The sequence below is a fragment of the Ranitomeya variabilis genome, chromosome 7 (assembly GCF_051348905.1).
Source record: "Ranitomeya variabilis isolate aRanVar5 chromosome 7, aRanVar5.hap1, whole genome shotgun sequence".
In the NCBI taxonomy this organism is placed as follows: Eukaryota; Metazoa; Chordata; class Amphibia; order Anura; family Dendrobatidae; genus Ranitomeya; species Ranitomeya variabilis.
Window position 1 is genome coordinate 60,369,658 of NC_135238.1, and position 72,089 is coordinate 60,441,746.

General features: G+C 41.3%; 1 protein-coding gene across 1 annotated transcript; it reads right to left on the reverse strand.

Annotated features, from left to right (window-relative positions):
• Positions 1-32,755: 32,755 nt before the first annotated feature.
• LOC143785079 (uncharacterized) lies at positions 32,756-53,614 on the reverse strand. The gene is made up of 3 exons (XM_077273751.1): positions 53,516-53,614; positions 52,891-53,438; positions 32,756-32,931 (listed from the first exon to the last, which is right to left on the reverse strand). The coding sequence occupies exons 1-3, from the start codon at positions 53,572-53,574 to the stop codon at positions 32,756-32,758; spliced, it is 783 nt and encodes a 260-aa protein (XP_077129866.1). The 5' UTR covers positions 53,575-53,614.
• Between the last annotated feature and the right edge of the window lie 18,475 nt (positions 53,615-72,089).

The window sequence follows — 72,089 nt, forward strand, 5'->3', positions numbered from 1 at the left end:
GTTATCACTAGTGTTGAGGATTCTATTTCGGTTTGAATAACCATACCATCATTTATAAAAAAGGCGTACCATTTGAATTGTGACATTTTCTGCTGTCATATATTGAGGATACATTCAAAAGATTAGAAATATACCAAGTATACAATGAATAGCTTTTCCAAATATATGCAATTATGTTGGATGTCAACCATAAGAATGAAGCGATTGTCCGCACAACTGTAAATGAAAACTAGGTGGCCATTGTCCATCGTGGTGGACAAATAAGTAAGTTTGACTTCTATATCTTACTTGGGCATTTTTCTACTAAGTTTGAAGAGAACTAACCCCCTTTACTACTTGTCAATATAATGATTTAACCCCAGCTATGAGAATCATGTTATTAATTCAATATGGTATGACTCATTCCAATCAGATCTATCTGATCCATTGCTTGTGAATAGCTTTGTATAATTAGTGATCATGTATACCAATTATTTCTGTAGCATCAATTTATATATGTGATTGTATTCATCGTTTTATTCTAAACAACTGGAGAAATTACTTGATGTCTGTGAATTAATTTGTATGTAGTCTCTGGATCTTTCCATACCTAAGTTTAAAGGGAACGTGACACGTTGGATAGCGTTATTTACCTGCAAGTATAATGTTAATCTGTAGATAAATAGCATTAATAATGTGCTTGACCACCGTTGTGAAATCGGGCTCTTCGGAGAAGATAAACTTTATAAATCGCTGGAGCCTCCGGCTTTTAGTCGTTGAGGCTTGTCGGCACGGCTACAGTCATTGTTCACTATACTGTAAGAACACCCCGGTAGTACATCAAAAATATTTGTATGATTTATACCATCATTTATTTGATAAAGATGTATTAGATAGGTGGTGAAAGTGTTTCAAGAATAGAGACAAATATACAAAAAAACAGGTTTCCAAAAATATGCAAATGGTGGAGTCACATGTTGCAACAATAATCCACCAACCCTAAGCAAGCCAACGGCTGCATAACTTTGAATCAACTCGTGTGTCAATTGTCCATCGTGGTGCACAAATGTGAGACTACAAAATTTCCAATTAGACTCTTATTGATGACCTTTAAAGTTAAAATATAACTTTTGTTGTGTTTGAGTGCCAAATCCTCTACCTATATTTTTTTTACTTATTAAATGTAAAGCTCTACAAGGAGATTTTGTTGGTATAAAGCAGGTGTTGGTAGGATTACAGGCCTACTATTTTTACACAGTTCAGTTCATATTACTTCTCAAAAACCACAAGCCCTACGTGTTTCTGAGAACTTATCTTTTATTTTTTTCTTTTGGCAGTTACCAGTCATATAACACTTGCTGTAGGGTTCATACTTTGGAAAAGTTTAATATTACTGTGATTCAAGTCACCATTCCACAAAGTTTTCTCTGAAACAAATTTAACACATCGGTCAACACTCCGATATGCCTTAGAGAAAAAGATGACAACCTAAATGTGGAAACATTTTTACTATTATTTTTTTGGTCATTTGGTGCTGAAAAGTTAAGCGAAACTTTTACAGGCAAAGGCTAGCCTCACACAAGCCAATAACAGTCCTGTTATATCCATAAAGCCGCAGGTCTCCAGATCTGAACTCACTGCCCAGTAGGCTCTTTAAATGTATTGTTAGCAGAATATTCAAGCTAGGACTACTCCACGTTATGCATTTTCCGTTAGAAGTCAACATTTGCAATATTATCGAATGCTTTATGAAATAATTATGAGATATTAGTTTCATGATTATCTATGCAAATGTACATGTAATGTTTTTACTTAATATGGTAAAGAATTAATAACTTGCTGTTTTCTACACACCAGAACTGCTGGTCTTGATTGGAAAATTGAAATACCATGTCAAATGCTATGAATATCTCTTATTAAAAACTAATAAATTAAATAACTATAGACTTTACTCTCATATTTAAACAATCACACTGTTATATGACTATTTAGTTAAAAACTGTGGACCAGATTCATCAAAGCTTTCTTGCCAGAATTTTGGCATATGAGTTTTCAAAAAGTCATAAAATTTTGCTGTTTTCAAACCAGTTTCTACCAACTCTGCTGAAAAAGGGCGGAACTGGGGCAGGACAGGGGTACAGTGTGTGTGGGGGGACATGATTCCACAAGTCGTCTAATTCATGGCGAGCTCTGGTGTTCCATTCTCCAGAAATCTCACTCCAGTCCCAGATTGGAGTAAGCTTTCTGACGTAGGGCACGGAGACACACGCCACTTGTAAGACACTCCAGCATGCACCGCTTCATGAATCAGGGGAGTCTGACTCAGCACGCCCCCTCATCTAGACAATGCCGGTAGCGCTGTGACACTCACGGTAACTCGTTATAGGCTAAACTAAAATTAATGGTGGTGTGATGGTTTAATGCTAGTAGTTTGATGCAAATAAACAGTGACTAGTACAGAACTAGAATGATCAACGGTGTGGTGTTCAAATGCTAGTAGTTTGATGTACAAAATACAATATTGGGTGTAGCAGAAGCAGGCACTTCCAGTAACTTGTCACGTCACAAGACGAAACAGGAATTAACAGTGGCGTGGGGGTTAATTGCAAGTAGTTTGACGAAAAAAAGCAGCAATATTGAGTGCGGCGCTAGCAGAGACTGCATGGGTACAAAAAATGAAGGCTTTGGCTAACTACATTGTCACAGACTGATCTTCTAACAGTTCATTGCAAAAAATACAGCATTATTGGGTGCGGCAAAAGCAAGCACTGGACAGGTCCACTCTCTTGTCCACATTCCCAACAAATTTGCTTTAGCATCTTCTGCTTTGGTTTTTATAGTTGCTATAAGCAATCAGGGACCTGTGACATATAGTCCTCAATAATTGAGTATGACAAACAAATATTGTAAAAAAAAATAAATCAAATGCTTGCCTACCCAGAATCTTGGCAAGTCTGCTGACATTCAGTGGGTGAACCATGATAGTGAATCATGCCAGGGTACTCACAGGATATCAGCGTCCCTGCTCTATAACGTCATCAAGTCATTTTGCCCCGCTCGTCCAATGCATTAACTTTCTATTTGGTAGACCATAAACCTAAAGTGATCTGTGGACTACAAAACTGAGAGTGTTAATGCAGCGAGACCATGTACAGTTAAGGGTTGTGTTAACTCCGAGTGAAGCCCCCGTCTCACTAAGCGAGATCGCTAGCGAGATCGCTGCTGAGTCACAAGTTTTGTGACGCAACAGCGACCTCAGTAGCGATCTCGCTATGTGTGACACGTAGCAGCGACCAGGCCCCTGCTGTGAGATCGCAGGTCGTGTCGAAATGGCCTGGACCTTTTTTTGATCGTTGAGGTCCCGCTGGGTAGCACACATCGCTGTGTTTGACACCTTACCAACGACCTCGTTGACGACTCAGACACTGAATCGTCATAATAGCTCCCATGTGACATCGTTGTACAGGTCGCTACAGGTCGCTGGTGAGATGTCAAACAGTGAGATCGCAGCAGTGATCGTTGGGAAGATCTCACTGTTTGACATCTCACCAGCGACCACATAGCGACGCAGCAACGATCCCTGACAGGTCGTATCGTTGTCGGGATCGCTTTAGCGTCGCTAAGTGAGATGGGGCCTTGAGTCTGCTCTGCCCCCAGAAGCTACACTATTGTCTGCACACCTTCCAGTCATACACAGCCTGATGTTGGTAAATGGAAAACTTCAAAGAATGCACAGTTCTGTAGGTAAAGATCCATGACGAAACCCAGTTGTCATTTCATTGATACATTTTACAGAAAATATTGCACTTTTCAGACTATAAGATGCACCGGACCATGAGATGCACCTAGGTTTTAGAGGTGGTAAATAGAAAAAAAAATTGAAGCAAAAAAATGTGGTCATGATGAACTGTTATGAGGGGGGATCTGCTGCTGACATTGCTACAGGGTTAATGTCCACCAATTCTGTACAAATATCCCACATCCTGGTATACATAAGCCTGCAGCTGCGGTTAACACTGTGCCCGTTATTGAAGAGAAATGAGTATTCACCTCTCCCCACGCCCACAGTCACTCCCATTTCTCAGCACCAACTTCAGTGCATAGAGGTGGGAGGGATTATGGGCATGGGGAGCAGGGAATATTCATTTCTCTTTAACAGTAGGCACAGGTGTTAGCTGCAGCAGCCAGCTCCTGCCTCCTGTGACCTGCTCGTCCGCCACTGCTTGTCCCCACCCACCCATTCACAGCCACAGCAGGTACATCCAGACTATAAGACACACCCCCCATTTTCCTTCAAATTTTTGGAGGAAAAAGTGTGTCTTATAGTTTGAAAAATACAGTAATTGTTCATGAAATTAGAAAGCTGAATGAAAGCTTTCAAGTAAAAGATTTCTATGATGACATCCCTATAATTTGTGACACAGTAGAAATGACACAATAAGTCTGACTGGAATTTATAATTAATTTATTTACTCCAAAAACAACTAAATCACACGGCCCAGAGAAGGATCCTGGGGAAGAATATTTCACTACATGGTGAGGTCTTCCGGTAAGTTTCCATTTTAAAAGGCCAGGAAAGGAGTTGTCTTTTCAGTCGGGTAACTGGTATTTTATCATTGTAGGTAACTCACAGTATCACTTGTAAGTGGTACCTCAACCACATCCGTGCTGGGGACTTGCTTCATATATGGCATGAAGAGGAGCCAATACTCAGCATACTTGCTGATAGATGGAGATGCTTGTGTTTGGCTGGTGTCTGATGATGGCGATTATGATGATAATGACAACTGCGGTAATTCTGCCTAACAAGGTCCTGTCATTACGACAGGTGGGATTTCTCACAGTTGTCTAGGGCACATTGATAAGATGTGTTCCTCACATGGGTGGATGGTGATGAAATTGGTAATTTTGCAGATGAAATATCACATGAAGAGCTGCTTCCACATCGCTGTCCATGCAGGCCACATCACTGAGGACTTCCAAGAATTTGTTCCTCTTTCTGTTGTATTCTTCTCGGTGTCACTTTACTTTATCTCTATATTCCTGGTTATTAATGAGGCTTTTCAGCTTCATCAAAATATATTCTGAAGAAATGTCAATGGCTGACCTAAGGATAAACTTTTCCAGCCAGGACATTTTTTGATCCAAAATATAATCCAATAAACGCAGTCAGTTGTAAGACCCAACCGACCAAATCACTCGCTGTGCAGAAAGTGACTGAAGAACCTTGGTGGCAAAGAACCTTCAGAACTCGCAGCAGTGACATCACAACGTGACATCACAGGGATGGCAACCAAATACAGAAATAGCATATTATTTAGTAAATATGGAAACTTACTTGTACTCTAACCACATATTATAACTTTCTATAATTTGTCACCCACCTAATTCTATCTAAAAACATCATTGATAGTCACATTTTCTAGCCACTATAGCAATGTTCTTCAACTCTAGTCCTCAATAGCCGCCAACAGGTCTTGTTTTCAGGATTTCTTTTGCACAACTGATGGAATTATTGCTTGTGTTGGTGAACACATATCACCTGTGCAATACTAAGGAAATACTGAAAACATGACCTGTTGGTGGCTCTTGAGGACCAGAGTTGGAGAAGACTGCACTATAGGATTGTAATTAAAGATGGCCTGTTACCAAGTCATGTTGCCATTTTTTGCCTTCATTTTCTTCCGTTAATCAACCGACTAATCAGTTTTTCATTTGTTTGTTTATTTTTAAATCCACCATACAGTTACAAAGCTACAAACCTTAAAATGCAAATTTTTATGATCTTTTCCAAGGGGGTGTGACTCACAGGGTAATAATGCAGAGTAGTCTAAATATACGTGTGAGAACACCCCCTTGGTAAAGACCGTAAAAATCAGCACCAAATAAAAAAGCCCAAATCTCTGGAACTGCATGGCAGAATTAAAAAAGAACAAACAAAAACAAGTTCTTAGACCCATCAGAAAAAAATAAAAAAGTCACCAGATAACCCCTTTTACATAAATAATTTTATTATTCAGTGACAATAATTTTCCAGGAAGGTCCTTTAACCAGGGTTATGGATTGCAATCTCTCGTGGAGTTCCCTCCAAGTTTCTGAGTCAAAGTGACCATTCTTAAAGGGGTTGTCTGGTCCAATCGATAAAAGTCTGCAGTCATTCTGTGTGGCTGCAGACTTATGAATTCCCCCAGCGCATACAATGTACACTAAGGGGATTAGTGGGTTTCTGACCCGGGACCGAAGGGTATGTATGCGTTATACATACTCCCTGCCAGAGGTCGTCTAGTGGATGCGGCCTTGCTTCATACATTTGTATTGAGCGAGGTAACACCCCCTGGCCAGGAGTATGTATAATGCATACAGTACATACCCTCCGGTCCCGGGTCAGAAACCAGCGAATCCCCACAGTGCACAGAGCGTGTGTGTTGGGAGGATTCATAAGTCTGCAGTCACAGAGAGTAACTGTAGACGTATCACTTTAATCTTTCCTACCATGCCACAATGAGTCTCAGAGAGGCTACCTTCAATCACAGCCTGACCGGCCTATTCGGCAATTATAGGGTTGCACCATTCACCAGTGTGGGACTCCCACCCCCTATTCCTCCCAGTCCCCCTCACCCACCCATCAGACATTTATATCTTATAGTCTGAATATACATAAGCTCATGAAATAGGAAAGCCTCTTTAAGCAAAGCATTGATAATATTTCCATCATCAGTAGAACAACTTGTATAGGTGTCATTGACATCTTGATGCCTAAAAATGCAAGTTTTCCAATAAGTGTTGGGACAAAGTTACTACCATAAGGTTACGTCATCATCTATACTGTTATTTTTAGTTCATTCTCAGTCTTCCAGCAGAGCCACCAAAGACTAAACAGTGAACACCCAAGTGTTATATTTTTACAGAGAGCTTGTCTGTGATTCTGGTAGGAACATTTAACAGGTACAGACTGAAAAAGTGGAAAAATTCACAGCCCATAACAATAAGACTATTCTTCATTCTCATATGCTTTCCTCATCGGAGAGTTCTTTATAAATAATGAGACAACATACATCTTGAATTATAAATACCCCATATTAGATTATATAGATAGAGATCCTTAAAGAGGAAATATGGCTCATGCATATAAATATTATTACTACTGCTCCTATTGCAGTCTTGTCTTCTAAATGCAATCTCGGAATTGTGAACAGAACAAAGGACAAGAATTAAAAATGATATACTAATCTTCTTAAGAAGTCTGAAGGACGTCGTAAACATTAGATGAAATGTGTCCAAAACAACAATCTGATGTGTGCAAGGGCCGCCCAGTTGTCCATTGACAGATGTAGTAGGGGAAAAGATGAATCGGGAAGTTGGAATTTCAACAGATGATCGTTTTGTCTTAAGAGGAGGCAATCCAAAGTCTTCATCTTCTCTCCCCATGGAAACCATGTACACACAGCTAAGCCAAGCACTGATGTGTACATGGTGGGACATTGCTGTCTGCCAAACATTTAGTCAACAATTACATCTCATATGTATGGTCAGATTTAGTTTGTATATATACAATAATGTATGCACTCTTTTTGAATGCAGTTAAGATGAAGTATACATGTTATGGGTTCACCTGGGGTTCTCTAAACCATAGGTTAGGGTGAACAACATGGACAAGAGGCAATGATGTAACAGAGATGAATTTGCCAGGTGGAACATGAACCAGGGAAGACCGGTACAACAGGGTATACAGCACTGAAGATGGGTGAGAGGGGCTGGAAGCAGTAGTTGTAGCTGAGACAAATGTGCCGATTGCAGAGAAACAGCAGAGATGTTAAGGCAACTATGATGCAGGAGTGCAGTTACTCACAGGAATAGCAAAAACATATAGGCAAACTGGTATCTTCTTAGCACAAGTCCGGTTATGTACAGAAATAGCAGAGATGTATAGGCACAAAGGCATGTATCAAGCAGAAGTGCAACTGGTAACTTGCTTGCAGAAATTAGTTAATAATCAGGTACGGTTCCTTGATTGCAGAGATGACGATGTGAATAACCACCACGATTAATTGAGAGAAGTTGGTAATCTGAAATACTGATACAGTAGAGTTGTAGGTGTGGACATCCATAGAAACTGGACTGAGCTAAGTAGTAAATGCTCTTAGCTGGGTAGAAGTCAGCAGTAGATAGGGTGATAATTAGAGACCTGATTGGGGTTGAAGTGTGGAAGGTGAAGCTAAACTCCAGCTTAAAAAAGATAAAAGATGATTTATCCACAACAAGTCATCTGATATGAGACACATAGGTAGGACTTTTTTCAGCAGTCTGTAACCTCTATACCTATATTAATAGTTTAGATAGGTCAAATGTGGTGACTGTTTACCTTTAAAAGATCGCTGATCAGAAAAGGTTTACTGATCGGTGGTTGTTTAGCGCTGCCTGTGGGTCCACTGAAACTGACCATTATACAGTGTAGATATATTATAAATATTTACATCCAGTAACTTACCCATGACATCTTATGATTTGAGCCATTTTCCTTGTTTCTTCTCTATCTTGTCAAACCTTCATGTTGACGTCTTAAAGCCATGAGATGGTCACTGCAGAGATTGCCGCACTTATCACCATGCTCCTGAAAATAAAAAGATTGCATATTATATATACACTAGATTGTAGCCCAATTCTAACGCATCGGGTATTCTAGAATATGTATGTAGTTTATTTATGAAGATTTTAGAATAATACATTGAATACACAGGATTCGGCTAACCGCGACCAATTAGCGAAGCGTGGTTCAAATCCTGGCGCCAATTCGCGGCCAGACTGAGCCTGTCGCTGATTGTTCTCGGCCGGCCACGTAGTATATAGCACAGCCACGTAGTATATAACAGTCCACGTAGTAAATAGCACAGCCACGTAGTACATAGCACAGCCACGTAGTATATTGCACAGCCACGTAGTATATAGCACAGCCACGTAGTATATAACACAGCCCACGTAGTGTATAACACAGCCCATTTAGTGTATAACACAGCCCACGTAGTATATAACAGCCCACGTAGTGTATAGCACAGCCCACGTAGTATATAGCACAGCCCACTTAGTATATAACAGCCCATGTAGTGTATAGCACAGCCACATAGTATATAGCACAGCCCACGTAGTATATAGCACAGCCACGTAGTATATTGCACAGCCATGTAGTATATTGCACAGCCACGTAGTATATTGCACAGCCCACGTAGTATATTGCACAGCCCACGTAGTATATTGCCCAGCCCACGTAGTATAGTGCACAGCCCACGTAGTATATTGCACAGCCCACATAGTATATAGCAATGTGGGCATCATATCCCTGTTAAAAAAAAGAATTAAATTAAAAAATAGTTATATACTCACCTTCCGTTGGCCCACGGATCCAGGCGAAGCGTTTACTGATGATCCGCGCACGCTCCGGTCCCAAGAGTGCATTGCGGTCTTGCGAGATGATGACGTAGCGGTCTCGTGAGACCGCTACGTCATCATCTCGCGAGATTGCAATGCATGGAGCAGTCACCTGAGCGTCGTGAGGAGCGGGAAAGGCCTGTTCTGGATCCGAGGGGGAGATGGATTGTGAGTATATAACTATTTTTTATTTTTTGTTATTATTTTTAACATTAGATCTTTTTACTATTGATGCTGCATAGGCAGCATCAATAGTAAAAAGTTGGTCACACAGGGTTAATAGCAGCGTTAACGGAGTGCGTTACACTGGGGCATAACGCATCCGTTAACGCTGCCATTAACCCTGTGTGAGCGCTGACTGGAGGGGAGTATGGAGCAGGCACTGACTGTGGGGAGTAAGAAGCAGCCATTTTGCCGCCCGACTGTGCCCGTCGCTGATTGGTCGTGGCTGTTTTGCCGCGACCAATCAGCGACTTGAGATTTCCTTTACAGACAGACAGAAAGACAGAAGTGACCCTCAGACAATTATATAGTAGATTTGTTTCCTGAATAAAAAAGTCACAGTGCGCCCTGAAGACAGACATGCACACCATCTTAATATATACTTACTTTGTAATGTCTTCACATCCTGTTCCATCCAGATGTGCCTGGATCCCAGAATTCCAAGCGGCAGAAGTTCACCGACCTCCATATTGGGACACCCAAGTGATGGGTGTCTCAATATGGAAACTGCTGGTAGTACCAGCCTCTTGCGCGGTACCACCAGCGGAACACCGTCACACCACACATACACACACACACACTGTATATGCTATACGCACCACACACACACAAACACGCACTGCATACACCGTACACACCACACACTCACACTGTATGCGCCATACGCAGCCTGTTGTGCTGTACCACCAGAGGAACACCGTCGCAAACACGAAGAGAGCACACTAGTGGAGAGAGAAAGCAGACAAGGAGGAGAGCACATGGGGTACACAGGTCAAAGAAGAGATGACATGAGAGGAGAAGACAGCAGATGGGGGAGAGAGAAAGTGCACAGGGGTGAGAGAGACAGAGCACAGGGGAGAGACAGCACAAATGGGACAGCACATGAGGGGAGAACACAGCACAGGAAGGAGAGAGACAGCAGACAAGGGGGATAGCACATGGGGTAGACAGGTTAAAGAAAAGAGCACAGATGGGGGAGTCAGCACATGGGGAAAGAGAGAGTGGATAGGTGGGTGAGCACATGGGGAGAGAGATTCTCAATGCGGCACAGCCTGCCCCCATCGTGACATTACCACCCTCCCGATGTGATAGCAACGGGCCTCCATCTAGTTAATATATAATTATCTATTGTGCAGCCCTCCATTCATAATACAAATTGATAAACCACCACGGTGCTGCCCTTTAATTATAAACCTAATTCTCCTCCCAATTAAAATATTAATTATCTACTATACTCTTTTCCCCAATTTATTCCCAATTTATTACTAGTGACTATCCTGTGTTATCAACACCCCACCAATGTGCTACTCCTGCTCCCCAAATTCATTATACTTTACATAGCAATATAGTTGCAAGGCCAAAAAAAGACATTTGTCCATCCAGTTCAGCCTATATTCCATCAGAATAAATCCCCAAATCTACGTCCTTCTAAAGATCCTAATCACTGTAAGATACAATATTGTTCTGCTCCAGGAAGACATCCAGGCCTCTCTTGAACCCCTCGACTGAGTTCGCCATCACCACCTCCTCAAGCAAGGAATTCCTGATTCTTACTGCCCTAACAGTAAAGAATCCTCCTCTATGCTGGTGGAAAAACCTTCTCTCCTCCAGACACAGAGAATGCCCCCTTGTGACCGTCACCTGCCTTGGTATAAACAGATCCTCAGAGAGATATTTGTATTGTCCCCTTATATACTTATACATGGTTATTAGATCACCCTTCAGTCGTCTTTCTTCTAGACTAAATAATCCTAATTTTGCTAATCTTCCTGGGTATTGTAGTTCCCCCATCCCCTTTATTAATTTTGTTGCCCTCCTTTGTACTCGCTCCAGTTCCATTATATCCTTCCTGAACACCGGTGCCCCAAACTGTACACAGTACTCCATGTGCGGTCTAACCAGGGATTTGTACAGAGGCAGTATAATGCTCTCATCATGTGTATCCAGACCTCTTTTAATGCACCCCATGATCCTGTTTGCCTTGGCAGCTGCTGCCTGGCACTGGCTGCTCCAGGTAAGTTTATCATTAACTAGGATCCCCAAGTCCTTCTCCATGTCAGATTTACCCACTGGTTTCCCATTCAGTGTGTAATGGTGATATTGATTCCTTCTTCTCTTGTGTATAACCTTACATTTATAATTGTTAAACCTCATCTGCCACCTCTCGGACCAAGTTTCCAACTTATCCAGATCCATCTGTAGCAGAATACTTTTATGTTCTCTTTCCAACCTCTCCTTACCCCAATTCATTATAACATCATGTGGTCTCCCACCCACCACCACCTCATTTTGATTATGCTTTCATGTCCATTCTCACAACCTCGATTCTTAATCATTATAATGTCATGTCCTCTCTGATCCCTCACTCCCAATTCATTGTCATGCCCTCTCTCCCACCCTTCCGCCCCAATTCACTGTCATGTCCTTTCTCCCACCCCACTCTATTCATTTTGTCATGTCCTCTCTCACACCCACATTCCCAATTTATTGTCACGCCCTCTCCTACCTCTCCCAAATTCATTATGATGTCATATCCTCTCCCATCCCCCACTCTCAACTTATTATAATGTCCTGCCCTCTCTCCCAACCTCCACTCCCAATTCATAGTATCATGCCCCCTCTCCCAACTCCACTACTATTAATTAAATTTAATTAAAAAAAAAGAGTCTCTTACTTCTCCAGACCATTCCCTTGGGCTTCGCTAACTTCCGCTTGTGGCCGGCATGTATGTGCTAAATGACACAACCAGCATGATGAGGTCATCACGGCGGGTGAGTCTTGGAACAAGGGCCAGCTTTTTGGAGCTCCACTGTGATTTTCTATTGCCAGCAGCGGAGCTACAGGAATACTCCAAGGACAGCGATGTACATTCCGATAGTAGCACAAAAATATTATAATGTTTTGGGCTATCTGACCATAGGTATTGAGCCCCGGGGCAGTAGCCCGAATTGCCCTCTTTATAATCTGCCCCTGCATCCTGCTGTGTTGTGCCATATATTCCATAATGTATTTTGCTTCCACCCGACTAATATGCTTCCCATGAGTAAATGAGGCCAATTGTGACCTGCGTTTGGTAGTAGTACTGCCTTGATGGTTGGTGCCAATGGTGGTGGTGATGCTGCTACTTGTGGCTTGCTAATAACAGCAACAGGTCACAATATTGGTGCTTATATATGTCAATTTTGACTATGAAAACTGGAGTTCAAAAATACAGAAGTTTGGTTGGTACATGTCCAAAAAGCGAGCTACAGCAACAGTCCTATTTTTGTCGTATTTATAGTTGTGAAATTTGACTACTAAAATTATTTGCAAAAGGTATGGAAAAAAATGGTAGTTTGTGACACACATGCTCTGAAAGGTAGAGGGTACGAGTTTTAAATGTCTGGAGTTTTGCTAATTTGGTTTTGTATTTTCTATCACAATTGTTTTGCCCTTTATAAAAAACAGAACAAGAAATTCAAAACTCAGTACAGTCCATTTGACATACATACTTTCTGTGATAGACACAGAGTATAGATTTTTTCCCTTAGAAATATTGTTGGCTACTGCTTGATAATGCATGAAGAATAAAAAAAAGTGTACTATAGCAGCATCCGGCTAACTTATCACCGTTTGATCATTAGCTGCCAGCTTCCCTATTCTCTTTTCAGACTACACTAGTCTTCACTACTGCAGTTATGTAACACATTACTATTTTTCCACTGTTCTATGGCTTTCTCTCCCTATCCGTATTGCTAAGTAGTGAGCTATGATGACCTCTCACTATCTAGATTCACCCCAAAATGGCTACTGCATTCCCTGCCTCATCTTTTGTAAAGGCTATGGTAGTTCCTCCTGATTGGTTGTGCTTTACCATGTGATGTGAAAGCTGCAATATATTATACATGGCCGCCCCTGAGATCACTGACATCACATGAGCCTTTTTAGCTGATGCAATCTCTTGCAGTGTTTTAAAATGGGGAAAGTTCCAAAAATTGTTGCCAGATCTTAACTCCTTTCTGACCTCGGACGGGATAGTACGTCTGAGGTCAGATCCCCCGCTTTGATGCAGGGCTTCGGCGGTGAGCTCGCATTAAAGCCGGGACATGTCAGCTGTTTTGAACAGCTGACATGTGCCCGCAATAGCGGCGGGTGAAATTACGATTCACCCGCCGCTATTAGCTAGTTAAATGCTGCTGGCAAACGCTGACAGCGGCATTTAACTGGCGCTTCCGGCCGGAAATGAGCACATCGCCGACCCCCGTCACATGATCGGAGGTCAGCGATGCATCAGAATGGTAACCATAGAGGTCCTTGAGACCTCTATGGTTACTAATCCCGGCTAGCTGTGAGCGCCACCCTGTGGTCGGCGTTCATAGCAAGCCTGTTATTAAGCTACATAGCAGCGATCTGATGATCGTTGCTATGTAGCAGAGCCGATCGTGCTGTGCCAGCTTCTAGCCTCCCATTGAGACTATTGAAGCATGGCAAAAGTAAAATAAAAAAGTAAAAAAAAAATGTGAACAAAATAAAAAAATATAAAAGTTTAAATCACCCCCCTTTCGCCCCATTCAAAATAAATCAATAAAAAAAAAACCTACACATATTTGGTATCGCCCGTTCAGAATCGCCCGATCTATCAATAAAAAAAAGCATTAACCTGATCGCTAAACGGCATAGCGAGAAACAAATTCGAAACTCCAGAATTACGTTTTTTTGGTCGCCGCGACATTGCATTAAAATGCAATAACGGGCGATCAAAAGAATGTATCTACACCAAAATGGTATCATTAAAAACACCAGCTTGGCACACAAAAACTAAGCCCTCAACCGACCCCAGATCATGAAAAATGGAGACGCTACAGGTATCGGAAAATGGCGCAATTTTTTTTTTTTTAGCAAAGTTTGGAATTTTTTTTCACCATTTAGATAAAAGAGAACCTAGACATGTTTAGTGTCTATGAACTCGTACTGACCTGGAGAATCATAATTGCAGGTCAGTTTTAGCATTTAGAGAACCTAGTAAAAAAGCCAAACAAAAAACAAGTGTGTGATTGCACTTCTTTTGCAATTTCTCCGCACTTGGAATTTTTTTCCCGTTTTCTAGTACAAGACATGCTTAAGCCAATGATGTCGTTCAAAAGTACAACTTGTTTTGCAAAAAATAAGCCCTCACATGGCCATATTGACGGAAAAATAAAAAAGTTATGGCTCGGGGAAGGAGGGGAGCGAAAAACGAACACGGAAAAACGGAAAATTCCAAGGTCATGAAGGGATTAAGCTAGAAGTTTGCAGTCCCTCTTTGTGACTGCAGACTTGTGAATCCTAACATTGTGCACACTGTACGCTGTGAAGATTCTCTAATGTTGCCGTCAAGAGTGGGCGCTTCAATTGACAACAAATATTCGCTATGCATACTCTCGGCCACATTCTGACTAGATGGGCATGGCCTCACTCAAATCAAGTGTATTGAGACAAGCTAGAAGCAATCTAGTTGGAATGTGTCTGGGAATATGCAAATCACACACTTGCAGTCACATGAGCATCCGCCCCCGGCGCTGGCACCAGGGAATCCTCACATTGTGCAGTGCGCACAATGTTAGGACTCACAAGTCTACAGTCACATAGACTGGAAATCTCCTATAAAGACGATTTGAGAGCTCCTAACATGTTTGTTTTAGGAAAAATATTGTATTTCCAGCCCAAAACAATTTTTTAGAACTGTACAGTTTTGCTATTATTCATACTAGAAAAGTATGACTAAATTGACAAGTGGGTAACACAATTTCCTTTGTCAGTAGAGTTTGTCCCTATGCAATGATCACTGTCAGCACTGATCGGACCGTCATTACAGTTTTTTTTAACTAGCTGTATATTTTCAGGAAGAAATCAGAGGAACAGATCAACAAAGAGTTGTAAGAAAAGATTAATAAAACAACATAGATTGTTATTTTACAAGAAATGGTTTACACATCAGTGTGTTTTACCAGACGTAAACAGCATACAATTGCAGCTAAGATATCTTCTGTGCGCTGTCCTGTACATCACATATCCATAAACAATGTGAGTTTGGTCCGTGAATTGGACTAAACATAGACATGTCTCCCTTTTTCTTTTGTAGACTGATGGTCCCCAAAAAAATCAGGCATGCAAAAAACGTTCATCGACTATAATGGGACATGTCTGAGAAAAACAAAATGCGGATAGCATATGTATGCATGTGCAAATGGAGCCTAAAATAGAGGAGTCAGAAGAACTGGAAAGTTTTATTTTGAAACAACTCTATTCATATTCATTGTCCTGCAAGAGTAAGTTAACATTTTATTAAGGGCTCGTTCAGTTGAGTATATAATACCAACAAGTGGCGTCCAAGTGAAAACATTGATCAATATCAATCAAAAGGGTGGATTGCACATTGTTGGAATATAGCTTAAAAAAATTTTTTTTGACAAAAATTGGATGATTTTTTATACAATCGGCCTAAGAAGGACATTTAATAAAGGGCCGGTTGGTTAAGACACGCTCTATTGATATACCCTATTAGAGAATGCTGTGTGAATATAACAGTAGGGAGTTCACCATTACCCTCTAGAGGACAGAGAACATGATATGGCATAGGTTTCAGAAAGTACATATGTGTATTGGCCTCTGCAACTACTTTTAACACAGCTGACTGGATGTGCTACAACTCACCCAGCTTGTAAACTGTAACCTAAGCCATGTCTATACCTTTCTATGGAAAAATCAACCTAATATTGACAAGAGGCAAATATTTCTGACTATATTAATATTCTGATTTCTAAGTGGTCATGAAACAATACTAAAACTAGCATCAGTGCACATAAAATCACAGACCTGTAAAACAAAATTTGCTTAATTAGCATTACAGTTCTATAGAGATGTGCAAATATTTTGTCATTCAAATTTCTTGAATGTTCCTCGAAAATTCGATTTGCAGGAACTAAACTTGAGAGAATCAATCTCAATAACAGAGAGGTTGCAATTGCTGATCATAAGAACTTACACTCTACAGAAGAGAGAGAGCGAGGACCCCACTGACCATAATAAGAGCTTGTACTTTTTAGGAGAGATAGAAAACCCTGCTGACCATAAAAGCTCATACTTTAAAAGAATGTGAGACTCAGAAAAATAACTTTACTTTTGTCCAAATTGCATGCAAATTGTGTGGTCCAGTCCGATGGGCGAATCCAGATCGCACTCAGCTTTGCTCCATTCCTTCAAAGGCTGCCTCTTCTATCTGGATGGATGCCCCTGTGAGTCATATAATGATCAAATGTCGGCTTTACTTTTATCTCACCAGCTACCTTCCTGTTCAGTAGGATAGAGAAGTGCATCTGCACAGTGTTATGCTAGAGTAGCAAGTCACTCGGGATAATAAGTAAAGCTAAAAAACGGCAACTGACCCTGCCAGATCCTGTGCAGACTATAGATTCTGACAACTCAGTCCCTGGTGGTTCCTCTGTGAGCTTAGATAGACCTAATAACCACAAGATTAAAGATGGCAACTCGGACCTATGCTGACTGAAAGGCTGTTGAGAACTTCACATTCCTCCTAAAGAAACAGAGGGCAGACTGTGAATTACCTATGCAGCGCCCCAGAGTCCTGGTCGTTGCAGTAATGTTGCTCTGCCACTAAGGGGAGTGATGTTACGTCTGATTGCACAAAAGGAGTTCACCTGACCAGGTATCACAGTCACACACTACATTTCACACTTCAGCCACCAGGGGGAGCAAAGGGTTCTATGTATTAGGCCACTCCTCACAATCTGGTAAAACTGGGGGTTGGATAGGAAGTTAGTGAGAAGCTGACTGGGTTGGATCCAGGCAACATCCTGTGGCAGAGGGTGTTGCGGGGGAAGATTCAGGTGGGTCTCTGTCAGGGGTGGGATCCTGACAGAGGCCTAGCGAACAGGACAGAACGTTACGGAACCGCGCCTGCACCCGTTGCGGTGGCATCTTAAGAAAGGAAACGAAGCGAGATATATTGTGGAGAAGTGAGAAACGAGATCGCACCAAAAAGGAGATAAAGCCAGTAGGAGTCGTGCCCCAAGATCGGCAACATCCTACTGAGGCGCGTAGCCGGTGGCCGGAACGCCGAGGAAGTATTGAGCTCCAAGCAGTACTTCAAACAGCGGCAGGACAGTTGATTATAGGTTGGCTGTCTCACCTAAAACACCTAAGCAGACATAGGGGGCAATTGTGGGAGAGGGGCGACGCTAGGGTCCCGGAAGAACTCCAGGCCTACCCGTCATACGGGTGCGTCCTAGCCAAATCATATGGGGGATGGAGAAGAACATCAGAACAGATACGAGTTGTGAGAAAGAACATCAGAAACAGACACAACAGTTGTGAGGACTATCCCGTGGTGCTCAGCAGGGAGGTACTACAACACACAGGCGCTAGAAGGTAGGCACTGATTTCCACCTGCAAAGGGAACTCTGGATGTGCCTTCGGACTGGCCGGTCTCAGCCAGCCCTGTTAGCAGTACTCTGGATTGCGGATCCCGAAGCCTTCAGTAAAGGGGTAAAGAGACTGCAACCTTGTGTCCTCGTTATTCATCGCGACCTGCACCACGCACCATCATCACACCTTTCATTGGACGCCCCTTAGCAGGGTCATGGACCGGGTCTAGCCACCGTGACAACCCCAGGACTGAGACTGAGAGGCTCGGTACTGAGTACCCCATGGCCCTGTGTCTGGGGGCGCTCCAACTACAAAAGGGAAAGTGTGCTAAAAATGGAAAGATCCCAGAGTGAGTAAAATAAATCATGAAATACAAAATAATGTATAAAGTACGTACTGTTATATAATATGCAGCTGTAAGGGGTCATAAAAGCGGTCTTGCGCTCCAAACACGTCCCGGTTAAATGTATGTATATTGCCGCTTTGTAATATCGTTAAAACTGTGTATTTATGCTATATTCAATGCTGCTATTTGTACATTGTTGTTAGGGAAAGTGCAGTACCTCAGTTATGACACTAGATGTGGGTACATTAGGCTGTATAGTTAGTTTAGGAGGAGCCAACCGTGTATAGCATAGAGGGTTTTCCTGTTTTGAGGGAGAAGGGCAAGGGAGCCCTGGACTCTGTAACGTTTAAGGAAAATAGCCCAGCCGTCCAAGGGCCTATAGTGGCCAGCAGCAGTGACAGGAGATAACAGCGGTGACAGCATTGGTGAGAGCAGAGGCTACTGCAGGAGTCACAGCAGGACAGTAACACAGGTCACTCCAAAGATGTGACAGCTTACTACTTGGGCAGATGCCCTCATGTCTGGGGTGAAACAGACAAGGGAACCCCTTAAGGTAGTCAAGCCGGACAGGGAGGACGCTGCGATACCGTGCGGGATGGGATGTCCCGGGAACACACTGAAGGATGCAGGGAAAAGCACATTGAAAGTATACATGCTGTGTGGAACCTAAGGTTGATGATGTAACTTAAATGGATGTGCTGTGTATGAGAACAATTAAAGTTCTATGTTTAAAGTTGGAACCGGACTGTCTTTTTATGAACTAAGTCAAACGAAGAAGTTTTCCTGCAACTCATTGAGTACTCTGAGAACCAGGAAAGTGAGTCAGTGGGACTGTATATATGTGAGGAGGGCGGTCGGGGTGTGCTTAAGCAGACACCTATGTGGGCCATGACTACGGCCCTAGCTGACTGTTATGATCCTTAGTGGTTGAGGATCACGAATTACTCCAGCTAAGTAACAAACATAGGACAAGCTCTAGGGAGGTGGCAAACTGGACTGACCGCAAATCTGAACCTATCCAAACACACTAGAAGTAGCCGGTGAACGTGCCTAAAAATCCTAGACGTCTCGAGCCAGCCTGAGGAACTAACTACCCCTAGAGAGAAAGAAAGACCTCTCTTGCCTGCAGAGAAATAATCCCCAAAGATATAGAAGCCCCCAACAAATAATAACGGTGAGGTAAAAGGAAGGCACATACACAGGGGTGAAAACAGATTCAGCAAATGAGGCCCACTAATACTAGATAGCAGAAAATAGTAAAGGGGTCTGTGCGGTCAGTAAAAACCCTTACAAAATATCCACACTGAGATTTCAAGAACCCCCGCACCAACTAACGGTGTGGGGGGAGAAACTCAGTCCCCTAGAGCAACCAGCAAGCGAGGAGATCACATCTTAGCAAGCTGGACAAGAAACATGATGATGAATGCTGATAATCAAAAAATGAACGGACAAAAACTTAGCTTGTCTTGGAGAGGCTGGGAGCAAGGTAATCACAAGGAATCAGAAGAGCACTGAATACATTGATAGCAGGCAAGGAACTGAGTATGCAGGTGAGCTAAATAGGAAACCAACCAGGATAACGAACCATCTGATGCAGCCAACCTGCAGAAAGACAACACTACACAGTACCGCTTGTGACCACTAGAGGGAGCCTAAAAATAGAGTTCACAACAGTACCCCCCCCCTTGAGGAGGGGTCACCGAACCCTCATCAAAACCCCCAGGGCGATCAGGATGAGCCGCGTGGAAGGCATGAACCAAATCAGCCGCATGAACATCAGAGGCGACAACCCAGGAATTATCCTCCTGACCATAGCCCTTCCACTTCACCAAATACTGAAGCCTCCGTCTAGAGATACGAGAATCCAAAATCTTCTCCACCACGTACTCCAATTCTCCCTCGACCAGCACCGGAGCAGGAGGCTCAACAGAAGGAACCACAGGTACCACATACCTCCGCAACAAAGACCTATGGAACACATTATGAATGGCAAACGATGCTGGGAGATCCAAACGAAAAGACACCTGGTTAAGGATTTCCAAGATCTTATAAGGACCGATGAAGCGAGGCTTGAATTTAGGAGAGGAGACCTTCATAGGAACATACCGAGAAGACAGCCACACCAAATCCCCAACACGAAGTCGGGGACCCACACCGCGGCGGCGGTTGGCAAAGCGCTGAGCCTTCTCCTGTGACAACCTCAAATTGTCCACCACATGGTTCCAAATCTGCTGCAACCTATCCACCACAGAATCCACCCCAGGACAGTCAGAAGACTCAACCTGACCCGAGGAAAAACGAGGATGCAAACCAGAATTGCAGAAAAAAGGCGAAACTAAAGTAGCAGAACTAGCCCGATTATTAAGGGCAAACTCGGCCAATGGCAAAAAAGTCACCCAATCATCCTGATCAGCAGAAACAAAACATCTCAAATAAGTTTCCAACGTCTGATTAGTTCGCTCGGTTTGGCCATTAGTCTGAGGATGGAAGGCCAACGAAAAAGAAATCAATGCCCATCTTAGCACAAAAAGTCCGCCAAAACCTGGACACAAACTGGGATCCTCTATCAGACACAATATTTTCAGGAATGCCGTGCAAGCAAACCACATTCTGAAAAAATAGAGGAACCAAATCGGAGGAGGAAGGCAACTTAGGCAAGGGCACCAAATGGACCATCTTGGAAAAACGATCACACACCACCCAGATGACAGACATTTTCTGAGATACTGGAAGATCCGAAATAAAATCCATGGAAGTGTGCGTCCAAGGCCTTTTCGGGACAGGCAAAGGCAAAAGCAAACCGCTGGCACGAGAACAGCAAGGCTTAGCCCGAGCACAAATCCCACAAGACTGCACAAAGGAACGCACATCCCGCGACAAGGAAGGCCACCAGAAGGACCTAGCCACCAAATCTCTGGTACCAAAAATCCCAGGATGACCCGCCAACACCGAAGAATGAACCTCGGAAATAACTCTGCTGGTCCATCTATCCGGGACAAACAGTCTCTCTGGTGGACAACGGTCAGGTCTATCCGCCTGAAATTTCTGCAGCACTCGTCGCAAATCTGGGGAAATGGCAGACAAAATCACTCCCTCTCTGAGAATACCAGCCGGCTCAGAAACTCCCGGAGAGTCAGGCACAAAACTCCTAGAAAGTGCATCAGCCTTCACGTTCTTCGAACCAGGCAGGTATGAGACCACGAAGTTGAAACGGGAGAAAAACAGCGACCAACGAGCCTGTCTAGGATTCAGGCGCTTGGCAGATTCAAGGTAAATCAGGTTTTTGTGATCAGTCAAGACCACCACACGATGTTTAGCTCCTTCGAGCCAATGTCGCCACTCCTCAAATGCCCACTTCATAGCCAACAACTCCCGATTACCAACATCATAATTCCGCTCGGCAGGCGAAAACTTTCTTGAAAAGAAAGCACATGGCTTCATCACAGAGCCATCAGAGCTTCTCTGCGACAAAACAGCCCCTGCTCCAATCTCAGAAGCATCAACCTCGACCTGGAAGGGGAGAGAGACATCTGGTTGACATAAGACTGGAGCTGAGGAAAACCGGTGCTTCAGTTCCCGAAAGGCCTCCACGGCCGCAGGAGACCAATTAGTCACATCAGAACCCTTCTTGGTCAAATCCGTCAAAGGTTTAACCACGCTAGAAAAATTAGCGATGAAACGACGGTAAAAATTAGCAAAACCCAAGAACTTCTGAAGACTCTTAACAGATGTAGGCTGAGTCCAGTCATGAATAGCCTGGACCTTGACTGGGTCCATCTCCACAGTAGAAGGAGAAAAAATAAAACCCAAAATGGAGACTTTCTGTACTCCGAAGAGGCATTTTGAGCCCTTCACAAATAAAGCATTAGCACGCAGGACCTGAAACACCATCCTGACCTGCTTCACATGGGACTCCCAATCATCAGAAAAGACCAAAATGTCATCCAGATAAACAATCATAAATTTATCCAGATATTCTCGGAAGCTGTCATGCATGAAGGACTGAAACACAGAAGGAGCATTAGAGAGTCCAAAAGGCATCACCAAGTACTCAAAATGGCCTTCGGGCGTATTAAATGCTGTTTTCCATTCATCTCCCTGCTTAATGCGCACAAGGTTATACGCACCACGGAGATCTATCTTAGTGAACCAACTGGCCCCCTTATGACGATAATCTATACAAGGTCTCAAAGAACCGTCCTTCTTGGCCACAAAAAAAAATCCTGGACCAAGAGGGGAAGAGGATGGGCGAATATGTCCCTTCTCCAAAGACTCCTTTATATAATTCTGCATCGCGGCATGCTCTGGTATAGACAAATTAAAAAGTCATCCCTTAGGGAATTTACTACCAGGAATTAAATTTATAGCACAGTCACAATCCCTATGAGGGGGCAGGGCACTGGACCTGGGCTCATCAAATACATCCTGGTAGTCAGACAAAAACTCAGGGACCTCAGAAGGAGTGGAAGAAGCAATAGACACCAACGGAGTATCGCCATGAATTCCCTGACAACCCCAACTTGACACAGACATAGCTTTCCAATCTAAAACTGGATTATGAGTCTGCAGCCATGGCAGACCCAAAACAACAACATCATGCAAATTATGCAAAACAAGAAAGCGAATCACCTCCTGATGTACGGGAGTCATGCACATGGTCATTTGCGTCCAATACTGAGGCTTATTCTCAGCCAATGGCGTAGCATCAATTCCCCTCAGAGGAATAGGAAATTCCAAAGGCTCCAGGACAAAACCACAGCGCCTGGCAAACGACAAATCCATCAGATTCAGGGCAGCACCCGAATCCACAAAAGCCATAACCGGGTAGGACGACAAAGAACAAATCAAAGTAACAGACAAAATACATTTAGGCTGTATCGTACCAATGGTGACAGGTTTAGCGATTTTTTTTTAAACGTTTAGAGCATGCTGAGATAACATGCGTAGAATCACCACAGTAAAAGCACAACCCATTTTGACGTCTATGATTTTGTCGCTCAATTCTGGTCAGAGTTCGGTCACATTGCATAGACTCAGGTCTCTGGTCAGAAAATACCGCCAAAGGATGAGCAGATTTGCGCTCCCGCAAACGCCGATCAACCTGAATGGCTAAAGCCATAGAATCACTCAGACTTGTAGGGGTGGGAAACCCCACCATAACATTCTTAACGGCCTCAGAAAGACCTTCTCTGAAATTTGCAGCCAGGGCACACTCATTCCATTGAGCAAGCACCGACCACTTCCGAAAATTTTTGACAATACACCTCTGCTTCATCCTGACCTTGAGAGATAGCCAGCAACGCTTTTTCTGCCTGATTCTCAAGATTAGGCTCCTCATAAAGCAGTCCAAGAGCCAGAAAAAATGCATCTACATTAAGCAATGCAGGATCTCCTGGCGCCAGAGAGAAGGCCCAATCTTGAGGGTCGCCACACAACAAGGAGATAACAATTTTAACTTGCTGAGCGGAATCACCAGAGGAACGAGGTCTCAGAGACAGAAATAACTTACAATTATTCTTAAAATTCTGAAACCTAGATCTATCTCCAGAAAACAACTCAGTAATGGGTATCTTTGGTTCTGACATAGGGCTATGAATAACAAAATCCTGAATGCTTTGCACCCGAGCAGCAAGATGATCCACACTAGAAGTCAGAGTCTGAACATTCATGTCTGCAGCTGAGCTCAAAACCACCCAGAGTTCAAGGGGATGAAAGAAGCTAAACAGACTGCAGCAAAGGAAAAGCGGGAGGGAGAAAAAAAAAATGTACTCAGGTCTTCTTTTTATCCCACTTCTGCGATGCATTAAACACTTTTTTGGGCCTGCTATACTGTTATGATCCTTAGTGGTTGAGGATCACGAATTACTCCATCTAAGTAACAAACATAGGACAAGCTCTAGGGAGGTGGCAAACTGGACTGACCGCAAATCTGAACCTATCCAAACACACTAGAAGTAGCTGGTGAACGTGCCTAAAAATCCTAGATGTCTCGAGCCAGCCTGAGGAACTAACTACCCCTAGAGAGAAAGAAAGACCTCTCTTGCCTCCAGAGAAATAATCCCCAAAGATATAGAAGCCCCCAACAAATAATAACGGTGAGGTAAAAGGAAGGCACATACACAGGGGTGAAAATAGATTCAGCAAATGAGGCCCACTAATACTAGATAGCAGAAAATAGTAAAGGGGTCTGTGCGGTCAGTAAAAACCCTTACAAAATATCCACACTGAGATTTCAAGAACCCCCGCACCAACTAACGGTGTGGGGGGAGAAACTCAGTCCCCTAGAGCAACCAGCAAGAGAGGAGATCATATCTTAGCAAGCTGGACAAGAAACATGATGAATGCTGATAATCAAAAAATGAACGGACAAAAACTTAGCTTGTCTTGGAGAGGCTGGGAGCAAGGTAATCACAAGGAATCAGAAGAGCACTGAATACATTGATAGCAGGCAAGGAACTGAGTATGCAGGTGAGCTAAATAGGAAACCAACCAGGATAACGAACCAGCTGATGCAGCCAACCTGCAGAAAGACAACACTACACAGTACCGCTTGTGACCACTAGAGGGAGCCTAAAAATAGAGTTCACAACAGCTGACGCTCACACAGTCTAGAAAGAAAAAGAAGACAGGTGCAAAGTAGAGAACAGAAACATCAAAGAGATAAACCCTAGCTGGAATTTCACATATTGGCTTTAAGCTACAGCAGAATGGCTGAACATCCAAAAGAGACTAACACCAGCAAGAAATGCCGGCAGGGGGAAAGAATTTAAAGCTGCACCTGAAAGTTAATAGGGCAGAAAAATGAAAACACCAGCGACTTACAATTCTAGCAAAGTGGATGGGAATATAGAATTCTGCCCACTGTGCATTTTTTTACACCATATAAGTTGACTTGTGGTGCATGTTCAAATCTGGAAAATGGCAATCTATTTTGCAGGTATGCTGAGTTTTATGTTCAGATTTTCCCCATAGACTTACATTACATGCAGAAAATCTGCAGATAAAAAAAACCGTATTTGTTTTTTATTGCGCCTCCGTGGTGGAAACACACTAAAAAAGCAAGTAACCCAAACATGACTATATCAAGAAAGTTTTGTCAAAACCAAGTACCAGGAAGTTTAAAAAAAGCAACTTTATGTAAAACATGATAGCGAGAAGAACAAACAAAAACTACAGCATCAAAAACAAGATAAAAACTTGTGAAAAAAACGCAGTCAAAACACAATGACAAAAAATGCAAATAACCTACTTTACCTAATAGGTGCAGGAAATCTGAAGCATCAGAAGCAGACCAAATACCCATTGTGGGAACTTAACCTTACACTAATAGAACCATTGTAAGAACAGCTTGGTATAAATAGCAAAGTATCAGCAGGAGTTTAGCTGGATTATGCCTGCATGCTGTCAACTAACACTTGCATGTGAATGTTTAAAAAGAATGTATCACCTATATAAGTTTGTATTAACCCTAAATCTCCATTTGTTTAGTGTCATAATCTGATCTTTTTTCTAATAGTTTAATTAAAAAGTCAATATGGTTCCCTCACTACTGTACCTAACTGCTTTTTTTACAACTTCCATTTTGATGATTCTCCATTTAAGAATCATTGGGGCAGTGGTTGGGGTCGCTGCCACATCCTCTTCCCAAACCCTGAAATGAAGCATCATAAGTGGCGATCATTTCTGGGGCTGGGCTAGTCCCTGCTCTGCTCTGCATATGTCAGTTACAAATTCAAACATATACTCGCAGGATCTTATCATTGTGCAGTATTCTTCTCAGTGCACAGTGACAATGCGCTTACTTCTTAGTGCACAGCGACAATGCGCTCTCTCTTGTATGATAGCAAATGAAGAGTTGTCAAGTGAGTGCACTGTCAGTGCGCATTGTACGGAGAGAACGAGCATGCAGAGACTAGCGACATCAGTGAAACATATTCCTTATTTGTAATCTGTTCTTAATTCTTTGTTTGTAAAGCATTTTATTTTGTTTTTCTGATAATGATTACAGCCACATGGGCTAAAGCCAGCAATAGGTCAGTCTTGACTGATTGACTTCTATAAAAAAAAAAGCTTTCCATACATGTTGTGTGACATATAGAAAAGTCATTTTGCTAGGAGAAGGTGAAGGTAAACTGTGACCATCACGAACTGTGAATGGTGGATTCTCTGGTATCTACTGAATAAAAAGTTGTTAGTTTTCATTATCCTCCCTTGGAGGATAATGTGATGACTGCCTAAAAGTGATCAATACGGAAAAAGAAATATCAGCCTAATGTTAACCTTAGTGGCTAAAGCAAAAATTGTAAAGTTGTAAGATATTTTAAAATAAGAATATGGAAATGTAAAAAAAAATCGGCAAACATTTCATAAAAGTATATTTAACATCTCCATGTAACCAATAGATATTATTCTCAGTAAAGGTGTTGTCCACTACTCGGACAACCCCTTCTCAATCTGTATGTTTGCCACTTGTAAAATTATACCACTTATAATCACCTCCGATGTCAGCGCTATTCCAGTGTTGCCAGCATTGTCTGTCCCGGGGCTCTCATGACATTGTTATGTCACGCAAGCCCTGAGACAGACAATGCTGACAACGTTGGAACGGCACCGACACCGGAGGTGGGTATGAGTGTTATTAAATTACAAGGGGCAAACAAACGGATTGAGAAGGGGTTGTCCAAGTAGTGGACAACCCCTTTAAGTGAAATAATTACACATGATACACCTCTGGGCATTGGAAAAATAGGTCATGCACACAGCCTTCAACACTCATCATACATATTAAACTGAGAAATAAATCATTGATAACTATAGCATTTGCCTAAGATGTGGTACTAGCACAAACCACCCTTAGCATCTTGATATCTGGAAATATGCTGGGCATACATTGTCACGTTTTTCTGTTCCTTTTTTTTATCTTAATTGCATATATAAAAATGTTATCGCTTTTTATTTCATTATTTAGAATATCCATTTAAAATACAAACTACCAAGGCAAATTTTTTTTCAGATACCTATTTCCGTATTTCTAAATAAGGATAAATACTTGAAGAAATCAAATGCTTGGAGAGGAATGTTCTTTTTTTAACAAGCACATGGTGGAAACATTTACAGGCATTTATCATTAGTTACACCGCACCTTGTAGCTTTCAAGAATGCAGCTACGGTTTCCTTTAGTCAGTGAATGTCTATGCAGTGACCTAGACTCGCACGTTGTAAATTACCCTGAAAATACTTCGTTCCACCAGATCCCTTTGGACTTTGCCAAGGATATGTTTACTTTTCTCATTCCAAACAAATAAATAGACTTAAACATGAAGACCTTTCCAAACTATGGAAATGATGTGCAAATGACAGAGAATAAATTTGGCATTCTGAAGTAAGCTTTTCTGGCATATTTCTTAAGTGGCGACATGCAAAATACACTTTATGGCCTTTGAGATAGGAAATAAAGGGACATGCACTACAGTAAGACATAATATGTAACAAACACGGTATCTTTGTACTAACACGGTACAAAGATATATATCTTTCCTGTATAATATGTAACACGAACCTTGGATCTTTCCCAAATCTTCTTGATTCTCATTGATCTACAGAAATGCAAATTGATGGGTTAACTGACTTCCTCTGAAATTGATCCAAGTGTGTGGGCTTGAGGGAGAGAGATTGGGAAATTAGATTGGGATTGTTAGATTTTTCCATTTGAGGTGTAAATCAGGGCGACAATCACATACCAGTGTTGTTTGCCATCAGAGTAGAGCCCGTTGGGGAAGTAATACAATTTAAAAAAGGTTTTATCATTGATCTATCCCATAAAGAAAAGGTATCTACAATTGTGTGAAAAAGTGTTTGCCCCCTTCCTGATTTCCTATTATTTTCAATGTTTGTCACATTTAAATGTTTCAGATCACCAAACAAAGTTAAATATTAGACAAATATAACACAAGTAATCACAAAGTGCAGTTTTTAAATCAAGGTCTTTAGTTTAAAAGGGAAAATAAATCCAAACCTACAGGGCCCTGTGTGAAATAGGGATTGTCCCCTAAACCTAGTAACTGGTTGGACACCCTTAGCAGCAACAACTGCAATCAAGTGTTTGCAATAACTGGCAATGAATCTTTTACAACGCTCTGGAGGAATTTTTGCCCACTCATCTTTGCAGAATTTTTGTAGATCAGCCACACTGGAGGGCTTCTGAGCCACAGCATCTCAATCACAATAAGGTCAGGACTTTGACTGGGCCACTGACAAGTCATAATTTTGTTTTTATTTAGCCATTCAGAGGTGGACTTGCTGGTGTGTTTTGGATAATTGTCCCGCTGCATAAACCAAGTGCGCTTCAGCTTGACATCACAAACAGATGGCTGGACATTCTCTTTCAGGATTCTTTGGTAGACAGCAGAATTCATGGTTCAATTTACCACAGCAAGTCTTCAAGGTGCTGAAGAAGGAAATCAGCCCCAGACCATCACACTAGCACCATATTTTACTGATTACTAGTGTTGAGCATTACGATACTGCAAGTATCGGGTATCGGCCGATATTTGCGGTATCGTAATTCCGATACCGAGTTCTGATATTTTTGTGACATCGGAAATCGGAATCGGAAGTTCCCAGTGTATGGTTCCCAGGGTCTGGAGGAGAGGAGACTCTCCTTCAGGCCCTGGGATCCATATTCATGTAAAAATAAAGAATAAAAATAAAAAATATGGATATACTCACCCCTCCGGCGGAGCCTGGACCTTAGCGGTGTAACCAGCAGCCTCCGTTCCTAAGAATGCAGTGAGTTTAGGACCTGCGATGACGTCGCGGCTTGTGATTGGTAGCGTGAGTGGTCACATGAGCGGTCACGCGACCAATCACAAGCCGCGACGTCATCGAAGGTCCTTCACTCAGCATTCTTAGGAACGGAGGCAGACGCTTGGACCGGTGAGAGCCAGGGGCCGTCCGAGGGGTGAGTATATCAATATTTTTTATTTTTATTCTTTATTTTATACATGAATATGGATCCCAGGGCCTGAAGGAGACTTTCCTCTCCTTCAGACCCTGGGAACCATTCCGATATTTTGTGTCCCATTGATATGCATTGGTATCGGGTATGGGTATCGGCAATATCCGATACTTTTTGGGTATCGGCCGATCCAATCTGATACCGATACCTTTGCATATTGGAAGGTATCGCTCAACACTACTGATTACTGTTTACAGTCCACAGAGAATTTTCCCAAAAGTCTTGAGGATCATCAAGATATTTTCTGGCAAAACTGAGATGTGGTTTTCATCTTGGAACTCTGCCATGCAGACCATTTTTGTCCAGTCTCTTTCTTATGGCGGAGTCATGAACACTGACCTTAACTGCGGCAAGTGAGGCCTGCATTTCTTTGGATGTTGTTGTGGGATCTTTTATGACCTCTTTGATGAGCCGTCGCTGCGATCTTGGGGTAGTTTTTGTTGGCCCAGTGACTTCTGGGAAGGTTCCCCACTGTTCCATGTTTTGTGGATAATGGCTCTCTCTGTGGTTCACTGGATTCCCAAAGCTTTAGAAATGGAGTTATAACTTTTTCCAGACTTATTACTTTGTTTTTCATTTGTTCCAGAATTTCTTTGGATTGCAGCATGATGTCTAGCTTTTGAGGATATTTTGGTCAACTACACTTTGTCAGACATGTCCTATTTAAGTAATTTCTTGATTGAGAACAGGTGTGGCAGTAATCACAACTGGCTGTGGCTAGGGAATTTGAACTCAGCCTCCTAAAGATGTGATAAACCACAATTAATTTATGTTTTAAGGCGGTAGGGGGCAATCATTTTTTCACACTGGGTCCTGTAGGTTTGGATTTATTTTTCCCTTAATAAGAAAGACCTTCATTTATAAACTGCATTTTGTGCTACTTTTGTTATCTTGGTCTAATATTTATATTTGTCTGTTGATCTGAAACATTTAAGTGTGACAAACATGCAAAAGAATAGGAAATTAGGAAGGGAAACCACTTTTTCACAGAACTGTATGTAGTAATATATAATGTAATAATATATTCTGTATGGAGCAACATATAGGACCATTATACTGTATGTAGCATTATATGTATATATATACCTAACAGGAGTTAGGTATTTCTTTCTTCTCTTAGAGATGATCATCTAATGATGATTCTCAATATCTTCATATTTTTAAAAGTATATAAACAAACTAATTTCTTTACATCAAATGTTAGTAATTGCACATTATTGTTCACACCATCTCAACATTGCTTCAAACTTAACGCCTAGTAAATAATAATAACTCATAAGGAATAACATCTCTTACCTGAAAAGATTATAAATTTAGAATATAAACAACATTAAATTCAAGGCCGTGTAATAATTCCATTGTTCTATTATTTATTCACTTTTGTCGTCGACAAATGTTATGTTCCTGTAGTTAATTTGTTGGCTTTCTTAACTGTTTGCAATAAGCTAAGTACAATGATAATTTTACCCTCTTCAGACACAAAATAACCTCTAAAGGAAATGATCCATTCAGGTTGATTGTTTTTAGAGGAAAGTAGAAATCACAAATCTTTCTCTATTTGAAATCTGATGTGTTGTGGAATAAAGTGCTGGAGATTTGATATACTGTAAATATATGATTCGAGGTTGAAAGTTCATTTTTTGTATTGAGAAAATAAATTGTTTGTAGTGATTCTTTGCTCCTAGTGGGATTTAGAAGGGTATTTTTTAAATTAGTACATGCCATAATACATACAGTTCATTTTATAAGATCAAATCATTTATACCGAAGCTCTTGAAAAACGAGCATAGCAAAAAATACCAACGCTGGCTGCAACCAAGTGAGATAAATGGTCATTGTTTAAGGGGGACTTACACTGAGTTGAGAAAAAAAAATGGTGGTATGGTACAGGTTATATTGACATACTGTTATGCTTGCTTAGTGAAATTTTGGAGGGTTCCCATGTGAGATCTAAATTTATTTAGGGCTCTGGACTGGGGTCTGAGTTTTTTTTTGGGTGGACAAGGGTTTACATTTATTTGTGTTGCCACAGAGACTCAGGATGGTTGCAAAAGTTAGGGGCCAAATAAGTCTCAACAGCCAATTCTGCAATCATAAGGAGAAGTCATCATGGCTGTCTGAGCTGTGTGGAGAATAAATGCAAAGACGAATGGAGTTACTGTACCTATAGAGAACTAGTCACCTCGTACAACTTGTCTGTTTTTAGTCTTTGTCTAGCTTAGGCCTAATAGATAACTGTGTGTTACTATTCCCCTTGTGATGCGGATTTGTCCCCATGCTGGCTGATACTGTCTGTGATGATTGGTTAAAGCAGACAAAAAAATTACTTGGCACTAAATATTTGAAAAAAAAATGATTCCTTCTTTATTGTACATCCAGACCAAATAAATGAAATTAAACGTTTTTGGTCAGTCATAGGATCTTCATCGGAATATCCTTATTGGAGAAAACTGGATGTCATATGAAATTATGGGAATAAAGGTGGCTGTATGCAGTCTGGTGACGGTAATGTCAACTGGACCTGGTGGGGCTATTCACATAACAGGAGAGGAACAGTGTTACTTGAATATGTATAGGAATTGCGACAGGAATGGCGCTGAGTACCTCAGTAAGTCATATGGCAAGCCTGCCCTTCAGTAGAGACACCCAGGAGGGGAAAAGCTAATGTGACCCTGTGGGGCTGTGACATGGTAAGAGATAAACAGCATTCCAGTACTTGGCAGGAAACTTGGAAGGGGAATGATGCTTATTGCCCAGGTCCTATAGAGCGGGTAATGATGTGCACTCTGGTCAAGAGTTGTGGAGGTGCTGGTAAATCGGACCGTGTGGTCAAGTCAATAGTAAAAGAAAAGTACCGCACACTCAAAGTTGATATGATGCAAAAAGGTAAATGCCAGATTTATTAACACAAAAAAATGTCAACAATTGCCACTGTGTAGGTTTGTAGTGAGGAAACCCAACGTTTCGACCCTCCCGAGTCTTATTCATGGGGTTACTTGTAAGTCCAATAGTAGCTCCTATAAAACAGGCCAGGGGGTCCTGTATGGGGTAAGCTGCAGCAAAGTGAGGGGTCCTTAAAGTGGATCTGTTAGCAGCTCCTCTGGCATGCGTAGAAGGGTCCTGTACAGGGTGAATAGTAGCCTGTAGGGCTGTCCTGTTCTGTACAGCGTCCTGGGATCAGCGGCGCATCCCGCACCCAGCTGTATGGTCCTGGAGAGTGGTATTGCCCAGGTCCGTCATGTGGCGATACCACCGGTGAGTGAGAGGGTTCTGGAGGAAGGCTGGAGTGCTGTTTATCTCTTACCACGTCACAGCCCCACAGGGTCACATTGGCTTTGCCATATGACTTACTGAGGCACTCAGCACTATTCCTGTCGCAAGTCTTTTGCATATTCAAGTAGCGCTGTTCCTCTCCTGTTATGTGAATAGCCCCACCAGGTCCAGTTGGCATTACCATCACCAGACCGCATACAGCCGCCTTTATTCCCATAATATAATATGACATCCAGTTTTCTCCAATAAGGATATTCTGATGAAGGTCCTATGACGAACCGAAAACGTTTAATTTAATTTATTTGGTCTGGATGTACAATAAAGAAAGAATCAATTTTTTTTGAAATATTGAGTGCCAAGTAATTTTTTTGCCTAATTGTATGGGTTGGACACCTGACTTGAGCACCACCAGCAGTATTATTCCAGAGTGCCGTGTTATTTATTTCCATTGGTTAAAGCAGAGCCACATAAGTGGAAACATATAGGAACAGAGACTGTACAGAAAACTGATTTCTTCCAGCAGGGTTGCACTTAATTACAGGACATCAAGGAAAGTTGCCAAAATAAGCCAAATGCTAAGCAAAATTTCACCAATCACCACTTTTTTCACTGCTGATTTTTTTGAGTAGCATGGCGCAGTGAGGGTCCGCCCTGCTGCCTGCTAGCTGGTGGATAACAGCAGCCAGAAGTTGCTATAACTTCTTAGTCGTTGACTCAGTGCTACAGATTCCTATACATAGTGCAGTACTTGAGATTAATTTGTAATAGGCTACTGCATTTTGCATATGGAGTGGCTGAGATAAAGTTCTCAGCTCGTTGAACTGAGCTTTGTCATCTTGGTCACTGTCGATAGAAATTTGAGCAGCTGATTAAAGTTAACTCACCTGCTGCGCTCAACTGGATAGGCAGCAACTGGAATGACAGAGGCTACACACCATCATCGCCCTCAACTCCCCACCTCTCCTCTAACCTGTTATCTTCTGTGAAAAACTGTCATTTGTAAAAGTTAAAAAAAACGACTAACATTAAAATAAACTTTAAGTTTTTACATACTTTTTATTAACCCTAACAAGCATTAGGGTTAAGATTAGGGTTAAACTAAGAATTAGGTTAAGAAGATTATTACCAGGGTTTGGGTTAGGGCTAGGGTTAAATATAGCGCTCAAAGATGGGGTTAGGGATAAATTTAGTGCTAGCATATTCATATGAAACACACACAAAATTGAAATTGAAAAAAGACCAATGTATAGCTTAACTTTTAAAATTTTATGGCTAGCAGTCCACAGATTAAGGGGCGCAAAATGCTTGCCTTTCCGTAGGTGCCTGAACCATTGCCACAACAGTTTGATGACATAAGAAAAAGGAAGAAGGCTAACAGCTTGTTGTGGGAAGGGGGAAAGATGAGAGGCATGGTTGTTGATTTTTTACATTCGATGTTGGCATAATTCTTGTATGGGGAAAAAATTGAGGACAATATTAATGTATAGGAGCCATAAAGTGTGGCATTATTAATATTTGGAAACCACAAATGGGGAATTATTAATATAGAAGGGGACATTATTAATAGATGGGTTCTACGAAAGGGGAAATTATTAATATATGAGGACCATAAAATGGGGCATTGTTAATATACGCAGTGTTCCCCAACTCCGGTCCTCAAGAGCCAACAACAGGTCATGTTTTCAGGATTTCCTTAGTATTGCACAGGTGATGGAATTATTGCCTGTGCAGGTGATGTAATCATCACCTGTGCAATACTATGGAAATCCTGAAAACATGACCTGTTGTTGGCTCTTGAGGACCAGAGTTGGGGAACACTGCACTAAGGCATAAGGATGGGCGTTCCACAGTAAAACATCCACAGCTAAAATAACGCAGCCATTGTCAGATTCCTGCTGCCCCTCTGTCACGCAACATGAAACTATTTTCATACTCCATTTAACATTTTTAAGACCCACAAATGAGGGCATTACAATTAAGTGTGGGCACAAAAGAGGGCATTACAAATATGTGTGGGCACAAAGGAGGGCATTACAAATATGTGTGGGCACAAAGGAAGGGCATAGATAATGTAACAGTCCACAAAGGAGGCATTAATGGGGGCACAAATGGGGCATTATTAATTTGTGGGCCACAAAAGGGGATATTACTGTGTAGGGCAGAAGGGGCATAATATGGCAATATGTTGTACTAGATGGAGGCCCGATGCTATCACATTGGGAGGGCGGTAATGTCACGATGGGGGCAGGCTTTGCAGAGCTGAGAATCTCTCCCCCATGTGCTCACCCACCTATCCACTCTCTCTTTCCCCATGTGCTGACTTCTCCCGTCTGTGCTCTTTTCCTTCACCTGTCTACCCCATGTGCTATCCCCCTTGTCTGCTGTCTCTCTCCTTTCTGTGCTGTGTTCTCCCTTCAAAGACAATACTGACATTACAGCAGGAGACCGCAGAGGATACATTTTGTGAGGTAAAATATTGTTTAAAAAAAGTCAGTTAAATATTTTACCTGACAAAAGAAAGCCTCTGTGATCCCCTGCTTTAATGTCAGTATTGTCTTTTGCTTCCTCCCCTGCCCAGGAGATGTGGTATGCTCTGTACATGGTCAGACACAGACAATTTTTAAAATGAACTTTCATTTGTGGGAAAACCCCTTTAATGTGACCGGCTTCCAGTGCCTGTAGACACGTTGCGCATCTGCCGCCAGGATCAGCCGAATGATTCACTGTGCCTGTGCGGAATTCACACAGGTGCAGTAAATCAGACTGCTGCCATCTTTGTGTAGATGTGTGGTGCATATGGCATATACAGTGTGTGTTTGTGTGTGTGGTGAGTACGGCGTATACAGTGTGTGTGTGCATGTGTGTGTGGTGTGACGGTGTTCCGCTGATGGTACCGCACAAGAGGCTGGTACCACCAGCAGTTTCCATATTGAGAACCATCACTTGGGTGTCTCAATATGCAGGTCGGTGAACTTCCGCCACTTGGAATTCTGGGATCCAGACACATCTGGACGGAACAGGATGTGAAGACATTACAAAGTAAGTATATATTAAGATGTGTAGAATTGGTGAAAATAGTGGGGCAGGTGTTTTAGAAATAATCAGTTATAGATGTGACAAGTCTTGGCTGGAAGAAGTCACTGGATTTACCTCTACTGTATACACTTATACTAGATATATATCGCCTGTATATAACTGGTATCTAGCACTAGATGGTCACAGTATGGGGACAATATTGGTCTTAATCATGTGGTTTTTTATAGCTATGGTAATATTATATGGGTAGTAGTTTGTGGTCAAGGAGGGTTGTTATTTCTCCTTTGTATGTGGTATAAATGGTCTATTTATCTCAGTGGAGTGGGCTTTATTCAATAATAGGATGAGGGTAATATTCAGACACTGTATTAGGGCAATAAATGGTCATGGTGTGGTGAATGATTTTGCTCTTGTATAGTGGTATTATTCAGTCATGGCAAGGTTTTATAATTTTGGGGGGATTAAATTGAAAGCGACAAGGATTCTTCTTCACTTAACTGATTCATTTATTTTGTTGACTCCAAATCAGTTATCTTCAAATCTTCCTTTTTTAAAAATCAATAAGCTTGTATTGAATTTTTTAAATTAAAGTTAACAAACAAGACACATCAATCAATTACTAAAATCGAAACAGGCATACGCTCACTCTTGTAAGCTAAATTAACTAGCCGGCTGTATTAGAAATGGTAGGGAGTCCATTCTTTAGCATGAATTTTCTCACTTATGGAAAGGTTGATTGAGACAGATGCAAAAAAGACTACAACATTCATATAACAGTTTGACAAAGAGATAAGTGAATAATAAAGTAAATCTAAACTTTCTCAGATATTACTATATTTGTCAGAGGGATACTGCCATTATACATCTACTGTATTTTTAGATTTTTGTAGTCAGATGTTTCACTACTTTGTAAAATTAGGAGAAGTGTTATCTTTATGAATTATAATTTTTTCATAAGAACTGGTTCTATACATGACTAGTATAACTTGTTCCTGAGCGGGCGTCATGGTGCTTTTTCATTGCATACTATTATGTGACATATTTGGTGGCTAGGACTCTTCTTTGCGTTAAAAAAAAGGATAAGACAACCTACATGCAAAAATTAGTAAGAAATTTTATTAAATAATCAAGGTGAACAGGGATCATTAAAACATGTAAATGTGAAAAAATGGGGGAAGGCTTTTACTTTTGCTGAAAATCAATTCTTTTTACAAACTTTGGAATTTTAATTTTCACCGCTTAAATAAAAAAGAATCTTTACATGTTTGGTATCTGCAAAGTCGTAATGATTTGGAGAATCATAATGGCAAGTTACTTTTCACATTTAGAGAGCAAATAAAACAAAATGTGGAATTGTGCTTTTTTTTGTAATTTCTCCGCACTTGGAATTTATTTTCCTGTTTTCCAGTACACTATATGGTAAAGTCAATGGTGTCATTCAAAAGTACAACTCGTTCCCCCCAAAAAAGCCTTCAAACTGCCATATTGATGGAAAAATAAAAAAGTTATGGCTCTGGGAAGAAGGGGAGCAAAAAATGAAAATGCAAAAATGGAAAATCTCAAGGTCGTGAAGGGTCTGAATACCGCTGTCATTGTATGACACTGGTTTTTAAGCAGTGCATCCATTTGGGCTTCCATCGTCCCTCTCCCCATGCTGCGATTGATGAGGTGCCGTAGCAGCCAGGGGTTCACTAAATCTTGGTACTTCTGTGAAGCCCATACAGTAAATACCATATAAAACAAATTGAATAGAATACTGTGTACAATTTTGATTTTGTATAAGAAGAACATAACGGAACTTGAGTAGATGTAACCAAGGTTAGAAGAGCTTGAGAAGAGCAACCAAGGTTATTATTGGGCAGAAAAGAGATCTTTCTAAGTATCTTTTTATAACAAGCCTGCAATGGTAACAGGGGGTCTACATTCAGAATAAGGAAGGTTTAATCATCATCACATATGCAGATTGTTTACTGTAAGAGAAATGAGACTATGGAATTCTCTGCCACAAGATGTTGTAACAGGTGATTTAATACAAAAATTTCAAGGAGGGCCTGGATGTGTTTCATTACAAATATAATATTACAGGTTATGGGTAATTGATTTTGTAATGGGATTATAATGATCCATATGTAGAGTCGGGAAGGAATTTTTTTGCTAATATGGAACAATTAGCTTCTGCCTCATGGGGTTTTAACCTTCATATGGATTAATGTTAGGTTATAAATTGAACTCGATGGATTTATGTCTATCTTCAACCTTAAAAATGTTGAAACTATGAAACCCGGTTGATGCCAGCTGTGATACGTAATCAACCTCTTCCTCTAACAACAGCTTTGATAGCTGCAGTTTAACCATTTTGAGTTACTGACAGCGGCATTCAGACAGTGCTATTGCCAGTGCGCACATGCATTGGCCTCAATCTGCCGCCACGAAATCATGAGTGTCAGATGAGTTACACAGCACCCGGGGGACTGCAGCATATAGAACAGGCCATTAGATGATCTCAGGTTCAAGCCCAATTAACCTCCCTTTTCCCTAATTAAAAATAAAAATAACATATATAGTATTGCTTTGTTTGTAAAAATATGAACTATCGCAATGCAAAATTAGATAACCTGATCAGTAAACACCGTAAAGATAAAAAACTGAAATACAAGAATTGCGGTCTTTCAGTCACGGCATAAAAAATGCATTAATAAGAGGTCAAAACATCATATCTACCCCAAAGTTATATTAATGAAAAAGTGTAATAAACAAGATCTCAGCTAAAAGAAAAAGAAAAATGTTACACGTCATAAGATGACGACACACACAATTTTTTTTTTATTTTTACAAATTTCCTAACAGTTTTTATTGCCTTGTACCGCCATAATTGTAATTACCTTCCATAAAAACAAAACCCCCAAAAAACAATTTCAAGGTTGTGGGTTTTTTTTTTTTTTCACAGCACTTGGAATTTTTTTTCCCTTTTTCCAATACAATGTATGGTAAAAGTAATTGTGTTGTTCAAAACTACAACTCGACCTGTAAACCCGTAAAAAATAAGTCCTCAAAGGGCTCTGTTGATGGAAAAAAATGAAAAGTATTGGTTCTTGGAGAAGGGGAGGAAAAAATCAAAAGTGCAAAAATGGAAACTCGCCAAGCCAGGTTGGAGTTAAATTCACCAAAAATAAATTGTATGTTTCTGAGCACAGAGGTAAGGAAAGAGTTGCAATATCCTCTCTTTTCTACATTTGGTCCTGTATAAATTATTATTCTGTTTACAGCCCAAGAACGATTATCTAAAGTCCCAGTGAATAAGAGAACATCAATAGGCGTGATAGATTCAACCAGCCAGCAAATAACATAATCCAGTAGAGAGCGGGCATGGAAATGACACCTATGATGCCAGCATTCACACTAAGATCACTATAAAAATTAATATTACAAGCAAGTGACAAAGTTGGAGAGGAAAGGACTAAGGGAGTCTTGTTTTTATCACTTAAGGAACTAAAATAAAACATAAACTTTCTACAAATATTGCCCAATAAAAGGCCAGAAAAATCCTGCAGATCTAACGTTTAAAAGTTCAGCTATCATCCTGTTCCATAGAACTAACATTGGCAAATACTATGGAATTTTTGCCTTGAAATGTCTTATACAATTCATATATGTCAACTGTTTGCCATAGAATGGTATAATATGCTGAACATTCTCGCCCAAGATTAAATGTCATCAAAAACTTAAGACCAGTGACATGGGAAGCATGAGATAGAAAATCATTGAATTACCGTGGAAGCTATGAACTACATTTTCTAAGCAAATTAATCAAATCTATAGACGATATTTTTAATGTCAACCTCTCTTTCATTGCTCTAATGCATCTAAAATGAAGCAACCATTGCAAGTAGCCTTGAACAAACTATTTATTACACTTTGCTTATATAACGCCATCATAACCTCAAACATTAACTTTAGAGTTGAGCGAATTTTTTGAAATTCGGTTCCGATTATGATCGGCATTGAATATTGTTTTTGCAATAATTGCCGAACGTCGTTGGAGCCAATGGGAGTAGAAATGAACGAATATGTTTGGAACCGATCATCAAACATAAATTCGGCACAAATAGGATATCAATACAGCACGAATATGGCAAATTCAGATTCGGCGACCAGTTCCAAACATATTCGCTCAACTCTGGTTAATGTCACTGTCACCATTGGGGTTCACAATTTAAATTCCCTTTCTGTATGAAAAAGTGATATACAAACAGACATTAGACTAACGTTGGATGAACCCACCGATATCGCCAGGTTCGGTGTGACAGTCTAATGTGTGTGGACTCCACCCGACTCTCCCCATGACAGGGGATGTTGAGGGGCATAAGAATCAAGCATCTCTGATTTCATACTGCCAATCTTTTCGTTTTCCGTGACATAAGCTACCATCAGAGGAGTCTGTTAGCGGCTTTCTCATGGAGAACACAAGAGCGCTCAGTGGAGCAAGCACTCATGTGTATGGGAGAGTCGGGCAAGAAAGCGGCCAGCCGGACAATGGTTCTGCTGACAGTTATCTAAAGTCTATGGGGAGCTCTATGTTATGTTTTGTGTGAACATACGCCTACACGTTGCATGCATACCAACTTACATATTCCAGTTCATTTCTTTAGACTTATGTTTACACATTACATATTTATTGCGGATTTTTGCGAGGATTTGCTTGCCGAAAATCGACAGCATAATAAATCACCATCTAAGTGGATTACGCAACACATCGAAACTAATCGACAAATCTCATTCACACATTGCAGAAATGAAATTGCTGTGCAGATTTAAAAATCCACACCATGGCAATTCTTTGTGCAGAATAAATTGCATGTATAACTCTTTGTAAAATCTGCATTTGTTACTCCAGAAATGCCACAAGAAGGATGTGGAAAAATCAGCAGCAAGCATGCCGCATACTGGGATCGTCTTCTATGACAGTAACTTTCACTGTAGACATTTAAGTATATTTAAGTCTAGGGTTGAATACGACCATCAGATAAAACATCAGAAGATGTCAAATTAAATCCTCCATTGTTCTCATGATTCAAAATTCGGTTTCTAGCCTTTAGTTAAGCTTCATCTCTACCGAATTAACCTGAATGTCTTTTCTTCGGAAAGCAAAAAGCAGGTGTGGGATGTAGAGTTCCCATGAACAATGACACTGAATTGGGAAACGACTCTTTCTTTGAGAAATGACTCATAATAAAAGTTATAAGACACTAAACAATTGCAAATAAAGTCTATACTCATCCCCCAAAGCTCATAATAACAGTATCTGCTAAAGTCAAGAGTCTCATGTGCAGTAACGCTTCACTTAATATCTATGTTTGTCTTGAGACACTAGATTTTTTTTTCTTTTAAAGATAATAACATTTATTAGACTGACATATAAAATAGATGCTAGGGTTTTAAGAATTGGCCTTTCACTGTGAAAGGCTTTACCATTTCTTTTTTTTATAGAGATGCCCATTTTAACTTTGTAATACTCAAGTACTTTGAGAGCTACTTGCATATAGAAGAAAGAGAAGTTAGATTTCGATGTTTATTACTTAAACCTAAATGTGAGCATTGAGCTATTAAAGAAGCACTCCTCCTCCTCCAATCAAAGTTTTGCTCTTCTTAATTATATTGCAATTATCATATTATAGAACTAGAATTAGAACTAAATGCCCCAGAAATCCACTGAGATGAGAAACACCATGTTTTCATATCAATATGAGAAGTTTATGAAGTTCTCACTCACACAAAAAACAAAAAAGAGACATAATAAAAAATGTGTTTAAATGGTGAAGACATGGCAAAAACACTACATCGCAGATAGCTCATGTGATGATAAAATCAACCTGGCAGGTACAAGGTAAGTCAGACACAAGTTGAATGGTCATGTAACAAACGGTTGTGAGGGGACTCTTGTTATATAATGCTATGTCAAAATGTGATGTCCCGCTATAGCTTTAAGGGGGAAGGTCCATGCGACAATAATCCTCCCACACAACCTAGCATGTGATGTAAAACTAAGTACTAATGATATGCATAAAGTGCCATAAACAGTGCTATCATAAGGTGCTTACCCATGTAGGATGATGAGCATGATTGCCGTAGCCCCGACGCGCATTTTGCGTGGTGAGCTTCCTCGAGAGGCTGTGTTAATCATCATATTATATAGCACTGTGTGCTTACAAGTGCTTAATTTGCCTTTATACCCAGCTATGATAATTCTTCTGTTTTCTCTGCTCGGCAAAGACAGGAAGTCTCTTGTCCCTGCATTTATCATTCCCCTCTTTAACTCCTGATCCTGCTGCTCCACTCCTCCCTCTAGTCTGTTTTTAATCATGTGATGTCATATATCTAATGAAAAAGAGAAGAATTAACTGGGTAGAAAGGCAAAATAAGCAATTGTAAATGCACAATGCTATATAATATGATGACTGCAATATATTAAGAGGATAACAATTTTGATGGCAGTTCTTCTTCAAAGAGGACCTGCTAGATTGGACATGGTGCCTGGTCTTACAGAGCAGGGGGAGCTCATCAGATTAATGTATATGTTTGTGGGAAAAGACTTAGTATGACTTAGGAGACCAGTGGGTGGTCCTTATCAGTGACTTACAGCTACGCTGCGCACTTAAGCATGCAAGACTGTTAATCACTTTTTACGACTATGCATTGTTTGTTTCGTAAACCCAAAACAATAATAAACCCAATAATTTCTCAAAACTCTACATATGGATCTCTTTAGCTTCTCTCGCTCTGAAACAAGCTACCCATAGAGTGCAAATTATATCTAAGTCAACAGGTTCCCTTTAACATATTCCTGTACAAACTATGAAGCCTTTGACTTTGACAGTATAAAGTATATGTGATTATAAGGCCTTGCCCAATCAATAAAAATAATAATAACAAATATTTTTATTATCAAAATATTACTTATGTTATGTATTATAGATATACCAGTACAGGGCATATAGCAAATATTAAAAAAATGATCATGTTGTTAAAAAAGTATATATTTTTATAACATTTTATACCATTTAAACTATACTTTTTTTTATTGGTTCTGTATATGTATTTTTGAAGATGCTTTATGATCTTCATACAGATGTCTTTTGGTTTCTTACATTGTGGTTCTTGATCTTTCATTCCCAGAGGTAAAAGTAAATTTATAACTAAATAATATTCTATGCTACAATATTGAAGCAGATTCCATCTGTTTTCCATACACAATACAATTGTTTGTCCATTGGGGCTCTCTTTGGGCTATTGATGATGTGATACTGTTTATATAATCATTAGTGATGAGCGAATATACTCGTTACTCGAGATTTCTCGAGCATGCTCAGGGGGTCCTCCGAGTATTTTTTAGTGCTCGGAGATTTAGTTTTTCTTTCTGCAGCTGAAAGATTTACATCTGTGCCAGCTTGATTACATGTGGGGATTCCCTAGCAACCAGGCAACCCCCACATGTGCTTATGCTGGCTAACAGATGTAAATCACTCAGCTGCGGCAAAAAAACCGAAATCTCCGAGCACTAAAAAATACTCGGAGGACCCCCAAGCATGCTCGGGAAATATCGAGTAACGAGTATATTCGCTCATCACTAATAATCATGTCATCAGGTAATAGGTCTAAGGTAACGGACTTAGATTATGGTTCGTCTCCTCTGTCAGCCTGAATCTATACCTACCAAATGGATCCTAATAATGCACTTCAGATTCTTGTATAATATGCTTTACTTGACTGTTATTTTGTGAACCTGGATCTATATCTGTTTAATGAATTCCCAGGATTATTATTTACTTACTTGTGGCATACTAATCATTTGACATTATTATATACAGAGGCATGTAAAAGTTTGGGCACCCCTGGTCAAAATTACAGAAAGTTTTACAATGGCCCTCACAGTCCCCTGATCTGAACATCATTGAAAATCTGTTGCTAGACCTCAAAATAGCAGTGCATGCAAGACAAGATGACCCTGGAATCTCTCAGAACTGGATGAATTTTCCCAGGTAGAATGGATGAAAATCCCTCAAACAAAATTAGAAACACTCTTGTCTGTTACAAGCTGTGAAACTTTCAAAAGGGGGCGCTACTAGGTACTAATCATGCAGCATGCCCAAACTTTGCATTGGCCCATTTTCCTTTCTTGTAATTTTTAAAATATGAAAGATGAAAATATATATATATTTTGCCTAAAATACAAAGGAAATGTGTCATCTTTAACTTTAGGCATTTGAGAGATCATTTCATTGTCAACTTACTTAACTGTTCACAATAACAGTAATTTTGACCAGGGGTGCCCAAACTTTTACATGCCACTGAAAATGTACTTATACTTTATATAGCATTATAGTGCTATCTTAGGGGGCATTTGAGCAATCCAGCATAGATCACTCAATGAACATTATTGGCTTTGGTCTACCTGTGTTAACAGGCATTCAAACGACTGGCGATCAGTATACATTTTACCAATCGGCGGTCGTATCATGCTGCTGATCGTTCAGCCTAAACGGACTCTTACTCATAGCTCTTTCTCCCCTATGTCTATTGACATTGTTGGTCTCCGTATAGCATTGCTCATATAGCCTTTATAATTTACCGTACCATCCAATATATATTACCTTTTACTATATATAGTAAGATTTTTTTTGCTAATAAAGTATGTATTGTAAATATACCATTCAGGCTATACATCTCTGTCTCATTATTGGTTTTGTAATAAAGATGCCTTATGATCTTTTTAGTGGATCCAGTTGGATAAAACATGTTAGATGGGCTGTGCTTCTGGAGTAAACCAATTATTCAGCAATGATAATATTAAGGTTTTTTATTCATAGTATCCAATATTTTCTGGAGGATCTATCCACCACCCAGGGGGTAGCAAGCAGCTGTTTTTATTCATGCCTACATAGTAATTGTGCCTGTCACCAGATGAGAGCTAGACAAACGCTTACCTAGTCTCCATGTATAGGGTAACACCCTTTTGTTCGCTCTATTCCCCATATTTTAGATTTCTTCATGATCTTTTTAGTTGTGTTTTGGTTTCTTCCATTGTGGTACCTGGTTTTTCCTTTTATGACAGTAAGGCTGCAGTCACATGAACATATGTTGTCTCGTGCAACAGAATCTGGCCGATTATGCAAATGACACGCAGCTCAAACTCAGTCAGAACGTGAGCCAAGTGTCAGTGCACTGTGATCTGATTATCTCACACATGTGCGAAGGAGACAGAGAAAGTAATTTCTCCATCTCCTCCATTGCCTGGCATCTGCAATAATCGGACTGCTCTTGGATGACGTCCAAGTAAAGTCTGGTGCTTCACACGCACCCATGGACTTGTATGGGTGAGTGCGATCTGATTCTCGGAATGCAATTGCCCTCTGCTGTAATTGTCTTCTCATGCCGAATAGCCGATCTGAACTGCGCCATAGAATAACACTGGTCCAAGTGCTATGCAATGTTCTAAGTCAGATGCCTGAAATTCTTATGGGAGTCGGTGCAGTAACAAAGATGATGAGACCAACCAAGGCTGAACTCACTCTTTCCAAAAGCCTAGCAGTCGCAGGAAGGGCATGCTCCAGGTTTTCGTGGGCCCTGGGCAAAAGAGTCTTAACACATAACACGATTCATGATGCCCAGCTACGGGGCACAGAAATATAAGTATAGTACAATGCCAAAGATTTCACTTACTTCTTAGATTACATAAGTGATATCTATTGTAAATTCTACAATACCATACATATAGCATAATGCACAACCCAGTCCTCCAGATAGTATAATGCACATCCCATAGTCCTCCGTATAGTATAATGCACAGCCCATAATCCTCCAGATAGTATAATGCACAGCCAATAGTCCTCCCTATAGTATAATGCACAGCCAATAATCCTCCAGATAGTATAATGCACAGCCCATAATCCTCCATATAGTATAATGCACAGCCCATAATCCTCCTTTATAGTGCACCACCATAGTCATCCATATAATATACCTCAGCAGTGCCACAGGCTGATCGCCTCCATGCCACGCCACATTGATGCAGTAATTAATGCAGAAGGAGCAGAAGGAGCCCGACCTAGTATTGAGTGCATTTACTGAACATACATTCTGCACCAGTCGTGACTTGTATTGTTTAAGATTGCTGTACTTGTTTTTATTATGTATACCCCTCCTCACATGTAAAGCGCCATGGAATAAATGGTGCTATAATAATAAATAATAATAATACATTTCAGTAGGCCAACATTTTGGAATTTACAATAATTTTTCAACCTGGCGTTATAAAGTATTCTAATTTACTGAGATAATTCTTTTGGGGTTTTCATTGGCTGTAAGCCATAATCATCAACATTGACATAAATAAACACTTGAAATAGATCACTCTGTTTGCAATGACTCTATATAATATATGAATTTCACTTTTTGTATTGAAGAACTGAAATATATTAACTTTTTGATGATATTCTAATTTTGTGAGAAGCACTTGTAGTAGCACTGTCTTTTGAAAGTATCACAGCTTGCAAAAGCTTTTTGAAGTAATTTTGATTCTACCAAATAATTTGTGCATCATTGCATTGTACTGCTTTGATAATTACATCGTTTTGCACCATTGTATTAAATAAAAGGCCATAACCTATGTAATTGTATTATTATAGGATTATCACACTAACCACAATTGAGTCAAAATTGGAAGGAGAGATTATGCAATGGTCAACAATGCTGGGTTTGTCCCAGAAAATTCATGTCCCTCAAGAAGCAATATGATGCAAGAAACGTCTTGTGTGGATTAAAAACTACACAGTCCTGGAAATCTGCCTATAGTTGTGGATTCAAACATTAAATGCTTATTATTCTGACATAGTTGCTTGTAAAGTCTTGAATTTGACTTGTACAGTATTAGACTTGTTCTATTTTAATTCTACTATATTCATTTCAGAAAAAAATCTTTCGTTCACTCAGGTAAAAGTAAAATAATAACCTAAAATAATATCCTAGATAGAAATGAGTGAGCTAAAAATGCTTGGCAGCTCCTTGCTCGAACCAAGCAATTCCTAATGCTCGAATGCTCATTTCGAGTAACGAGTATAATTGGATTCAATGGGAAATCCAAGCATTTTTCCAGCAGACCCTACAAAAGAAGTCTGGGGGCAGTGAAAATGTTGAAATCGATGGAAAAAGTGCTGAATGGAAGGAGAACAGGATGGGCTAGACCCTTGAAAGCATCTCTGATTCCCAGATTGCTTCTGAGAACAATGGTGTCACACTTTAACTCCACTTTAAGGAATGACAATAAAACATTCCAAATCGTCGAGAAATTGCATTTTGCAGGGAAAATTTTGATAAGAAACATGTTTTCCTTTATAATGACTTGATATAAGGCAAAATATTTAAGAAGAATTTAAAAAAATATATAATTTAAGCAAACCAAAACTGATTTTTTTACAAAAGAAAATTGGAAATTTCAATCTAATTTATGAAAGCAAGAACTGCCAAAAATTAGGGACTCAGAGGGACTCAGATACACCCTGTGTTAGATAGAAAGTAGAGCCTCATACACATTCTATTCAAATTGGCATCTATTGGTATTCGCTGACTCATAAAGGATATGCACTAAGTGCAAATCCTGCCAAAAATTACAAGCAGGGTCATTCATACACACTTGAAGGCACCAACTGCATTGCCTGAATCAAATATTGTGAACAAAGTGTAGTTGTGGTATTCCTACACTCATAAAGGCTTTGCACAAAGTGCAAAGCCAGGAAAAAAATTATAAGCAGGTTCATCCATAGACCCTAGAAGGCAACAACTGGCCGGCCTCGTTCAAATATAGAACATTCAAAACACTTTATGTGCTGATATCATCTAGTGGTATGTAAAAGTTGAGTCTAAGCCAGGCATTTTTCATTGTTATCAGAGTGAGCCTGTTAGCATTTTCTGTTACCAGGCGAAAGCGTATGTCTGTTATGACCCCCTACTAAAAATCCACTCAGACAAGACGCTAGTGGCAGGGCAGCACATGACTTACAAGGCATAGAGGGACAGCTCATGTCAGGTGTCCAACTTTTAGACCCAATAGCTGAAGGTCGCAGATAAATTAGGGAGTACACTAGTTTGGTCAGCCAGGTAATACTTGACCATCTTTTTAAACTTTTCCCTCCTTATCAAAAATACCTGGTCATGAGGGCATGGATGCTGGTAGCGTGTCATGAAATTGGCCAAAGCCTTTGACAGTGTACCCCTGCCTCTGCTGTACCTGGTGTCTGTCTCCCTCACTTTTCCTCCTCAGTTGGGCTAGGAAGCTTGCTCCCTATTGCTAGTGTTGTCTGATGGGAATTTTTTCAACATATTTTTCACAATGGCCTTCTGATATAGCACAGTTTCAGAAGACCTCTCCGCCTCAGAAAGAAGAGATGAAAAGTTATCCTCAGTACGCATATACCCAATATGCGGTATAAAAAGTACTGTCAGGGCGCACAGCAGGGCTCAAAAAGGAAGGAATGATGTTTTGGAACTCAAACGATGATGAAATGGTCTGCTAGTGTCTTGTTGCGTTTGGAGAGCCCCTGATGTGCCTAAACAGTGGAAAGCCCCCACAAGTGCCCCATTTTGGAATCTAGATATTTCGTGAGCAAATTGAACCCACAAGTGTTTCACAGAATTTTACAATGTTGAACTGCAAAAATGAGAAGAAAAAATTTAATGAAAATGTTGTTTTAGCCCCATATTTGGTCACTTTGCTGTGCAATTTCTCCTGAGTATGCCAATATCAAATATGTAGTCGAAAACTACTTGTGAGGCAAAGTACACAGCTCAGAAGGGAAGAAGTGCCATATTGGAGTTCAGATTTTCCTGGACTGGTTTGAGGGTGCCATGTCATATTGGCAGAGCCCCTAAGGTGCCAGAACAGTAGAACCCCCCACAGGAGATCCCATTTTACAAACTATACCTCTAAATAAATGTATCTAGGTGTGCAGGTTTCTAGATTTGCATAGATTATACACCACAGGTGGATCACATAATTTTATATGATTGGGCTGTGAAGAAAAAAATAACTACATTTTTACCACCAAAATTTTGTTTTAGTCCCAGAATTTATATTTTCACACTGGGAAATGGGTAAAAATGGCACCAAAATGTGTTCCACAATTTCTGCTGAATGTAGAAATACACCATATGAGGCAGTACAGTACTGCTTAGCCATATGGCGAGACTCAAGAGGGACGGCAAGCTATTTTCCTCCTAGAGTACAAATATTTCTAGAATAGTTTGGAGACTCCAAATACAGAGCCCCTAAGTGCTAGAATCCCCCTTCAACTGACCCAATTTGGAATATTATACCCCTTTGGCAATTTATATACAGATGTAGTGATGATTTTGACTCCATGGATGTTTTCCATAAACAAGCAGTTAGTGGATGTTGCTGAGTGAAATTTGCAAACTGCCTTTGTAGTGACCAGTAATTTGCAGTGACCAGTTTGTTGGAGTAACCAGTACATTGTGCCCAGCTCTTGCATCTGGAGACATATACTGGTAAATTAAGCGAGATCTCATTGTTACAAAAATGCCAAAGATGTGGACACTAAAAGTGGTTTAGGCACACTGGGGCTCAGAAGGGAGAAGGGCATTTGGATTTGGAAGCACAGAATTCACTGGATTTCTTTTGTGGGGTGAGGAGCCATTTTCTTTTTCCACACCCTTGGTTCTATCAGTAACGTGGAAGCTCCCTATATTTCCATTGACAGATAATGGACCTGAGTGAGGACTTGCTTTTTTTGCATATTGATTTGAGGCTTTTGCTAGGAACATTTTCCCTAACGTATGGGATCACATTTACCCTGTGCTCTGCGCTGAGCACTTTCAATGGGGTTCCCATCTAAATCTTCTAGTGATTCAGATGAAACCCCAAGGAATCCATTTACTATAATGTGGCAGCAGAGTTACTCTGGAGTCCGTCTGGCGTCTGTTCAGATTTGTCCTTTTTTTCAGAGGTGAACAAAACTGTGACCGACGGCACTTTTATTCATTCTTAAAAAGATGGACATCCCCGGAGCACAGGCCAGAAGGCATCAACAGTATCTCCATCTGTCTCATTATAGGGAATTTTCCACCGGGAGTTCCGTCTGAATCACGTGTTTCAGAAATTTACACGGAAACCCCAGTGCAAGCGCTCAGCATAGAGTGCAAGATAAATTTGCGCCAAGCCTTACTGTTATCTTTGGGAGGCAGAATGAAAAAATAAACAGCAGGTGAAGAAATGCTTTTATTTATTTTTTTTGCCACTCCTCGTTTGGTCTAAGTGATTAGATGACTTTATTCTTCGGGTCGGTGCGATTACAGCGATACCAGATTTATATAGGATTTTTATGTTTGGCTGCTGTCGTATACTAAAAGCCTGTTTTTTGCAATAACAAGTTTTTGTATAGCTATATTTTGAGAGCTATAATTTTTCTCTGTTTCTGCCAACAGAGTTGTGTGATGCCTTGTTTTTTTGTGGGACGAGTTGATGGGTTTTTTGTACCATTTTCGGGCACATGACATTTTTTGATCACTTTCTCTTCCAATTTTTAGGAGGCAGAATGAACAACAAACACCAGCAATACAGGAATTTCTTTTTTTAATGCCGTTCTGTGTGTGGTAAAATTGATAAGGCAGCTTTATTGTTCTGGTCAGTACAATTACAGCGATATTACATTTATATAATTTTTTATCTTTTGGCGCTTTTACGCAATAAAAACTATTTTATATAAAAAATACTTATTTTTGCATCGCTTTATTCTGAGAGCTATGACTTTGTTATTTTTCTGCTGATGGAGCTGTATGGCGGCTTGTTTTTTGCGGGACAAGATGACGTTTTCAGCAGTTCCATTCTTATTAACATTTGTCTCTTTTATTGCGTTTTATTCCACTATTTGTTCGGTGGTATGATGAAAAAGCAGCATTTTTTGCTTCACTTTTTTTTTTTTAACGGTGTTCACTGAAAGAGTTAATTGGCAGGACAGTTTTATAGGTTGGGTCGCAGCAATACCAAAATGTGTACTTTTTTTGTTTTTTCTTAAAAATATTTATTTATGGGTACAATATATTGTTTATTTTTTTATTACTATTTGGTGATTTAAAAAAAATATTTTTACAATTTTTTTTTTTCAAAAACTTCTTTTAACTTTTATACTAAGTCCATCTATGGGACTTTCACTTTTTGCAGTCTGATTGCAGTTCTAATGCATTGCTATGTACCAGCACCAGGCACTGATCGGAGTCCAGAGGTGGCTTCCTCCCTCTACATACCTGCTATATGCTGTGATCGCTAGTATTTAGGGGATTAAAGTCACGGGAGCGGTGCGGCACCTTTCCTGGCAATGAATGCCAAGTGTCAGCTATCAGAATCTGCTAACATCCGACGCTGATCGCCCATTATCATGTATCCATACGTCCAAGGTCGGTAAATAACTAGCGACTGGACGAATGGATACGTCCAAGGTCGTAAATGGGTTCATCATAACTTCCAATGATGTAATTGCTTCCAGAATGGCTAAATGGTTAACCCTTATCCGGCTGAATAGGTACAATTGTAACTATTCCGTTTTAAAATTGCAATAACTTTTTTTTGAAAAGACGTAGAGGGCTGAAATTTCGTGACATCTCTACATTTTTGGTCCAGAATATATTGGCCAAATTTCAATAAAATATCTCCACCCGCTTCCGAGATAAGGGGTCGAGATCTTTTTGCATCCATAACAAGCTGCATAGGTACAAATGTACCTCATATATTTTGAATGAAGATAATGCAAGGGAAAAAGCATAAATTTTTTTTTAATGATAATGCTATTTAACTATTATAAACAAGTAAAAAACTGTTCATTTACATTATAAAAGAAAATGTAAGAAACTTTTTTTTATTGATTTTCTTTGCAAGTAATGCATGTTGGCTTTGCTACAGAGTGTTCATCGCAAATGGGTTTCACACAAACCACACAAGACTTTCTAGTCTTGCGTTGTTTTCGCCTCAGGTCTCTGCAGACATAGCAACTACCAACAACAGGGGAGGGTCCACGACTACCATGAGGTATGTTGGGGCCAGCTGCTGGCTGCGATGCTACCACAATGCATCGTCCAAGCACCATTTCTACTGCACCTCGAAGAAAATGGTTTCTCATTATCATTTTGTTTGTACTACGATCTTCAATTGCAATCATACACAGCTGATTTGCGAGATCTTTCAGGAACTTTCTTCGTTGATCCTTTGCCCTGAAGCTTGGATTGTGTTCTCTGTAGATGATGTAGGATGCTAACCCACTGACATCAATCATATTGTAGAAAAATGCCAAAGTCCAACGTGATGTTCGTCGTTTCACAGTGTACTCTCCCAACATTTTATCCATAACATCAACGCCACCTTTTGTTATGTTGTAGTATTTTATTATCTCTGGCTTGGCTGCTAGTGTCTCTTCAACTTCTCCCGTCATGTGCATAGATGATAGAAGCACGACTGATTTGTTCTTCTTTGGTACATATGAACAGACTGTTGCATCATGATTGTAGGCAAAATTTGTCGAGTTTACAGGCCTTTCTTTGGCAGGCTGCATGTTGTTAGGTAGGAACCTTTTGTTTTTTCTCACTGTACCAACTAGTGTCATGTTCCAGGAGTTCAATACCTTAGCTAGTTCCATGGTTGTAAAGAAGTTATCGGTGGTGACATTTCTTCCAGAGCCTTTATACGAGCTCACTAGGTCCAATACTGTTCGTTCTCCAATGTTTACTTGTCGAGGACCATCAGTTGGTTTCCCAGTGTAGAGCTGACCTTGTAAAGGGTAGGCATTTGATGAGTCACAAGCCCAGAAAATCTTTATGCCATATTTAGCTGGTTTTGAAGGTATATACTGGGTAAATTTAGTATGACCTCTAAATGGAAATAATTGCTCGTCGACGGTGATACAATGATATGGCTTGTAGGCTCTCTCCAGATTACTGTTCAGCATTGTCCAGATGTCCCGTATTGGTGCAGCTTTATCTGTTTGCACACGTTCTGCACGTGTATTTTCGTTGTCAAACCTGATAAATCTGAGTATCATCTTGAAGCGGGTACGAGACATGGCTGCACGTATAAGAGGCAGAGCAGCAACATTCCACATTTCCTCCAGATTCTCTTTGTTGGCTCTGTGCACACCAGCAGCAATCAGTATGCCCAAAAATGCATGAAGTTCAGTTTCAGTAAATTGCTTGAATGTTTTTTGTGGTGGCCGTTTGGAAGAATCAGGAAAACGTTGTACCAGTTCGTTGTTGTAAGCATCACAAACTCTCTTGGCCTTTCGATTCGTTTCCCGTAATATGATGTCACACATCTCGGGAGTCATGATGGACTTGAATAGCTCTTTTGCTGTATATAGGTTGCTGATTGCTGCAGGGCCACCTCTTTGTCGTAGGACATTACGAGATTTTGTTTGTGCATTTGGCAGTGGATTACTGCACCATTGAGTTTCATCCTTAGCAGTCCAAATGTCGCCTGCACTTTGAGGCACAGAATCATCCTCAACACTTTCGTCTGATTCGTATTCATTTTCATGCTCTATGACCATTTCTTGTTCAATGTCTGAATCTTCTTCAGTAACATCCACTTTTGGTACATAGTTTTCATTATCAGATGCAACATATGGTTCATCCTCATGCTCAGAATCAGATTCTTCTAGCATTCGCATTATTTCGTCAGACGTAAATCTGTAAATATGAAAAAATGTAAAATAAATAATTTTCCGAAATACTACATTATTGGCTTTTCACAAAATTATACTAACCTGCAAACACGTTTTCTTGGATTATGGCGGAAACTAGATCCAGCATTACTATCACTCATGATGACTTGCTAGATGAATTTTGGCTTCGTATTTTGTGCTGAATATAAATAAAACATCGTAAAACAATATGTAGATACTAATTATTATCCATTTTTCGTATAAAAATTATACCTATAGTGATAAGTTTCATACAAAATATATGTAAGCCAAGTCCAGGCTGAAAGACAATTTGACTGTTCTGTCCCCACATAATGAGAATAAAGGTATAACTGGCTGTTAGATGCTGTGAGACTTTCCTACCTTCGTTTCCAAGAAATTGAAGACTTCACAAGCCTAGAAATGTGTGCTCACAGCAATGAGATGAACAGCAAAATGGCTAATGAGAGGAGGGAGGCAGGAAAACAAGTAGAAGCCACTCCCAGTTTGAATTAACTTAATTGACAGCAACATAAGTGACCAGTAACAACACTGAACAATAGATATCAGCATAACATTTGTAGCTGAATGAACTTTAGTTTCTGAAACCAAGTAAAGTCTTCCCACAGTGGAGGTATATGTGAAGGTATAATTGTACCTATGCAGCCTGTTAAGGTTGTAAAATTATGCAGCCTGACAAGGGTTAAGTAGGAATTTCATGACAATACGGCATAAACTTTTCTTTTGCCCGGGTCTTTGGATTGACATTATATATAATTACTGGAACACATTCAAGTTCTTTATATCCTCTTGACTAATGCCGAACAGTGCAATCAACAAATGAATGAAGTCACCTCCATATTTTCAGTCTGCGCTTCAGTTCGAATCATATTCTCAGAGTATTTTGTCAGTGTGAGGATTAATATTGTGAAGCATGAAATCTACCCCAGCGAGACTTATCTACATGAGATGATCTAAATGTTCACTCTGCTTCATCACGGTCAGATCTGTTTTATGTGGAGAAGGCTAGTCCAGAAAAAACAGTTTCAGAAGCCGTTTCAGCTGAGTTACAGGATAAAAGTCACTGCACAGAGCAATCCATTCTTGGCAGCTGCCCCGGTAGCTGGTCCTCTGCCAGCTTCTATGGAGCAACATTTTGGCATCAAATGTTTGTCTTTACAAGTGCGTTTTCCCTGTCTGATTTTTAGTGAATCACATTACCTGTCAAGGAAATGAGTTTCGATAAGCTCGCTCGTTTGTTTTGATTTGTGTGCAGTGAAAATATGTATATATCAAGAGTAATTAATAATCACATAGTTGTATTGTATGTGTGGCTGAATCACCTTCGCGTGAGTTATAGTGGGTGGCCTCTATTACACATGTAGTATGGGGTATATGACTATTGATAAAACTAAAGGTGCGAGTTTACTATAAAGGCATATTGCAACCAGAGAGTGATTACTACTAGAAATGAGTGCAATTAAATTCTACTCAAATTTTACAAAATTATGCATTCTTCAGAATTTTATGGGGTAATTCGCTCCAATTCAGCAAATCCGCCATCGTACAAAACAGTAGAAGGCCAGCAAAAGGTTAAAAAGAGTAAAATAACGTACCTCACTGCTCACCCCTCCGGTAACCTCGGTGCTCCCCCGCCTGCTGTCCAGTCCGCCACTCCTCTGTCGTGTTCACTCTAATATGGGGCTCCTGGTTGCAATTCACTGCACATTCCCGGCCTAGAATAAGTCCCCAGAACATAATAGGGGACATTAAATTCACAGAGAATATTGTCTCTATGAATCAAATTTCCCTTGAAAATATGCGCCAACAGGCCTAATTCGATTTTATCTGATCAGCTTATCCCCAGTTACTACCCTGATAGGTTCCATCATTCAGGTATATGGTGCCAAGCTGTGGTCATGTCACTTTTTCACAGGAACAACATCATTTGCAAACATCAATGAAAGGAACTGATCCAAAGATAATAAAAAGTGTATGGAGGGCAGACATTGTAATTAATTCCTCCGTGAAGCCCCGCCCTCGGCTGCACCTCCGCCGCTAGCTCCGCCTACTTCTGCATGCGGCCTGCGTACCTATCTTTAACATTAGGTACGCAAGTCGTGCGGCTGTATGCAGATGCTTCCGCATGTGTTGTTTTGACGATGCGGAGAAAAAAAGAAATTGCTACCAGCTGCGTCCTACGCTGGTCGCCGCATCGTCAAAACGACGCATGCGGAAGCATCCGCATACAGCCGCATGACCTGCGTACCTAATGTTAAAGATAGGTACGCAGGCCGCATGCAGACCACATGCAGAAGTAGGCGGAGCTAGCGGCGGAGGTGTGGCCGAGGGCGGGGCTTCACGGAGGAAGTCCGCAGCCCTCCGCAGCTCCTAATGTGAAACCGGCCTAAATCAGCTCTGCTGCATTACTGAATCAACTCTGCTTTATCATTGGCCAGCCTGTGCTATACTGAACTTTTTGACCCACCCAGCTCTGCTTTATGGCTGGGTAAGTTTGCTATACCACTGACCTGCTCTGCTTTGGACCGTGTGACAAAGCCAGCTGTGCTATGTTGCTGGGAACTCCTGCTCTAATGTTCTGTTGTCTCTGCCTTGAATAACATTTAAAATACTCCTTTAATCAACATTTTTCCTAGTACAAACATAGAAGTATAAAACATAAGTCAATGCTACAAGCCACAGAAAGTACTAAAACAGCAGCCAGTTCTTCATGGTCTCCAGGCAGGAATATTTGTGCACACAAGACAGAAAAATATGTAGTGGTTTTTTTTCTATTTTGTGTTGCTTTCTGTGTGTTCTGTGTGTGTGTGCCTGAATACAGACATGCTCCCACCATAAATATATAATTAGCTATCATGTAACACACCATTACAAACATAAATCGATAATCCACCACTGTGCCCCCATAAACTATAATTAGCCACTTTTTCCTCTGCCCTATAAATATATAAATTAATTAGTCACTCTGTCTTCCATTCCATTACCAGTCACTCTCCGGCATCATCAACGCCCCACTACTGTGCACCCCAATTCATTATAATTATATGCCTCGCCAATTCATTATGCAGCGCCCCAGAGTCCTGGTCGTTGCAGTACTGTGGCTCCGCCACTATGGGGAGCCATGGTGCGTTCGATGGCACTGAAGGAGTTCATCTGATCAGGTATCACAGACACCAATACATTTCACAGCAGGGCCTCTGGGGGGAGCTAAGGGTGCTATTCATTAGGCCACTCCCCACCATAGTGGGTAAACCGGGGGTCAGGCAGGAAGTTAGATCAGAAAGCTGACTGGATTGAACGAAGCAACACCTTGTGGCAGAGGGTGTTGTGGAGGAAGAGACAGTAGGGTCTCTGCCAGGGGTGGGATCCTGGCAGAGGCTTGGCATTGGAAAGAATGTAACGGGACAGTGCCTGCTCAGAATAGCGGCGGTGCCCTAAGAAAGGACTAGAAGCGAGATAGATTGTGCTGAGTGAGAAACGAGATCAAGCAATAGGAGAATTCCAGTAGGGGTCGTGCTGTAAGACCGAAGCAACACCCTACTGAGGCGCACTACCGGTGGCCGGAACGCCGAGGGAGTAGAATAACATTCAGCTTCAAGCAATACTCCAAACAGTGGCAGGACAGTCAGTTTAAGGCGGGCTGTCTAACACATATCACCTATGAAGTCTTGGGAGGCAATTGCGGGAGAGGGGCGTCTCTAGGGTCCCGGAAGAACTCCAGGCCTACCCGACAAACGGGTGCCGTTCTAACCGTAACATCAGGGAGGGACGGACGATTAGAAGAACATCATTTAATCGAGTTGTGAGGGAACTTAAGAAACAGACACAACAGTTGTGGGGTACTTTCCGTAAGCACAGCAGGGGAGGACTACAACACATAGCGCTAAGAAGGAAGGCACCGATTTCCACCTGTGAAGAGAACTCTGGAAGTGCCATTGGACCGGCCGGACTTGCGCAGCCTGGTGAACCGTATTCTGGACTGAGGACTCAGAGATCTCCAGTAAAGAGGTAAAGAGACTGCAACCTGGTGTCCTCGTTATTTACCGCGACCTGCACCCCACAACTGCACCGACATCCACACCGACCATTCACTGTGCGCCCCACGGCAGGGTCACGGACCGGGGCCTAGCCGCCGTGACAACCCCAGAAGCAGAGACTCAGAGGCCCGGTACCGGGTACCCCTCGGCCCTGCGGCAGTGGGGGCACTTCAAACTTGGCGTCACGAACAGGATCTACTTAAGCCTGAAGAACCAGGTCATGTGTGCCTAGAGACTGTGATTTGTTGTGCTTGGACTGTACTTTATTGAGAGGACTGTGTGTGTTGTGCCACTTGCCGCCAAACTCCGCCGCCATTGTAGCGCTGAGGAGAGCGCAGGAAGAGAAGAGGGGCGTGAAGGGGGCGTAGGCAAGCTGGAGAGCGCGAACAGCAATGGCCGCCCAGTCTAAGTATTTCTGTGTCCTGAGGACGTGCCCGTCAACAGCCGAGGTCTGCCTCCTGATCCTGGTCGGAGGGTGGAGACCATGGGGACGGGGCCGCCCACGAAAGAGACCGCGGGAAGAAGACACCGCAGAAGGAGCAAAGATGGCGACACCAAGAATCCCGCGGGGGACTGATCCGATTCAGCCTGAGGCTGCACCGTCTGACACAGCCTCAGATGCACCAGCGTTGTGGGGACTGACCCTCACGGAGCTACCAATGGGCTGACCCCCCTTGCCACCATCGGAGGAGTGTGTAGCCGCAGCCGAGGCCCGCCAGATAGCGCGCCGCATGGAGGTCGATGCCCGCGTGCTTGTTCGGCTGGGTCGGCCCACGGAAGTCCACCTATCTCCGGTGTCCCCTGCTCCTTCCCACCCGGCCGCGGCTGAAGGTACGCTGCAGGCACCGGACATGAAGATCCTGCCAGAGGCTGAGCACCTGCGGCGCTTGATGGCTGCATGGCGGAACCGACCACAACCGGCAGCCCAGATCGATTTAACCGCCGTTGCGGAGCCCCCCTTGTCTCATTGGGGTGTGGTGGTCTCTTTCAACCCTCAACATGGACGCGGGGTCATCCAGGAGATTGGGGAGCCGCTGCAAATCCATGTGGAACGGGAAGAAGTGGAGCCCTGCAGCGGAAGATTTCCCCGCGACCTGGAGCCAGGTGATGCGGTGACGTACACCCGATGGAGGAGGGCTACGGGAGAAGCTGGCTGGGTGGCGCGAGGTGTTCAGCGGTGCATCGCCCTTCAGGCTGCTGCTGAAGCACCGGAAGAAGGTGATCCCAAGGGAAAAGCAGCGGAGCCCGGCCCCGCGGAACCACAAGAAACCCGACCCCGCCGTGCCCCGGAGGAACGTGTGCGCCTGCCAGTAAGAAGGGCCTCCCGGCGAGGGATTTTATCACTGCTGGGACCGGAACGGCGTCCTGGCTCACCAGTGCGATCTGTTGGCCTGGTGAGGCCGGATAGGAGACCACCTTCCGCTTCACCACAGTAAGGTTTTACTGTTTCTTTTGAAAATGTAAATAGTTCTCCTTTTAACTGTTTGTTTACTGTTTGCTGCTAAACCCGTCCAGGGTTAACTTTTTATGGATCCCTTAGTTGACCCGGGATCCTTATTGTTTGTTTTTCTACAAGTTTTACAAACTGAGAAATCATGAACAGTGCATGATCCAAACTTTCTTGTAAATAGTTTGCACCTTATTAAAGGCGCTTCCTACTGGTTTTATTTAAAGACTCTTTGCGAAGATACCGTTCTGGAACCTTTGCTGAACAAAGACTGGTAGGCTGAGAAGACGAGCTACCTCAGAAAGACTTGATCCTCTTTTAAAGGGGATGTCCAACAGCGTACTTACGAGAGATACTGTTTTAAGAACAGTAATGCCATGGTAATGTTGGAATGAGAAAAGTTGTATGTGTTTTAACTAGTTAAATGTGAAGAAATGCTGATGATGCTCTGGAAGAAATGTAACTGCTTTGCATATAGGAAAGTTATGTGTGTTCAATTTGTTTAAGATGTGAAACCTAGATAATGTTCTTTAAAAGGAAAGATGCAGAAAGCCCGTAGGGGTAGATTTAGAGTTCTGCTTAAGTGAAAGTAAGAAAGTAATAATGAAGGTGAGGATAGAAGGTAAACCCTGAGTCCCCATAGAAAGTTAGAAATGTGTTACTAAGGACAGAAAGTGGACCCGTAGGGGTTAGTGAGTGAGTCCTAATAGGAGCCAAGTAGAGCCGGCTCCATGTTCTCTAATTGAAAGGAATGTTATGTCTATACCATGTATAGTAGAGAAAGGCAGTAGGCCCTGGCTGAACGGGGCGGTCCTGTAAAAGAAAGGAGAGGCAGTAGGTCTGGTGCCATAGGGACAGGCGGTCCTGCAGATTCAAAGTAGGAGAATGTAAAAGTTAAAATACCTTATAATGTGATTATAGGAAGGTCTTTAGCGGATTAAGAGTGTATATCCTTAAAGGCAAAGTTAAATTATTGGTCAATAATGTTTGCACTTAGTAGAATACCCGGTTGGGTAAGAAAAGCTAATTATAGCATGTTGCTATGATATTTAATTATGTTTGTAACGTTAAAGTGTCCTCACCTCCCATAAAGGGAAGCCTGTTCAAGTATACTTATTGTTTTGCACTCAACAAAATTGTATGTCTTTTTGCTAACTTGTATTGTTGTTTTCTTCCCAGTCCCGGAGTACTGTGTTTAACCAGGGGGGAGTGCAGCGCCCCAGAGTCCTGGTCGTTGCAGTACTGTGGCTCCGCCACTATGGGGAGCCATGGTGCGTTCGATGGCACTGAAGGAGTTCATCTGATCAGGTATCACAGACACCAATACATTTCACAGCAGGGCCTCCGGGGGGAGCTAAGGGTGCTATTCATTAGGCCACTCCCCACCATAGTGGGTAAACCGGGGGTCAGGCAGGAAGTTAGATCAGAAAGCTGACTGGATTGAACGAAGCAACACCTTGTGGCAGAGGGTGTTGTGGAGGAAGAGACAGTAGGGTCTCTGCCAGGGGTGGGATCCTGGCAGAGGCTTGGCATTGGAAAGAACGTAACGGGACCGTGCCTGCTCAGAATAGCGGCGGTGCCCTAAGAAAGGACTAGAAGCGAGATAGATTGTGCTGAGTGAGAAACGAGATCAAGCAATAGGAGAATTCCAGTAGGGGTCGTGCTGTAAGACCGAAGCAACACCCTACTGAGGCGCACTACCGGTGGCCGGAACGCCGAGGGAGTAGAATAACATTCAGCTTCAAGCAATACTCCAAACAGCTGCAGGACAGTCAGTTTAAGGCGGGCTGTCTAACACATATCACCTATGAAGTCTTGGGAGGCAATTGCGGGAGAGGGGCGTCTCTAGGGTCCCGGAAGAACTCCAGGCCTACCCGACAAACGGGTGCCGTTCTAACCGTAACATCAGGGAGGGACGGACGATTAGAAGAACATCATTTAATCGAGTTGTGAGGGAACTTAAGAAACAGACACAACAGTTGTGGGGTACTTTCCGTAAGCACAGCAGGGGAGGACTACAACACATAGCGCTAAGAAGGAAGGCACCGATTTCCACCTGTGAAGAGAACTCTGGAAGTGCCATTGGACCGGCCGGACTTGCGCAGCCTGGTGAACCGTATTCTGGACTGAGGACTCAGAGATCTCCAGTAAAGAGGTAAAGAGACTGCAACCTGGTGTCCTCGTTATTTACCGCGACCTGCACCCCACAACTGCACCGACATCCACACCGACCATTCACTGTGCGGGGCCACGGCAGGGTCACGGACCGGGGCCTAGCCGCCGTGACAACCCCAGAAGCAGAGACTCAGAGGCCCGGTACCGGGTACCCCTCGGCCCTGCGGCAGTGGGGGCGCTTCAATTACATTTACATGAACCCCTCCTCAAACTCATTATGACACGTTCTCTTTCACCCTCCACCCTCAATTCATAATTATATAATTTCCTCTCTCCCGCCCCCCACCCTTAATACATTATAATTTCCTCTCTCCCACCCCCATTTCATTTTATGGAAAAAAACATTTTTTTTATATTTACCTCTCCATACAACCTCCTGCGCCTCCACTTCTTCTTGCGGCCATCGCATACATGTTGGCGTGATGGCGCCATCATGTCGGCTGAAGCAAGTCACAGAAAAAGCAATGGGAGCAGCTTCCCTCGAGCTATGCCACCATTCTCTATTACTGGCAGTGAAGATTCGGGAGAGCTCTCTGCCAAGGAATAAGCACCGTGTTGGAGGCGCACAAAATATTATAATAAGGTAAATCTGGCCATGGGCGACAATCAGAGGTCTGGCTACGGGTGGTAGTCGAGATTGCCCTTATTTTAATCCACTTATGGGCATGCAATGAAACAAGTTTTTACTTGCCTATATATAAAATTAGAGGCATATAGAGACACAATAAAGCCTCATACCCTTCAATGGGTGTCTAATATGGTTTTGTACAAACTCTGTGCCCACTCACAAAACACATTAATACAATTATTTTAACACAACTTGTGTGCGTGTTCATGCTGCCATTGGGCCTGTGCATTTGCCTTTACAATGAGACATTTTTATGTCATTATAGAAGATTTGTGTACTTTATAGAAAAAAGGCACAGTAGCTAAACAAGAAATAACACAATTGTGAACTTTGAAGAATAGTCTAATTTTTTACAGTCTCGGGTGAAAGTCGACCTCAGTTGAAGATATTATTAAAAATCTCTAATATTTTGTCCATTGAAATCTGTGTAAAGAGTGCTCATTTTACAGGCTGTAAGGGTGCGATTTATATTTCTATTATGCATTTTTATGTTTGAAGAACCCATTATATGAAAATTACCCATATTCTACTGTCTATCTTGTAAAGTTCGATGTAGCTTGGAAAAGCTATATAAATGCAAATACACATACATAAATACATATATAATAGGATAGGAGTCAGACTGCTGATAAGTTATGTTTGTACGATCCGTTTCCCAAATCTTTCTGCGTTTAACTCCTTTACATCTTCTACAATAGAAAAAAAGGCAGAACATGTCATGCTTGGTTTCATGAAGCAATTATGCTTTTTTCACTTTGCTGTAGGTAAAATAACCGTAGCTCTTGAATAAATATTTCCTTTGATGAATCTTACAAAAATGTTGATAAGTGTAATATCCTCATCAACATGCAGAATTGAGTTACGCTGTGCCATTGTATCAATTTCACATCGAACGTCTTCCATTCTACTTTTTATACGATTGCTTTGAGACAACACCTTAAAGCAGGGGCATAACTAGGTGAAACATGGGGTCTTGGTTTCTTCAGGGGACTCCAACAAGCCAAGCCAAGGGAAGTACAGATATAAGTATAGGTAAGCAAATCAAATCTTTGACTCTGCTTTACGAAACCATGCTTTAAAGAAAAAAGACACAAAAATTAGGAACGACTGCAAATAGAATAAAATAAAACAGTTGTAAACTTGTTACCTGACTCCTCTACTCCATTATTGTTTAATTGTTTTATTTTATGATGACCCCGATAAAGTGACGACTGCGGAATTAAAAATCCGCAGGTTGGATCAGGGAAAACGTAATATGCACTACTACTGCTCTCAGTTCAGACGCTGAGCAGTGAGGACCACCTGGAATGACCCAGCTCTCTGCAGTCAATTTTGCCAGGGTCTTACTAGTCAGATATGTGATATGATGGCTTATAGTCCCTCTCCGTTATCACTGAATGAGACCAATGTCACTGTCAGTATGTTTGGACATACATCTTAGGGATAAGAGGTATTTTTGTGACTTCTCCCTCTCATCCTACTCAAGCAGGAGAACCGATGCAGTTTGGGCCTGCAGAGCTTACAAGGAGAGAGTAAAAGTTGAAACACCTGCTCGTTTCTGTCTATACTGTAGTAGAACGGGTCATATAATGGTTTAGTGTTTCAGATTCAATAATGAATTTCTTAAAGCTAAGGAAAAGGAAAAAAAAAGCCACTAATGTGTAAGGACATTGATTATAAAGGTTTGAGGCTTTCTCATATGCAAACTACTGGTTGTTTTTACAAGTGTCTTTGGCTACCAAATCTGGAGTCATAGTTACCTCTGCATTTGTTGGCTCAGGTTCTGCCTTAGATCTCCTTAACAGTATTTTTGCTGTCGAGTGTGGGTACACAGTTGTGGCTCTTGGTCATCCTGTTTGTTGCCACAATTTATAGTTCTCCCCTTACCCAGACTCATGTTACTTCTAAGATTGAGAATGTGTGCATGAAAGTGAGTGTGTTACACACATAATCCATTGCATTAATGCTTCTTCCTTTTTTACCAGCTAAAATTGTGTTGGGTATGCCCTGGTTGCGGAAACACAATCCTAACAACAATTGGGAGACTCGAGAAGTTAAGTCTGGGAGGAATATCTGTATCCCAATATCTGCCCATTTTCCTTTTCGTAATTTTTAAAATGTAAAAGATGAAAATATATATATTGTTTTCCTAAAATACAAAGGAAATATGTCATCTTTAACTTTAGGCCCTTTAGAGATCATTTCATGTTCAACTTGCTTAACTGTTCACAAAAACAGTAATTTTGAACAGGGGTGCCCGAACTTTTACATGCCACTGTACGTCAAGAACATTGAACTGTTGTATTTAGCCTTGGGCAAAAACCATTGGAGTCTGACTTCCTTGTGCTGTGCATTGTATAGCTTTTGTAATCTCTTGAAATATTTGTACAACACCTACTATATTATTAGTATTCTAAGAGGTATCGATGTGTTTTACTTGTGGTAATATATAAGACTACACGAAAATATGCCTTTAGTTTTCCTTACTAATTACCATTTTTACGGATGAGGTAGGGCGTCTAACTGGGAGTGGTCTGCTAAAAAAAGCGTGGTCTAAAAAGGTGCCTGATTTCCCGTTCGCACAAACAGCTAACCTATAAGGCTATATTATATGGCATATTTTTTATAGAATCATACCTGCTTTAACATGTTGTGCTAATGTAAGCTCTGTTTTGTAAAAAAAACAAAAAAAACTCTATATGGAATTCCAACGTTGAATATTAGTTCTTGACTAGAGCTAAGCGTATTTTTCGAAATTCGGTTCCGATTACGATCGGCGGCGAATATTATTTTTGCAGTATTCGTCGAACACAGCTGAACGACATTAGGGTCAATGGAAGTAGAAGTTACTGAATATGTCCGGAACATAAATTCGGCACGAATAGGGTACCAATATGGCACGAATATGGCAAATTCAGATTTGGCAGCAGAATCCGAACAAATTCGCTCAACTCTATTCTTGACTTCATATGGGGGCATGGGTAAATAGGAATTATCCCAAGAAGTATTAACACTGTCTTTGTACATATGGCATCCAAGGGTGTACTGCAACACATGGAGGCCAATCCCCCTAAGGTGCCATAAAGCCTACACTACTATCCTATGGGCTGTGTGCACTTGACGCTGCCGTGTATGAGTCCTAACAGACAGTGCTCTTTGTCAAACTTTGAAGACATAGGTGTTGGAAGATTTCAGTGTGAATATATTTCCCTTTCAATGGAAAACCCATGACAGACTGATAAAAGCAATGGTTTATATTCACTTGATGTGCTGTTTCCCATCCGGTATATAAGCCATTAATACCATATGGGCTAGTTTTTCCATGATCAGTATTACTAGATGTCTGCTTTAGTTATTCAATGATGGAATTGTTTTATATGTCCTAGCTGAGATCTCACCCACCCTCTAAGCAAAGAGAGCCTAGGGCATAATTGTTTAGTCTGAAAAGCATGTTAACCACAAGGCGTTTAATCTTACAATATTACATATTCTTCCTGACTCACTAAATACCCTGAACATTATAGCACTGACACATTCTTGCTACATCTCATAGTACTGCTTGCAAAAACAATATACAGTACAGTAGTCTGGGAACAGTCTGCTTGGTAGGTCACCAAGCCAATGTACAAAGTAACAGCCTGTGTCTATCACGCTATTAACCATTCGCTTTTAACAACTGGTCTGGATCTTCACACATGGGGGAAGTAAATTACTTAAACATAACAACACACAAAACTGAAAAAGTCCATTTGGGTGGCATGGGTGGCTTAAGAACAAAACAATACTACTCTTATACACCCCTACCTAGTTTTAGAAAATACAGGTATAAAAATGGATCAAAGTATTCCAGCCAAATCTCAATAATGAGCTTGTATAATTTTACAAGATAATAATTAAAGAGGTCTGTGAAGAATATGAGGGCTATAATATCTTGTCAATCAACTATCATATCCGGTTCAAGATCATAGTCCTTTTACAAAGTGTGAAGCTGAGACAGGAAACCATTCTCAGTAGGTGGCCGAGCTAAGTTCACACCTCCAGCAGATATCTGAGACCAAGCTATTCCTGGCAGGATGGATCCCTATTGAGAGTGTAAAGCTAATTAATTGATGAAAGAATTCTCCCAGCTAGACAGATCAGTAATTTCATAAGGAGTGATGGACTTATGGTACCACCTAGAAGAATACCTGTTAGAATCTGTTTTGTTTTTGACCATCCGCCATCTTGTTGTGGTTTTCTGGCTGCTGGTCTTTTTCCTCTGGTGCTGGGTTGCCTTAGGTCAGGTGATTGTATCACCCTTTATTACCCAGCACCTGCCTCCCATTCCTTGCTGGACAACAGTGTTAATCCCCTAGAGTTCTGGCTAGGTGCTTTGATAGCTTTCTGTGTTTGATATTGTGCAGTTCTGGGACCTCTGGTTCTGCTAGCCTTATTTTCTGTTTTCAGTTGGTTTCTGCAGCCATCTCTGTGTTTTCTATTAAGAGGTGACCTGTTTTTATACCCAGTCCTTAGATCTTTCAGGGACCTCCTTCCCCTTATCAATAGGTCTTCGCTGAGCTTAACCTAGGATCGTCGGTGGGTCTATTCGCAAGGAATGGGTCGCCCACTCCATCGTAGGGTTTCAGCCTAGTCTCAGTGCAGGGTCAGTTTTCCCCCTTCTATCCTAGTTCTGCGTTGCAGTTCCGTAACAATACCGGTTACATTTTTGAGATCTCAGGAACGGGCTGAAAGCCAACCGGGGTCTCGACCCATTCTAGCACTCAGAGAGATACCTAGCACAGCTAGTAGAAGCCAGGTAGCAAAGCCGTGTTTGGTCTCCAAGTGTACCGGGGCCCAGCTGGATCTGATGGTGCCAAAACCACCACCCTTCCATAGAGAAGTTATGACCAATCATAGGTTTTGAAGTTACAGCTGACAGAGCAAGTGGGTGGGAAACTTGGACCATACCGGGAGGGCGGAGACGGGAGTGACTGACCAAGGGGTTAAGTACACGTGCGATGATTTGGGCCTTCATTCTCTGTCAAGGGAGGTCACACCGTGCAGCGTTTTGTAAGAAACCTGAAATAGCTGGCCACCACACCTCCCATGTGGTTGCCAGCATCCATCGGCCAAACATCAAGTCGGTAACTAACTTTTGTATTTTCTGCTTATACTTTTGTACTACCACCTGTATTTGCATATCGGAGCATTGTATATGTACTTTATATCCCATAGAATGTAAGTCCGCAAGGACAGGGTCTTCTCCCCTCTGTACCAGTCTGTCACTATAAATTTTGCTTACTGTTAACAATATCTATAACCCTGTATGTAACCCCTTTTCTCATGTACAGCACCATGGAATTAATGGTGCTATATAAATAAATAATAATAATAATAATATCCATTGTGCATATAGTATATTGTCTAATGCACCCTTAATGCCATTAAATAAATAATTTTATCTTGGGTTGCTCTTTCATCTCGATCCAGGAATCCACACATCCGCGTATGGGGCATTTTCTACTGTATATTGAGTAATATACCACAAATATTTACATTGGACACTAAAGAACACAAAGTTTTAGAAGGTGTACATGTGTACATAGGGACCATAAGTACATGGTAAATTAAATTGGGCACTATATACTATAACACTATTTGATATGATGCAATATTGATAGGGGTGTATTTACTATGAAGCACATAGTTTATATGGTACTATTTACTGTAAGACACTGTCTATTAGTGCTGTACAGTTTTCAGCGTGATCAAGCTGAGAAAGTACAGAGTTAAAGATATCTGTGCTGCAGAAGTCATCATGACGGTATGTGTTGTGAATTCTGCTCTTGGGCTCCCTCCGGTGGTTATAAGTGGTAGTGCTGCTGTCTTTGGATTGCAGCATTCATCAGGTGTGTCCACTTATTGCAATTCTGACTGGGCTATTCAGTTTTGCTTGACCCTCTAGTTAGTGCCAGTTGTCCATTGTTTCCTGGAGGAGTCACTTCCCTGCCTGGTCTCTCTTGCTTGCTGTTCATTTCAACAAAGATAAGTTCTGGCCTTGTTTTTTGCAGTCCACATGCTGTGGGCCTTATCGTTCAAGTTATTTTTCATGTTTGTCTTGTCCAGCTTGGTCTGTATAAGGATTGTTCAGCCAAGCTGGTATCTCTGGAGATGCAGATATACCCTCCATGTCTTTAGTTGGATGTGGAGATTTTGTATTTTCTGTGGTGGATATTTTCTAGTGTTTTAATACTGACCGCATAGTACTCTGTCCTATCCTTTCTATTTAGCTAGAAGTGGCCTCCTTTGCTAAATTCTGATTTCAGTCTGCGTATGTTATTTCCCTCTCCTCTCACAGTCAATATTTGTGGGGGGCTGTCTATCCTTTGGGATTTTCTCTGAGGCAAGATAGTTTTCCCTTTTCTATCTCTAGGGGTAATTAGTCCTCCGGCTGTGTCGAGATGTCTAGGGAGTGCTAGGTACATTCCACGGCTACTTCTAGTTGCGGTGTTAGGTTCAGGGTCTGCGGTCAGTACAGGTACCACCTTCCCAGAGTACGTCTCATGCTGCTCCTAGGCCACCAGATCATAACAGGTATGGTCAGTTGGAGAGGATATGGAAAGTGAATGATAACATTAGTAATGATATCACACTGGACTCACTGGATTATATTATTATTTTTTCTTCTGTCTGTATCTGATCTGTATTTTATTAACTTGTCTGCAGTATAGTTATACGCTACCTTATGTGTAGTATCTCACTATTATATGATTACTGTATTCAGTCTCAGTATGGCGGTAATATTCACTTCCAATTATGTATGTGGTACTTTGCATTCATGGTATGTTGCCATTATCCTGTCATAGTATGGTGGGATTATCTTAACATTGTAAAGTGTTGTTATCCAGTCACAGAATTGGAATTATATTTAGTCACATTTTGGTGGTGTAATCCAACCATGGAATGGAGATGTTATTGTCATGGAAAGGAGGTTTTATCAAGTCATGACATGGTGGAATTATTTTGTCATGTTATGGTGATGTTATCGAGTAATTTTTGTGATTTCTTTTATATTTATGTTTCTGTGTTGAAAGCTGTATTATCGCTATGTGTGCAGGGTATGCATGGTACCATTTGGAATCACATGACTTCTCTATGAGATCTGGCAGCAGTTAAACAGCTTTTTACATAAAAATTCTATTGATAGACACCAGTAGCATAGCTACCGGGGGAGCAGAGGGTGCATTTGCTCTGGGCCCCACCCAGAGCTACGCTACTTTTAACTATATTGGCGTTTGTAGTGTGTTGGCATCATGGATAACCAGAGCAGTAGGGGAACAAGAAGGAGAGGTGAGCATTGTAAAATTTTTTAAACATTGAGAACATTGTGATTGCCAGAATACTGTATGGAGGACTATGGGGAGTACATTATACTGTATGGAGGACTATGGGGTGCATTATTCTATATGGAGGACTATGGGTGCATTATATTACAAGGAAGACTATGGAGTGCATTACACTGTATGGAGAACTATGGGGTGCACTATGCTATATGGAGGGCTATGGAGTGCATTATACTGTATGGAGGACTATGGTGGTGCATTATGCTGTATGAGTGATTTTGGGGATTGCATTATACAATATGGAGGACTATAAGGAATGCATTATAGTATATGGAGGATATGGAGGACTATAGGGAGGGATGTATACTGTATTGTGGACTATGGAGAGTGCATTATACTATATGGAGAATTATGGAGAGTGCATTATACTATTTGAAGGACTATGGGGTGCATTACACTATATGGAGGACTATAGGGAATACATTATACTGTATGGAAGACTATGGGTTGCATTGTACTATGTGGAGGACTATGGGGAGTGCATTATACTATATAGGAGGACTGTCATGGGTGTGGACAGGGTTCCTTCCCTGTCCTCTCAGGGTTCATTTTGTATGGCCTCCTTTTGGGTTGGGGAGGGCTATATTTACCCGCCTTCGTCTGCGGATCCTTGTCAGTGATACATCTGTTTGGGCTGTGTGTCTGACCACCTGGTGTGCTTGCATACTGTGTAGTCCGTTTGCCTTCTCGTGTATGATCCGGTCCATGTTCTCATTCTGTGCATTGCTTTGTGATTCCGTGCTTACTGTCTGTTTCTGGCCTTGACCTTTGGCTTGGTACTCTATTAACATCCTGTCTGCCCCATTTGTACTGCACAGCTATCTCCGGCTACCTGACCTTTTGCTATGTCCTGCCCACTCTCAGCGTCTCACTGTTTGGTACTTCATCCACCTCCTGGCTTGACTTTGGCACGTTCAGACTACTCTCCGGTTTTGCCAGTCACCGTCGCTACTCGGTGTCTGGCTCCACCTCTGGCCCCTCCCCCATTGATCACATGTTTCAGGTTCTGCGCTCCGGCAGGTAAGCTCACCGCAGCACTCCTCTCTCACCCCCCTGTCCTTCTGTATCTCATGCACAGACTCCTGCTGTAAGTTTGCAGCAGGGTTCTTGATAGGACTATGGGGAGTACATTATACTATATGAAGGACTATGGCATGCTTTATACTATGTGGGTGCTATTATAATATTTGGAGGGCTAGGTGGGAGCCTTTATGCTGTATGCAAGCAGTTATACAGTGTGAAAGTTTGTGTGGGGGCTGTATGGGGCCATTATACAGTGTGTAGAGGTGTAATCTCTTACATGTTCTGCAGCACTGGCATCTACCACTATATTGTCACCATTTGTTGATATTATGGCCAAAAAATTTAAGCTCGTAACCCACGTCAAGGGTCCTCACGCTAGCGAGTCCTATCACTATTTCTGACACTAAGCAGCAAAAAAAAGGACTTAAAAATCTTCCAAAAAATTCAAAAAACAGCAGAAAAAAGGCAGAGGTGTTTACCTGCCCAGGCCTTCAAACAAATGCAGGATGCCATTTTCCGAGTCCCATAACATTTTTATTTTTCCTCCAATGGAACTGTATGATAGCTTATTTCTTGCGGGACAATGTTTTTACTATTATGATTTGGGATACATGTGACCTTTTTTACCGCTTGTTACAGCCTTTTTTTTGGAATTATGAAACCAAAATAACGTAATTTTTGTGTTCTTGAATTTTTTACGTTTACGGTGTTTACAGATCGGGTTAATTGTTCTTATATTTTGATACATCTGACTTTTCTGAACTCAGCAAAATGAAATATGTGTATTCTTTTTATTGTTTTTAATATCTTTATTTTCACTGGGGGGGGGTAAGTTGGGTAATTTGAGCTTTAATTTTTTTTGCATTTTTCCATATTTTTTAAAACATTTTTTTCTACTTTTTACTGTTTTGTTGTGCATATAGCAGAAATCACAGTCTCCTTTGAAGTCCGGCCATAGGCAGGGATTGAAAGGAGTTCAGTAATGACAGTAACAGGAGTCATCAGCTGACCCCTGGCTGTGATGACAAGCTAGTGATGAGCAAGTATACTCGTTGTTTGGGTTTTCCCGAGCACACTCGGGTGATCTCCAAGTATTAGTAAGTGCACGGAGATTTAGTTTTCATTGCCTCAGCTGCATGATTTACAGCCACTAGCGAGCTTGAATACATGTCAGGATTCCCTAGCAATCTGGCAACCCCACATGTACTCATGCTGGCTAGCAGCCGTAAATCATGCAGCTGGGTCAACAAAAACGAAATCTCCGAGCAGTCACAAATACTCGGAGACCACCTGAGCGTGCTCGGGAAAACCTGAGCAACGAGTACACTCGCTCATCACTAATGACAACCCATCAGCCACCCTCGATCACATCACGGACGCGACTATGAGCGGAAGTAAGGACACTCAAGCTCGTTGGCATGTTAAATGCCGCTGTCAGAGATTGACAGAGACATTTAACAGGTTAACAGTCACGGGATTGCAGCATTTAGACATGTGTACAAACAGGGCAGGATGTACAGAGACTGACTTTCCATTTAGGAGTAAGAAGACAGTGATATTCATGGAAACACTTACAGTAACCATCATTTTATTTTATTTTCCCATAAATCAATGTTACACATAAAAATAAGAAAGTTTGTCATATATCTTATTAGGGAAATCTGCTTCTTTCTCCTCCGGGACTGTTCTTTAATTCTGAAAATTCTCAATTTCTAAGTAAAATCTGTCTTCAGTGAATACATATTTCAATGCATAACTGTATTTCAAAAGCACTTGCGGCAGAATGTCAGTCTGCTTCTTCTCCCCTCCCCTTCATACAATTTTACAAGTACCAGCTATTATCTGCGAGCTCAGTAATTGGAAAGTCTGTATTCAATGAAGACAGGTTTCACCCATGAATTGAGAGTAAAAGGTCAATCGAGGATTGATCCAGTGTATGAATTTT

Coding starts and splice junctions, on each gene's coding strand:
- LOC143785079 (XM_077273751.1), bottom strand. CDS start 53,574: ATGAGTGATAGTAATGCTGGATCTAGTTTCCGCCATAATCCAAGAAAA. Junction 53,439..53,515: donor CCAAGAAAACGTGTTTGCAG/GTTAGTATAATT, acceptor TCATATTTACAG/ATTTACGTCTGACGAAATAA. Junction 32,932..52,890: donor GGGCATACTGATTGCTGCTG/GTGTGCACAGAG, acceptor GGTTCGTCATAG/GACCTTCATCAGAATATCCT.